The sequence below is a fragment of the Taurulus bubalis genome (assembly GCF_910589615.1).
Source record: "Taurulus bubalis genome assembly, chromosome: 14".
In the NCBI taxonomy this organism is placed as follows: domain Eukaryota; kingdom Metazoa; phylum Chordata; class Actinopteri; order Perciformes; family Cottidae; genus Taurulus; species Taurulus bubalis.
This window is the reverse complement of record NC_136602.1, coordinates 15,509,535-15,574,485: the sequence shown is the minus strand read 5'-3', so window position 1 is coordinate 15,574,485 and position 64,951 is coordinate 15,509,535. Positions and strand designations below refer to the sequence as shown.

Below are 64,951 nucleotides of genomic sequence, written 5' to 3'. Positions count from 1 at the left end.
AGTTTCCAGAATTGGAGAAGAGCATACTCCCTCTTTAAAGTGCGGTAGAGTGGCTCAGTGTTTTCCTGGTCTTCCTCTGTTTAGACTCTAAATTGCTCCTTGTGTGTAAAATTGGTCAAGAGTGAAAGTATCTGTCTGTTTCCTAATGCATGCTTGAATAGGAGTAAGTGGGTATAGTTATGAAATATGCCAAAGTATGTAATAGACACATATTTTCTTACCGATCAGGGCCTTCTGCAGAATGTGCGTTTCATCTTCGACACCACAGTGGAAGACATCCTGCTGAGCAGAGACTGCGAGGTCCCTAAACAAGGTAGGGAGCGTTTTTTTTTTGGTTATCTTGAAGGTGTTGAAACCAGCATTCTCCCAAAGGCTCCTGCCATATGCAAACAGTAGGAACCATTTATATGTGTGTGATTTTCATAAGCCAAACAATGAGTAAAAATAATTATATTTGCTAACTGTTCAGTGCCTTGCAGATGTGATTGGGATTCTATTTCACATGCAATCCTCCAAAGCATTTATCTGTGCTTTGTGATATCAACCACAGCCACTTTCCAGACCAAACATTTTAGCATTCTCAGTATAATTTTTGGGGGGGTAAGGAAACTTGCTGAATTGATATGTGGCAGGATGTCCCCCCATAACTTTACATTCACGGAAACAGCAGTGTCGATGCAGGGGCTTACGGTCGAGCAGTGTGTTTGATCAAAAGGAGATACAGATGCTTACATTTATTTCCATTGGCAGTGGGCTCTGGATAATGCCTTGGGAAAGAAAAGAGAAAAGAGAAAGTGAATGCTATACTGCAGAGTCGGGATCTTCCACTTCCAGCTGCACACACAACCACACACAAAATGAAGTCATGAATTGGCTGATTCGGTTGCTTTTCTCAGCTGAAGTTTCGCTCGCATGAGGAATGGTATCTCGTGATCCTCTGCAGGGCTCACACAAAGCGTGGGTGCAATTTAAAAGATACAGATATCTGAGTAAATATGTCCATCATCATCATCATCATCATCATCATCATCATCCTTAAACAACAAAGCTAAAGGGAAACGGTGTCTTTGGTTCACTGTGACAACACAAATCTTTTTGTGGTATGTGTTTTTTGTGCGTGACAGAGGTATTTCTGAGCATTTCCGTTTCCACGAGCAAATGTTAAAGTGCTAAATTTCGGATGAATTTATTTGTTTAACAGATGTAACCATGGCCTGGATATTTTCTGCATGCTGGATGGCACCAGTCAAGGTTCTTCCCTGGTAACAATTCTAATGCTAAAAGGCACCCACACAACCCACACTTATAAAAACTGTCATGTTGGACATTCATGAGCAGTATTAAAACTACCCAAGCTTTTTGCTCTTTTTAAATGATCTTTGAGAAAATAAGGGAATGCCTATCAGGGAAGAGGAGAACGTTTAAATGCTTTTACAGACGAGCTTGTGTGTGTTCACACGCACACAGAGTGTGAAGCCCTCCTGAGATTTGAATGAATCCAGCAGACTGAAAGGGAAAGAAAACACTCGCTACAGTTGGACATCATCGGGCAATTTGGAGAGCTACTTGATTTAGATTCCCTTTAGTCTGCTATTAATCTTCACATTTACATTACATGATCCAAACCAGTTGCAGATATGTGCTTTGCTTTGGCTGAGTGACAGGCATTCCATTGAGCTTTGATATGCATCTTGTGCGTTTATTTTTTGTTATCACACATTCATAAGCTCATCATCATATCGCAGAAGGTTAGTTGTCTTAGATGCAAACTAGGGAAATAAACTGAGGGAGTGTAAAGGATAGATACTCACGATATACGGTATAATTCAAACTCCACTCTACTAAATGTAGAGTCCTTTCCTGCTCTGTGATTTGTATTTTTACCCTGTTGTACAAAGATCGCAGCTGGCAGACTCTTACTTACTCTGGGCTCAGACAGGAGTTCTTGCTTCAGATTTTCGGATTGCGCAAAGAAGACTTAACATTTAGCCCTTCATTCAACTATGTGGTTTAAGATAGCATTCCTTTTCACATTACGCACTAGAGGGAAAAGGTTTCTAGTGTTAGTCATGAATAATAAATACTGTGACTCAGGGGATTTTTCCACACTTTGGACTCTAGTGTGCTGACATCTAGACGAGGGTCTCCTTAGTGGCTGTGCTACAGATCCGATGTAAGGACGAGACCATGAGCTTCACAGGCCGCTTGTAAATCCATGTGTGGTCACTCTGGTCTGTTAAGTTCATATTGGAAGTATCCACATATCTAAAAGGTTGTGGAGATTTATGCAAACGGTGCGGTTTCAAATCGCTCGAGGAACACCCTGTTTTCTGCCATACCTTCCTTTCCCATTCTCCCACAGCCAAACCAGCTGTTATCTCTGGTGGAAAGAGTTAACGTCACCATTTCATACTTTTGTCAAATCAAACAAACAAATACAATGACTGAACATCTGTTTTTGGTACACAATAAACATTGTAATCACTTTATTGATGTGAACTTTTTGCCGGCTCCAGGAAATCACTGTTTCCTGATCAGACTCCTTGTGTTTTACATTACATTTCATTTAGCTGATGCTTTTATCCAAAGCGACTTACAATAGGTGGATTCAATCATGAGTACAAACTCAGAATAACAAGAATCCAGAAAGTAAAATGTCTTCAAGAAAGCAAAACTACAAAGTGCTATAAGTAAGTGCCATTTAAGTGCTACTAAAGTGCTACTTTCTTTATTCAAGGTATAATCGGAAAAGATGTGTTTTTAGTTTGCGATGGAAGATGTAGAGACTTTCTGCTGTCCTGATGTCAATGGGGAGCTCATGCCACCATTAAGGAGCCAGGACAGCAAACAGTCGTGACTTTGTTGAGTGTTTAGCTCGCAGTGACGGAGCTACAAGCCAATTGGCAGTAGACGAGTGGAGTGAAGGAGCTGGGGTGTACGGTTTTACCATGTCCTGGATGTGGATTGGTTTTAATCATTATATGTCTCAAATGTGTTCTCCATCACAGTGTCGCTTGTTCATTTGCTTACTTGCTCATTTACCCTGATGTGTCTTTTTTTGCCCCTCCAGATGATGCCAATATTGTGAGCGAGAGCACAGAAATCTTGGATGTGAGTCCCTCAATCACTACAAACATTATCGGTCAGCAAACGCTCGACGCAGGCTCAGATATGTGTGAGCGCTCCTGCGAGGAACTCAGCACCATGTTCCAGGAGCTCAAAGGCCTGCGTGTTGTCGTTAGCAACCTTATTGATGGCTTACAAAAAGTGGTAAGTAGTAGAAGTGACATAGTGCAAAGTATTGTGTTTGTTTGAGACAAGCTACTGCCTGTTTTGTACTCTTCAGGCCAATTTTCAGTGATGAATGTGGAATTGTCCGCTTTTGTGTGAGGTAAGAAATTCAATCCTCGGCATGTGAGATGTTTGAATTGGGTTACTAGGTTACCTACATTGGTCTGAAATCAAACAGTAAGTTGCTTCAGCATTGTTTATAGAGTCGCCTGGGATGAACCCATTTGACTCTATGCTATCTGTGGCAGCGTGAGTCAGACAGATTTTATGACATGTTACATGTGGATATAGGAAGTGTTCCCCTGGCAGCAATGGGGTCCAGTCTAATGTCTGGCTGTGTTTAAACAGCCCATGTGTTTCCTCTGGGAGCCTCCCAGCAATAAGAGTCTGGGCATGAACCTTGGGAAAAAAAAACCCCGTCTGGGATGAGAAGGGTCCCTGAGGCTCTTCCAGACCGAGTGGTGTCTTAGGTTCTCGTGCTGCACATGGCTGCCTCCCTTTTCCAACGGGAGGATGTACACACACTCATACACACAAACCTTTGGCAGTATTCTGACAGCTCCCAAGTGTCCAGGAGTCCAGCCAGAGATCCCCTGGTCTCCAATTGGGTTGGAGTTTACAATGTGCATAACTCAGCATCTTTTTTCAATGGGTTATTTTCTTGGAAGCATTATGCATAAACAGAGATGTAGTTAACCATTTGAAGTCATGAGAATCACATTTTGAAATTAACATTTTACCGTTAATTCAATGCAGTAGCTATTTTGTGTAGATGTACTTTTAGGTCCACTCTTTTCTCTCATAAGATCTCATAATGACATGAAGGTTTCCACCTCAGAGCTTCACTGAACTGCAGAGGGACAGATAGGTTCATGGAAACCTCATGGAAATATGTGGCCCTTCATTATAATAATACGTGTAATGGTGGTTGTGTTTCTCAGAGAGGGATTTTTGTGATTTACATAAGTACTTCTTATTACGTATTACTTCTTTAAAAGTAATAATTAAGTGAGAAACCGTACTTCTACTGGAGCAGCGTGTACTATTCTTCTTTCCACCTGGTGGAAATAATCTCACGTGTGCACTCCAACTAGAATCAGCTTGTCAGCAGGTGTATAGCTTCACACACTTCATGGAATGCCGTGTACCTTCATCATGAGTGTGACCTAATCATTTCTGACTGATCGTCTTTCTGACTGCAAATCTGTCTGTTTTTGTATGTTAAGACAGAGGAGAACACAGTCATGAAGGAGGCCCTTGGGAGGATGAAGAACACTAAAGAGAAAAACATGTGCTGGCAGGATGGCCGTCTGTTTGACGATAAGGAAGACTGGGTTGTTGACAGCTGCACCAAATGTACTTGCCAGGTAGTGCCAAATCAAATGGAGATATAGACATATTTACTGTGGATATCAATGACCCTGATACATGTTTAATATTCATTGATGGCAGGAGTCCAAGATTGTTTGTCACCAAATTACATGCCCTCCAGTGGCCTGTGCCATCCCGTCATTTATCGACGGCGAATGCTGCCCCATGTGTATGCGTAAGTAGTTGGAACCTCCAATTATCTGATGCACCCAGCCAATAAACACAATTAGAAACACATGCAGTTTCATGCACGTATGCTATTTTAAATGAATGGTTCAATATACCATAAAATCAATATTCCACTCGTGTTTGATCTGATACCATAGGACTCAGTTTGTCTTTGTGAGCGACCCACATATTTATTGGTCAAAATATATGACATTCAGAGTGGCTATTGTGGCTTTTTCAGATGAGGTCATGTGATTAGCAGGCTTACGTAAAGGATAAAAACAGTGCAGTGATTCTTTGCTAGTTTATTATTATTATTTTAAATAAGGAATAAGGAATACAATGTTGACTTTGTGCTTTTACTTCTTTCAGCTGTCGACAGTGAGGACGGCTGGTCCCCCTGGTCAGAATGGACAGAGTGCACTGTCACCTGCGGGACAGGAACTCAACAGAGGGGTCGGTCATGTGATGCAACTAGCAACCCCTGCACCGGACCTTCAATCCAGACCCGCAAGTGCAGCCTGAGCAAATGCGACAGCCGTGGTGAGGATTGTTTTGTTCATTTAAATAAACAGCATTTAGTAGTAACCTCCTGAGTGCAGTGATATTAACTTGATCAACAATGCATGTGTCATTGCCTCAACTACACAATAATATAAAACAAATAGCAGTATGACATAGGGGAGGGAGGTACATTATGGAGCTCTGGAAAAACTGAGTTAAATATGACATCTCCCAAAATGCAAAAGACAGAGTTCATGCCTCCATGAATCTGTTGAAAACAGATCCATCTGGATGAGGCTGAATCCCAGTGAAAAGCAGTATCGCATGGTCTGGTTGCAGGGTGTGCCCAGTCAAATTTAATTCCAAATAGAGAGGGTGGTCCACAGTACAATGACTCACCACCTCATGCCATGCAAAAATATAAAATGTTAATGAATTTGATCATCAGATATACTCCATAAAAGGAAGATGCAGAAACTGATGAATTAGTTGTTTGATACATTGTGGGATAATCATGTGTTATTGCTTGCAGCTAATGTTACACTGCATTTGTGTGAGTGACTGAGTCAGTCCAACCACTGGAGGATAGTTTACCCACAATGACATAAATACTGGTGCAGGCATCTTAGAACATCTTTGAAAGTGAGCCATCGTCGCCAGCATCACATAATGTTTACTTGTAGAAAATGTGGTCGCCATCTTTCTTTGCTTTTGCAAATTATACATGTCTGTAACTATTTGACTGGGTGGAAATCTAGAGGATAATACGTGACATGTGTTTTTGTGATCTCTCTGCCTGATATGTTTGATGTGTGATTCCCAGTTCGTCAGGATGGAGGTTGGAGTTTGTGGTCTCCGTGGTCCTCCTGCTCAGTGACCTGTGGAGAAGGACAGATCACCAGGATACGACACTGCAATGCTCCCGTGCCACAACTGGGGGGTAAAGACTGCGAGGGAAGCGGGAGAGAAACTCAGCGCTGCACTGCCGAACCCTGTCCCAGTGAGTACCCTGGGGGAACACTCAAAAGCAGCATCTCCATTACAGCAGCGCCCGTGTGGAATAACCAGACTTTTTTTGTGCCTCATGGCTTCCCTGAGGCAACATTCCCCATGTGTTTTGGACTGACCTCCTGTCTGTCTTTCAGGAAATGTTGACTCAAATCAGCTCAGTATGTTTTCACTTGTAGTATTAAGTTTCAGGCTTCTGACTCTCTGGCTTCTTTTCAGACTTTAAATGTTAAAAACAAAGCGTTGAAATATGTGTGCAATTAAATACTTTTTGTTCTGAAGATCTATCTCTGTCTGTTTTTAGTTGATGGCGGTTGGGGTCCTTGGTCTCCATGGGCAACCTGTTCAACAACATGCGGAGGGGGAATTAAAAGTCGAGCGCGGGTTTGCAACAGCCCTCATCCTCAGTACGGCGGCAAGAGCTGTATCGGGGAGGCCAACGACAGTGACAGCTGTAATAATAAAGTCTGTCCTATAGGTGAGCGCCAATCACTCTATATTGTGTTTTTTCCATGCAAGCAACAAGCTCTAAGGATGACGATGGCGGCCGGTTGGTTAGTTGCTTAGTCCACAAGTTCGATCTAGACTAAAATATTTAAAAAAACTACTGCATAGATGTGTTCAAACATTCATGCTCCCCATAGGGTGAATCTTACTGACTTTGGTGAACTTTTCCCTTAGTATAAGATAAGATCTACTTTGGTCTCCAAGCTGCTGCATCACACAATTCACATGCACGCATAGATCATACATAAATGCATACATAAACATGCTTAAATACACATGTTGACAATAGTTACGAATAATACAAATTATAAAAAATAGTGACATCAAAAGTAATATTTCTGTCATCTTCCGCGGTTCTTTGCGCTAAAAGCAAATCTTAACATGCAAAAGAAAGGAAAAAAATGTTTTTGTTGAATATTTTATCCTTAAGTTCAGATAAATACCAGTACAAATTAAAGTGGAATCATTTGGAGACACAGAATCCAGATATATCAAGTGATGTTTAAATAAATTTCCCTTGTTTGTAACCATACTTGTCATCTAAATCCCTTGCAGATGGGTGTCTGTCTAACCCGTGCTTTGGGGGCGTGGATTGCAACAGCTCTCCAGATGGATCCTGGGAGTGTGGCCCATGCCCTGTTGGTTTCCGTGGAAACGGTACCCACTGTGAAGACATCAATGAGGTGAAAGTTCCTGTTTTTCTTACGTGCATGAACCAGACATGTATTTAAGACCTCATTCATGTCATTATTTGTCTGCATTTTGCTGATATTTTTCAAATTCCCTCCTCCAGTGTGACATGGTGTCTGATGTTTGCTACAAAGTGAGTGGACTGCAGCGCTGCGTCAACACCGATCCAGGTTTCCACTGCCGACCCTGTCCGAAGCGCTACAAGGGCACCCAGCCTTTCGGTATGGGTGTGGAGGCTGCCAAGAAGAACAAACAGGTGAGTTAAAGTTACCCGCATTGCCAACATCAGACCATTGATTGGATGCAATTCAAACAGGGGCAGTCTTTAAGTGAGAGCAAAAAAGCAGTAAAGAACAGGATACCATGTGGGAATTTAGCGCCCTGCTAAGTTTTTTTTGGATTGATCCAAATTTTTGAATGATGGAAGCCGCAGCTTGGGTGATATATAAGCCGTACTCATGCTGTCAGAGTGTTTACACAGTGTTGGATGGGAGGCCACATATATGAATGTGCCTCACTTTGACCGAGAGTTAGCAAGTAGAGGTAGAGGGAGGAGAGTTGGGCAACTCTTAACAACAGACATATGTTACACATCTCTGTTACATTCATTGTAAGATCAGAGGCAGACTGAAGCTGTATTTTACGGTAGATGTTGAATGGATCAGTGCTTCTGTTTAAGCAAAGAGACGTGGAGCTTTTTTTTTTTTTTACTCTGGCTGTACCCACTAGATCTTTAAAACAGCTCAGTATTTCCACTCCTGTCACAACTGCTATATTGTAGCTGTGTCATAGGTAATACAACATGTCATTTGTGTCACGTTAGTTATTTGATTAGTACACATTTTTCTGCTCCCTTGAGATCACTGGATTCACAGACTCCCTGGAAAACTGAAAAACGTGCCATGTCACTCTGACCGGCCCTTCAATAACATCCCCCGTCGACCATTTTCACTCTGGCCTCTGCAGCTGCTTGTCTTTGATATGATGCCCCAATTTCACTAATTGATTTGGGAAAAAGGGAATTGTCTCATCGCTGGCAAGAAGGGGGCTCCATTTCACAGTTTTGATCAAAGGCCTGTTCTTACTGTCACTCTCTCCTCTATGAGCTCATGGAGTGGCATCCAAACTGCAGTTATGTTCATCCTCTGGTAATGAGTGGCAGCTGTGAATACCTTGTGCTGCAAAAGATGAAACAGTGGATTGTTGTGGGATGTATGATGCATTAGGTGGGAATTCATTAAATCAACTGTGCCCAGAAGTGCCCTGCACTTTGGCTTTGTCCAAATTCTACCCCCATAACCCTTCACTTTGATTTGGGAGAAGCCTTCAATTTGAGGTGGCCTTCCAAAGAGGAAGCTACAAGGAGTAGTGGTTAAAGATAACTACTCCTAACTTTAACATGTTATCAGAAGCAGACAACTTCAAAAGAAGCATATAAAAAACATATGAAGATCATGGAGGGACGTCTTTTTTTTCTTCTTTTTCCTGGCAGATCACATCCAGCACCTTTGATGTTGGATGTTGTCAGTGAAATAATCTCATAATACAGTAACACCTGCCCTGTTTTTTCTTTAGGTCTGTGAGCCAGAGAACCCATGCAAGGACAAGACCCACAACTGTCACAAATATGCCGAATGTATCTACATCAGTCACTTCAGTGACCCTATGTACAAGTGTGAATGCAGGACTGGTTACGCAGGAGATGGCTTAATTTGTGGAGAAGACTCTGACTTGGATGGTTGGCCCAATCAGAACCTTGTGTGTGGTGCCAACGCCACATATCACTGCAAGAAGGTATTTTGTTCAAGTCTTTCACCCTATTTGATGAAGCCTATCAGCAGAGATAATAAACTATGGCTGCTATTGTATTACCATTGAATCTGTTAAAATGTCCCACTACTATTCCAGGATAATTGTGCAAGCCTTCCCAACTCTGGACAAGAAGACTTTGACAGGGACGGCCAAGGAGATGCTTGTGACAAGGATGATGACAACGATGGAATTCTAGATGAGAGGGTACGAGAGTTTTTAACACATGATCAGATTGATGATACTAACAATTGAAAGCATGAATTCCCTAACAACTATGCACCTTCTGTCACAGGACAACTGTCCCCTCCTTTACAATCCGCGCCAGTTTGACTTTGACAAGGATGAAGTTGGCGACCGCTGTGACAACTGTCCCTATGAACACAACCCTGCTCAAATAGACACAGACAACAACGAAGAAGGGGACGCCTGCGCAGTGGACATTGACGGAGATGGTAAAATAGCTAAGCCTGAGCAGATACATTGCTTTAATCAGTCCATCTAGGGCAGTAAACTGTTATATTTAACATTACATTTTCAAGAAAATGTCATTAACTGCCCCTTTCCCTCAGATATTATGAATGAGAACGACAACTGCCCTTATGTGTACAACACTGATCAGAAGGACACAGACATGGATGGAGTTGGTGACCATTGTGACAACTGTCCATTGTTGCACAACCCTGACCAGGTGCCAAATCACAATGCATTTCATGACACATTCCAGTGCCCAGTGCAGATACAGGAAGTGCTAAGCTCTGTCTGTATTTATCCAACAGAACGACGTAGACAACGACCTGGTTGGAGATCAGTGTGACAATAACCAGGACATTGATGAAGACGGCCATCAGAACAACCTGGACAACTGTCCCTACGTGGCCAACTCCAACCAGGCTGACCATGACAAGGATGGCAAAGGAGACGCATGTGACTATGATGATGATGATGATGGTATCCCCGATGACAAGGACAACTGCAGGCTGACACCCAATGCAGACCAGATTGACTCTGACGGTGAGAATGAAACATTCAAAAGGTTGAAAGGTTGCAGGGTCTGGTGCGTGCCATGTACTACTTTTGATCCATGTGTAAAATCAGCTGTTTATGTTTTGCATATTTGTCCAGTGGTATATAGTGTATTGCAGTAATGCATACATGGCAGTACAAAGGGTACTGAAATGTACTCAACTACAAATGACTTGTGTTTGTAGCACAGTCAAAGGTAGCTGAAAATTCTCAGACCAAAGTTACAAAGTTGCACTAGTATCGTTGGGCTGCGTGCTATCATAAGACTGGTGAACTAAGTAGATGGTATTTGATGCAGCTATAACTTTTTTATTGCCAATTTCGAATGCAATGTTTATAGATAACCAACACATGTTTTACTATGTCATGAATGTGTAATATGTAGTTTTGGTCTTTGGTCAAAATATAAAAACAACGTTTTAGATATAGTATGACATATTGAGAGTGAAAGTTCATGAACTAAATAATCCCACCACAAGGTCCACTCAGTAGCCGTTGGAGCTTTTGACTGCATCATGAGGTTCCTTGGCAGATTGGGTTACAGTGTTTGAGTTGTAGATGCTTATATTTTCCATTTTTCTGAACACTGAAAGGACTTCTTGTTTGTGTGGCCTTAAAATCTGAGATTACGGGTTCATTCTTCACTTTGGAAACAGCAGTCGACAAAACATACTCAACATTCATAATTTACCTTTGAATTACCATTAGTTCAGTACCACCATTAATCTCACATGACCAGTTTATGACACCTGCCGACTCACACCAAGTCATGTGAGAGACCTCTTGAGGCTGTAACTGAAGTCAACAGTCTTGGGATTGATCATCTATATTTCATTTCATTACAATAGTTTATAGCCTCTCTGTTATGGAGTCCACGCAATCATTACTCAGTGATGTTCACATTTAGCTTCAGTATACCGTCTCCCACATGTTTGCACAGTCAGCAATTAGCTCTACTGCAGCAGGTGTGAAATATGGTGGCTGTGGAAAAAGTAAATGTCTGGGTTGGCACGAATGATGTCATTCTGCATGACTTCAGTTAGCCGCCCAGGAGGGCACACGCCCGGCCGTGAAGTTTTTATTACCTTTAGGCTTTGCTCGTGATTAATCCTACTAGTACTCAATTTAAGTAGGGTTACCTGGAGTTTGTACAGCTGTCTGTAACTGGAAACAGACCATGAAGGAGAGAGGTCCTCGACATTGAGGCGTTCACAGCTCGTCAGATAGTGTTTATTTGATAGGATCGTTTTAGCCCCTTGTGCAATAACAAATATGATGACAATAAAGAAGCTAGCTACTCCCACGCAGTGGCCATCATTAGCCACAGGCGTTCGTTCCACTGTGAGCTCCTCCTGGCCTGCAGTCTGGCTTTAATAGACTTCAGGCTTCAGATGGTTACAAGTATCAGTGGAAGTTGTCATAGCATGACAAGATGGCGGTTTTGCCTTAGTAGACTTGGCAAATATATTAAAGCCAATTTCCTGGGAGGAACTTCTATTTTCCCCATTCATTTTTTTATATTATCTTGGAAGAGGTCCTCAGTAGTCACTTCAGTGGGATTTTTTATTGTGGTTCTCACCACAATAAAATGTAGCTAAATGATCTGATTTAAATAAGATCAAACCAATGTATTTTATTTCTTTTTTTCACAGCCGATGGAAGAGGGGACGCCTGCAAAGATGACTTTGACAATGACAATATCCCAGATATACTTGATGTGTGTCCGGAGAACAATGCCATCAGTGTCACAGACTTCAGGAAGTTCCAGATGGTCCACTTGGATCCAAAGGGAACCACTCAGATTGATCCCAACTGGGTGGTCCGTCACCAGGGCAAAGAGCTGGTGCAGACTGCCAATTCTGACCCAGGCATTGCAGTAGGTGAGTAACAAAAGTTTTTAGTTTACTCTCGAACAACTGTTTCAAATTAATTTGAAAGAGTTGAAACTCCATTTGATTGCACAGAGCCCTGAGATTTAGCATCACCTTTTTTTTCACACTATCACAGGTTTTGATGAGTTCAACGCTGTGGACTTCAGTGGAACGATGTACGTGAACACGGACAGAGATGATGACTATGCAGGCTTTGTGTTCGGCTACCAGTCGAGTGGGCGCTTTTATGTTGTGATGTGGAAGCAGATCACACAGACTTACTGGGAGGACAAGCCCTCCAAGGCCTTTGGCATCTCTGGCGTTTCCCTCAAAGTCGTCAACTCGACTACTGGCACTGGAGAAAACCTCAGGAATGCCTTGTGGCACACGGGCAACACTCCTGGACAGGTGGGCTGCAATTGAAATGCTATTTGATCTGTTTTAAAGACTGAAGCAGTATTAAGTGTTGCTAACTATTTCACATAGGTGCGGACTCTGTGGCATGACCCCAAAAACATTGGTTGGAAGGATTACACAGCTTACAGGTGGCATCTCATCCACAGACCGAAGACTGGTTTTATAAGGTAATAAATGAAGCTTTCTATAACAGGACCACCTGTTATTGTTGTTCTTCTGTCTCAATGACAGGACACTTTGATTGCAGTACTCCAAAGAGCTGCATTATTTTGGCAATTTTATAAAATCACTAATATTTCTCTCCTGCAGTTTTTCTGTAATTCGTGTAGAGACTGAAACTGCCTTAGTAAGCATCTTACTCTCAACACACTAAGAAGTTTATGTCTGTCCTGTAATTTTCAGGGTTGTGGTCTATGAAGGTAAACAAATCATGGCCGACTCAGGACCAGTTTATGACAAGACGTTTGCCGGAGGAAGGTTAGGCTTGTTTGTCTTCTCGCAAGAGCTGGTGTTCTTCTCCGACCTCAAGTATGAATGCAGAGGTTAGTACAAACACTTTGATTGTTGTTAAGTTTGAACATTAAATATGTCTGTGTCGTTATATAAATAATGACGTGTGTTTAAATGTGTGCATGCATGATTTGAAATTTAGAATTGACCACAACATAGCACAGCTAAGACACGTACACTCGTCTGCATTACGGGATACCTTACACCTTAAGTGTCACGTGAAAATAGTTCATCAATGAAGCAAAGATTTTGTTTAGAATATGTAGAAGTCAATGTAGAATATGTTTCACATGCAACTGTAGGATACTGCTTTTTAATATCCTCTGTTTGTCCTCTGTTCACAACTCAATTAATTCCGTCGAGTTTAAGCTGGTGTATGAGTAAATTATAGATCACATGACATGATTCAAGGATACACAAACATTTCCAGTTACGTAAGTCTTATATTATTAAGTGCTTAAAATAAATGCTGTGCAACTGCGATGAAGCAAATTTGGCATTATACATAAATGTAAGCAATTGTACACATAGACATTTAGGATTGGGCTTGGCACGTATGTGTATGTCATGTGGGTATGCATATGATCCACATATGTCGATGTGTATAAAGTACAAAGAGCAAGCAAGAGCGGAAAAAAACCTTCTCCATCTTTGAATTATGTGAGTAAAGTCTGTAAACCTTCAACATCTTTTTTAAACCTCAGATAAGCCGGAGTTTCCAACTGTGTTCATAAGGTAACGATAAGAGTTATGTGTTCCATGTTGTTTGAAGCAAAAAAAGATTGTCACGCTATGTTTCTGCTTGTCAGCTTGCCCGTGTGCAATGCCCCAGATGCATTGTTAAAGACCTTGTGTTGGTCCAAGGACTTCTGATCTTCTGTTGAGTGCTAAACACTGGAAAATGAGCCTGCAGCCTTCTCACAATCACAGCCGCAGACAATGAAGACACGCTTTTTTCTGACGCACACATTGCACATGTTGTCACCGCACTTTGACCGTGTGAATCTCGTTGAGTGTCCTTGTTTTGATTATAAATGTGGCGGTAATGGAAGATGTTTTCTCAATTTTTCCACAGATAACTGAATCAAGTCTGATAGAAAAAAACCTCAGAGGGCGAAAGACAAGAATCTCAAAACATCACGTCATCACTAAATCATTTCAAAGTAAATGAGGATTTCCATACTTCTCCACGCTTTGCCTTGATCCATCCGATGGAGAGGAAACCATGGCCGATTTCAGTTTTCCTGTTGACTTATACATTTCTTGAGCTGGTAATGAAAAAAAAAATATGTGAGTTTTTTTGTTTTGTTTTTTGAAGCAGATACCTAATTATACCTAGTGTACCTACATTTTAAAGGATTAATTGTACAACCACTTACATGCTGTATGCTTTCCTACTGGTCATTCTTTATCTTTAATAATTTAGGATTATGATGTATTCATGGCTAATCATACAGTGTCTAACAAACATAAACTGTAACCAAAACATAAACATTTAGCTGTCAAGTTCATTGCTATTTCTCCTCATTATTTTCATCCTGAATGTGTTTTTTTTTACGAGTTAAATAAGCCATTTTAGTAAATGCCAAAGATGTTTATACTAAGTCTGTATTATAATTCCTTTTTGTAAATTATTTATGCTCTGCTTGTTTTGTTTGTTTGCATTTTTTGCTAGAGTTTGTAAATAATTATTTATTTGTTTACACTGACAAAGCGCATAATTGTATATCACAAACATCAAGATAAACACATTATAGTAATGCAAGATTTTTGTATGTTGACATCCATATCCTTAACTTGTTAGTTCTTTAAATATTACACAAACTGTAGCGTAAAGCTTTGGAGAGGATAAACATCAGCTGCTTTTAATCACACACATAAATACAGCACGTGTTTATGTATGTGATAATAGCTGCCAGAGGAAGTTAGTTCTGGTAGTATGTGTATGTTACAAAAAGCCACTGTTTATTTTCTTTGCTGTCCAGACAGGGCCTCACTGTCCTCAAAGTGATCTAACACTTTAGTACACATGGAGCATTTTTTTAGTGCGATGCTTTACGAGGAGCTTATGAATGGTCCGTCACAAAACATGGCTGCAAATTGGGCTACTGTCACTTTAGCACTGCAGCTGATTCCTAATAGATCTAATGTTGTGTACCAAGCACCAAGTACATTTCACATCAACAGCAGAGATTCTGAGGTTTAGAAGGCAGTCATTGTTTGTGATGGAGTTTTGAAGATCAAATACTGTACAAATATTTTATACAAATTACTTTTTCATTCATATGTTAGTCACAGGTATCACTTATGAATGTTGTGAAACGTAACAGTGTTGGTTAAAATGGAATCAGAGGACGGTCTCAAAAAACAAAGTGTGACTGTGACTGTAGAGTGTGGATCGAGGACGCATTACTGTCAACATGTTCTTCCGTGTTTGGTTTCCATCTTGTTCTTTTTCTTGAGGGTTTGCAATGCACAAAATGTAAATGTTTTTATACTTGTGTTGTTGGATTTACATTTTCTACAAACATTCGTGTAAGTTTGTTCTGTTTCATAAATAAATCTCTTCTATACCATGTTGTTGATGTTATACACGTGGGCTGAAAGTTATCCCATAATAATTACTGTCATGTTGAAATAATGCTGTTTAACCAACACGAACAGTATAAAATACGAGCTCAATACATTTTTAAGAATGAGTAATTAATTTGTATTTGTTATGTCAACAATTTCGATAAAAAGACCAAATCCAAGATTTGTGATGCAGGCTCAGAATACTTTCTTTGGCTCTCATATTAACTACGGATATCTTCTCGTTAATTTTTCTCTATTTTTTTAATTAAAAAAAGTTGAATAATCTTGTTAAGCAGCTGGTCTATGTAGTGTTTAACACATATTACTCATCAGAAGAAAATTATGCATTTTGAGTGGTGGATTGATCCACGTGTGGTGCTCTAGTAAGTATTTAAGGAAGCAGGACGGTATTTTGTGTGGTCTAAAAATGAACCACAGCGCCACATTCATAATGACAATGAGGTAACATGTCACCCATTACAACTGTGTCGGATTGATGTGTTTGTAATAGTTTTTAGACAACGATGAAAGTCTACAGCACAGAAGAATAAGTTTAGGCTTTGGTGGATATGCATACAATATTGTCAATTTTGGTCTTTTTTTATCAAATTTGTTGACTTGAAAAAAAAGAATATCACCAGATTTACCATGTAAGTCTGATTCCAAAAACATAAAATCTCAGCTCTCATTTGTTTCATTTGTCTTGCAAACATGACATATCTCAGCACAAATATTTGTGAAAACATAACCTGTTAATTTATACTGCTGGCACAAACTGTGTAGTTAAGCAAACATACATGTGCAGTGAAAATGCTCCATTATTGTAAGAAGCGTTCTATTTTATGAAAGGGAAATGCTAATACTTCAACCAAAAGGTGTGCTCAAATCAAAGTAAATATGTGTGACATAAAAAGTTAAATTAACGATATTGTTTAACCATTTATGTCACTTTCCAGATTTGTCCACATCTGTAACGGGTGGTGGAAGGATCCAAACGCAATACGACAGAATGGAGTGGAGAGCAGAGATTTATTTGGGCAGAACACACTCAGGAAACAGACAAGAAAGAAGGGACGGAGGGAGGAACCTCAGGGTCGGGGACAGAATACTATGGTCGTACCGGGGGAAGAAGTGCTGGAGGGTCTGGCATAACACGGACAACGATCTGGCAGTGAGTGCGAGTGAAGCTGGGGCTTATATACCAGAGGGAGGGGTTTACTGTATATACCAGAGGGAGTAGGTGCAGCAGAGTGGACAGGTGAGAGTGATAGAGCTGACGAGGTGGGTGTGACAAACAGGTGAAGAGCATAAGCTGATGGGGTGAGTTTGACTACCAGGTGCACTGAATGAGCTGATTAGGTGAGCGCAGCAGAGGGCAGGTGAGAGTGATAGAGCTGACGAGGCGATACAGAAGGGAGTGAGTGCAGGAGGGTGGGCAGGTGAAAGTGATAGAGCTGAACTGTGACAATATCTTGTCCTTTAAAATGTGTATCTTGCATACCAAGTTTGTCTGATCCGTGTCTGGGATGGACTTTATCTCGAACATTAACATGCATCAAAAGATGAGGGAATATGAACAGTCAATATCCCGAGTCAGCCCATCACTACACGTCCAGTTCCTCACATACCTCGCATTACCTCAGCATAGGTCTTTGTGATAATTGACCATTTATTTTTGCAGAATCTTATGGTTAAGAGAGAAAAATTGTGTGTGGTTGTGCACCAGACCATCTGTCTCACAGTGCAGAAACCAGGGAGTGAAGGGGTTACAATAAATGCTGGTAAGGCCAGGAAAGAAATGTGCTATTAGGGAAAATGGGGAAGTCAAAACCTTGCTCTCGTAGCTCAGTGGTAGATTTGGGTTGAGGATCTTGGAATAGTCCACGTGGCACACACTAAAGATTGGCTATGTGGGTCTGGCACTGGTGGCTGGTTTCAAGCCCAGAGCACGTTCCAGGGTGGTTAATACAACTTTGCCAGAGTATGTCAATGTGTGACACAGTAAACCAACATTTTCTGCTGAGGCTTGTATTTAGCAACCAGGAGACATTCTTAAAAGGATGAATAACATCAAGCAAACTGGCTGCAATTAACTGAAATAGCAAGAAGAATAGTTTACTTTCAGGAGTGATATCTAACAAAAAGTGTAACAAAGTGAGTGGTTTGGAATGACACAATGAACAAGTCAAATATCTGATAGTTTGGTCTTGATGTATGTATTTATTTTGGAGGAAGGGATATGGCGCTCGGCACCAGATTGTCATTTCTAACAGCACAGAGAGACACACAGAAAGCTGAGGGCAGATATGGAAGCCTCTTATTCAAATAGGAGAACTGCTCTGGGAGTGATGTTCTCCTTCAGCGCCAGAGGTGTGAAATACCAGCTTGTTTAAATAGACACAATATCCTCGCTGACCTTTACCAACCTGCTGCTGGCTGTAGCATCTTAATCAAGATATAAAGATATGAAATATAAAATTGTGTTTCAAGTCAATGGAGATTATATGACTGCATACATGACATTCCTGATGTATTATTAAAAAGGACTTTAAAGGGAAGTTGGCAGATTTACAAATGCCAGATTCTTTGTGTGATGCATTTTTTCAGCCTTTAGACCGGTCCCCATTGAGCCACAGGACACTTTATACAACTGTTTTCACAATCGGTGGAGTGACCCTTTCACATCAGAAAATCAAACCATATACTTTAACTTCAGCCACCCAGTCTGGTGCATCGACAGAAACATGTTTTTCATCAAAGAGCAATAGGAGCTATGACTCCTTGGAAGCATGTTTTTTTTTCTTCTGCTTCCTGGAATCTAAGTAAAAATCAGCAGTCAGCGTTCCCACTGGCTCCTTTAGGGAGTGGACTTATGCCTTAGTCGCTGCTGAACAAAGCGACTAAGGGCAAGTGTGCTAGCAAAGAAGTGGGTCTGTCATTTGAAATAAAGTAAGTCATTTATTTCAGGGCACTAGTTCCTCTAGTCATTAGAAACATATCCATGGTCCTTCTTTCTGCCAGCCTTGGGGGCGCAAACTCATTGCTCCCAGAAAACAGAGGTGCCAGAAGTGTTCGGCTGCAAGCTAAAGTCCTGCAGCACAGGGGCTCCAAGCTGTCTGCATGAAGCCAGCGCTTTGATATCGTGCGTTTGAGATGCTTCACTTCAGATGCTTTAAATGACTGGCATTAGACGACTGGTACAAGAGTCAAGAACTAAGAAGTAGAGGGTATTTTCAAGTTGAAAAGAAGGAAAGGAGAAAGTTTTCCCATGCAGCAGTAATTATATGTATGGAGATTTACTCAAATCAGGATTGAAAAAGTGCACTCATCCTTGGGAAAACCAAATAGAACTGCAGTCTTTACAGAAAGTGGACAAGTATGATCCTCAAAAATGTCCATGGTGTCAGATCAAGGCTTGTTTCCACTTAGGTCTTGATGGCACCGGTGTGAAACTGGGAACAGATGCATTTGGTCTCATTAAATCAGGTTGTGAAGTCTTGGCCTGACAGTAACCTTGCACAAAACAAAGCCAGACATTGCAGATAGCTGCAGGATCTCTAAAGTTTGATTTATTGTACTTACAACAATAAACTCAGATCAAATAAGTCCTCATATCTTTTGGAAAGCAGAGGCAATCAAGATATCCCTTACTTGCCTTTTGCTTTGAGATAAATCACATGTATTTTGTTTTTAATGATATTATCCAAGAATGCAACTCTCAACTTCTTAAAATAACTTGAAATGTGCTTAAATCTCAAGAAAATATGAATGGTGAGCCAATATGATGTGTCCTTGAGCAAGACACAGTCCCGCCACACACACACCCACACGAGTCACATAAAGGTCAAACTGAACCATTCTGAATGAGAAAAAATAATCTTCTGCAAATACAAATATTACTCAGTTTACTGCAACACTACATCTATATGAGAGTTGAAATGTAAGAGTGTGTGACAGCTAGAAACCAACCAGGCGTGTGCTCTGCCATGCTCGGTGGTGGGTGCTGCAGTGTGTGCTGTCCACGGGAGGCATGTGGAGGAGTGGCAAAGCTTTTGGCACACATAAACATTTTTACACAGTCCAGACATCGCGTTACGCTCCACCTGCACCTGCAATAACAACGAAGCCAAATCTGCATGTTGCTGTATTATAACAAGGCTGCGCCTGCTTGCTTGCTGACGAAAACTGTAAACCAACAAAAGTGACTGATAACATTGAATTATCAGTGAATTGAACCGGCTACACTATAGTTTGCTATGTGGTATTCATAATCAGTATATATATTTATACATTATACACATATTATATACATAATTATGTTTATATACTTGATAAATGGTTTATAACACTATAATATAATTGTAAGCACGTATAAAGATGTTTAAATCAACACATTTCTAATTTGACTTGAATATTAAGCATTGTAACTGTAACGCTATATTAACGTACATTTGAAACGCCCTTATATCTGCAACGGGTAATAATCAGTGCATGGGCTATATTATGTACTCTTTGTTAGTGACGATTCAGCAGCGGCCGTGCAGGCCGGCCCGACAACGACACGGCCGACGGCAGCGTCTGCTCTTTATGAGCGTGACTACAATGCTAAAAACTCCACTCCCTTTTTTCACCAGTGGAAACAAGTGATCACACATATCCTGTTACAGCTGTGATGGGGTTTTCAGCCATGTAGCGCTCTGCTGTAATGGAACATCCACTCATGAAAATACACATGGCAAGCTCTTTGAAGATATCAGACATTGTCTTTTTTTTGTTTTCATTTTTGCATCACAGAACTGCTAGAAAAGTAGTTTATTTTAATAATATTGGAAGATATGCAAATTAAAGTGTTGCTTCCACGTTTCATAATTTACCTAACTGCTAAATCTTTAAACTGGTGAAAAGTGTTGGTATAGGCTTCTTTGATATTGACATACATAGAAAGACAAACATGTATATTCACCATTAATGATTTGTAATCTTATTAAGCATTGTTTTTTTACGCTATGACTACTGAATTTCAACGATTATACCCAATTAGGCAACATTGCCATAAAAATCTATAAATAAAAAGAGAGTGAGTTTAGCCTTTTAGTGAAAAGAAAACAGACAGCAATGAAATTGATGTTAACATTATTCATGTGACCATTATTTCAACAACACGTCAGCGTATTGCGTGTTGATTGATTCACATTGACTTATCTTAAAAGTGAGAACATTTTCAACATAAATAATGAATCTTAAAACAGATGTGGTGAATTCTTTGCCTGCAGGTGCTGCTGTACCAGCATGCACCGCCTCCTAAACTCATGATACAGCTGGATGTATATAGTCAGGCTGGTCATACAGTCAAGTTTTTTTTTTTATGTCGGCTGTTGGCATTGTATAAAACAATGTCAGTATGTGTGTGTGATGGAAGTCTTTGGCGGCAATCCCCTCACCACTATACAGGCACAGTCTTCACAAGCTGTTTGGAAAAAACATGACGATCTTTTTATGCTTGTTGGAGCAGTAAAAATGGCCCTGATGACTTCACACTCACTGATCTGGTGGTCCAACATACTTTAACAGAGGAAGTAGTTACAGAATTTCATTTTTGGGTGACCCTTCATCTCATTGCTAGTCAGTGTTTCATTTATTTTTGACTTTTTATGATTACGCCACTTTTGACCTTTGTGGTTTTTGCTATGTTGGACTGTTTAATTCCACTTTCGTCTAACGTAACTGCAATTGTATGTCTTTGCAATCAATGTGTGAAATCCTTCATCTTTTTAAGGTTGCACATTTTTTCATTTTAGTTTACTCTGATTAATAGATAAACACAGATATAAAACACAAGTAATCAGAGTGGAACTGTTTACAAACAAACATCAAATCAACTTAAAAGGTAATTCATTATATGTCAGTGTAATGTTCACATCCCCTAAGTGGCCAGAAAACATATTGCAGTTTTTGCAAGTTTAACTAAAAGTAACCACAATGTAAACAAATATAATCTAAACCATTTGCATTTTAATTTCAAGTATTACTGGATTCAAATTACAGATCACATTATTAGCTAAATGTGTTTGAATGAATATGTGTCTTTGGCCACTGGGGGCAGCGCACCAAGCTGTAAACACAAGATGGACCGTAAAGAGTAACGTGGCTGAAAAGCTGTGTTTTGATGCCCTCTCTCCGGTTGAATGTGTGAAGCCTGTTTGACCAGAGCCAGCGTCACTGAGGGAAGTGTTTGGGTGTGGTCACTTGGTGCCTTGTTGCACCTGCAGCGGTTCCCAGCAATGATGTCACAGGGTCCTGGAGTACATCTGTACATTAATGCAGCAAGTTGAGAAGTTACAGACGTTCAGGTGGTGTTAAGTTACTATTTATAAAGTTATTAAAGGCAGCAAACTGTTTCCACATTTAGGAGATACAAAGCAACAGCATTCCTTTGAATATGTGTTTCTGGCCACCTGATGATATGTCATGTACAATACTCACTCTGCTTTAACTCTGTTTTGGTCTTTAAAATATAATAATCTGTTCTTTAGCTTCTAAATGCTCAACCGTGTCCACCAGCTAGTCGCCAACTTTGTCTGTCTGTAAAAGGCTCGAACAGACTGACTATAAAACTAAGACCATGAGCTGAGAGACGCTGACAGATGACCTAAGGGGAACTGCAGAGTTGTTAATCATTGTCTGTGGGTTCAACACTGGGATTGACCACTCGCCATTATACATTGTCATTACATCTGTTGTTGACCAAAAAACTGCATTTAATTCATTAAAAAAACTAAATGTTCTCTGAAATGTAGTGGAATACAAGCATAAAGAAAATGCCTGGATCTAACTGGAGCACAATAGTTCAAAGCAATGTGAATTTCCAGACTGGAAAATACAGATACATGTCTTAAACCATTCAACAATCCCATAGCTTCAGGTACCATCAACCTTACCAGCATCCACCGTTCTGCACATGTGACCTCATGTTGAATCACTTGCTGATCCCGGAGCCTTTAAATCCCAATTCTGACATCTGTCAAAGGAGGTGTTGAACGAGAGGACCTGTCAAAGGAGCAAAAGTTGAACGAGAGGACACGCAATTGCATAAGCATGCAGTATTTTAATCTTCTTCACCTTGGTGATGGCATTACATCAAATAGCTTCACTCAGGCCAGTCCTTTTTGGCACTTGAGTCAGGCCTCATGCGTGGCCTCCAGAGCGCAGCAGAGCAGGTGTCTCCAGGAAACCTCCCAGGGTTTCACTGACAGTCGGATGTGTCGGTAGGGGCCCACAGATGCTTTGCCTGATGGACGAGGCTGCGGAGAAACAGACACTGCATACATCAGGATCTCATTACTGGCTTACTGCACATATACACTGTGTCATATCAAGTTTAGGCCCCAGGCTATGTTGTCACTTTTTCTAATTTGTACTTTTTTTCACATACGTCAAAGAGCCTAATGCATGCATTCAGAACATCTGAGCACATTATGTCCTTTCATGACATTTCAACATGCAGTCATCCAAAATTACTTAATCAGATGTAGCGTCTTATTTACTGAAGCCTGCACACAACCTGAATGAGAGCAGCATTTCCCAGGTTAGAATTATTCCTGATTTATTCAGACCGTTTGCACAAATGTTGTCAGTCCCAGTTTTCCAGTGAGAATACCAACAAATGTTGCAGACTGGTCAAATAATGCTGTCTGGTCAAATAATTTGCCTCAGACTTAATTGTGCAGCTGCATTTTGTGTTCCAAACACGGCTTTACTCTCCTTATCACTTTTTCAACGCTGTTTTTGCAATCATCTTTTACTGAGCAACGATTTGTACTGTGAATAACTTCACTGCATTGTGAGGAGTTTTCTCACAGTGAGAATCAAAGCGCTCAATGTTGAGAAAAATCCACTGAGCTATTATGTAAAGAGGTGGAATGAGTGTTAATTTGTTTTGGGTTAAAGGAGTGAAAGACGGTCAGGCTTTCACTGTCTATTGATGCTGAATGGTGCATAAATCACACTTGTGCAGTGATTCCCCTTAATCCATGGTGCATTCTTTATGCAGCATGCTCATCCAAATGGCCGCTGTGTTGCTGAGCCAAAAGCATACTTCTTCCTGGCTGAAAGCTGTTGGGTTTGGCCCGCTACATCAACCTGATTCAGTCTTGACTGAAAAATGTCAGCCGCAGCCACCGATTTCTGAAAGAGTAACTGATTAATTTCAAAACAAAGGAAAAAGCATTAGCTATTAACGTCTTGTTTCACACGTATAAGGGAGAGAGATTTTTGAGATTGAAGCAAATGGGTTGATGCTGAGTTGAGCAGCTTTCCCACGTGTCAAAGGAGCTTACGAGGTCCAGCTTCATTACAGCTGGTCTTTAGTTTGATCGCGCAAGGAATCTTTTTAGCATTATTTTTATAGCCTCTCTTCTTGATTTAACAGAGGACGATAAATAAGAGTAGGGGAATGTCATGCGACAAATCTGTGAAGAGCCGCACAAACTCACAACATTGCTCTGATGTGTACAAAGGAAGGGCAACTTAAATAGTAACACATAACTCATTTAATGAAAGCTGACATTTCTTGGAAAGGGGCTACTTCTTGTGGTGAGGTTCCCCCAACACATATCTCTAAATCCAGTAACCTCATATCGACTGCACTTTTCCACCGAAGAGTCAGAGAAATGTGAATGAGACCTTCCTGGCTACCCGCAATGGGAAGGAGGCACACAGTTAGTCTTTCCAGTTCAGCAACCAATTTAAAGACGTATGTTTTTGCTGTGATTTACATTTTCCATTAAACAGTCATTCTCATGTACTTGCTTTGGATTTGTCCTGCAGTGTTTCAGCTTTTTAGAGCTACATCTTTAAGACAGTCAGTTATTTTCATTTTTTTTAAGATTGAAGCATCTATTACTCTTTTTACATTTAATTACAAAGATTTACAAACACACTGTATGTAATCCTACTCTCAGAGATTGCTTATGTTTACTTTGACCTTTACTGTGCAGAACGAGAGCTCGACATTCAGGTTGTTTTGACGTTCCTCCATACTAGACTTGGATCTGAGTTGAACACACCAGGCACAGGCACTGTTTTGTGACATCACAAATTGGAAACCAATCAGGCCCAATATGCGACTTTAGGTAATTGTATTTGTATATTTACAGATTAGTGTTTTTTGATGAGGGTAAAGGTAGAAATATGCTTTTTAATTGTTCATATGTTGTTTATTCACCTTTTTTTGTTGACAATTTGTATTCAAAACAGATTTCATTTTATACATCTGTATCTATCAAACATGTCTGGATGGGATCTTTTGGTGCCATACTTTCATTGTTCAGTCATGGAATCAGCACTTGGTGCAGCACAAATTGTCCTCTGTTTTTAAAGACATTGAGAATTTTACTACAATAAAGTAGTGCATATAATGCATTGACACTTTTTAATGCATTATTAACCATGTGTTGTATTCTCTGTCCTACCTCATGTATTGATGAGATGTGAAGACTAAAACACTAGGATGTACAAAGACTGTAACCTGGTTTGGATAAACTTAGTGTCCATTGTTTTGTTTGTGAAGTATCACAACAATTATTCTCACAGGAGAATATATTGCACACAATGACCAAGACATAAATCCTTAAATTGTCTCTACTTTATATCAAATCAAGGAACAAAGACAAGCAGTAACTGCTTGGTGTGCTATCAACATTAAACTTGGCCAAATAAAATGTTCACCTTTGGCTCATTAAACGTATTTGTCAAATGCTTGCATGCAAGTGAGTTGGACATACACCAATGTTGACTTTGGCTACTTTGTAAAGGTGCTGTGGGATTTAAAATAGTTAACACATGTATTCAAACTGTGTGATTCTTTCTCAGTTCAGCTGCAGTGCTTCACCACTTCTGAAGCTACAAAGCGACCTGCACATACTGGACATTATTCCCTTGAGCCACTTCACTCTTTGTCTTTAGTATTCAAACATAAAAGTCTTCCTGCGATACTTTACTGTATGTTTGGACCTCTGCAGACAGGCATGTTCTCTCCTCAAGGTTATTTGGTCGTAAAGGACATGAGCGTTGGAGCATTATGGGACCTGTAAAACAAGAGCTAACCCCCAATAGTGGATTGGTCACAGGACCCCATTAACCTCCTTTCAGCCTTCTCTGGGCTGCAAAGAAAAATAATCAAATACTGTTTGGTTTGAGATGGAGGTTCCATACAGATAACATATCAAAACCTGAGTTTAGCAGACAAAACAGAAAATGCATGTGTGGACAGTAAAAGGTCACACAGATCTGTTATTTACAGCATGTGCCACAGGGAAATGTATTCTGTTTTCCTCATCTAAAGGAGAGTGTTCAATGAATCTTCCCTCTAGAGTTAGAGAGAGGAAATTGTTTGAGATATTCTTTATGGTCAAATTGAAGTGAGCAATAAAAGTGAATGTCTTGGGTTGAAAGGTCATGCGAGTAGCCGTTTCCATCGATCTTACTTTCAGCTGAGGAATGACACTTTTGTGAGAGGAGAACATCTATAAAACATAGTGTTTCCATTATACAAATGTGTAAATAGTAACTGTGAAAAATAATAATAATTGATGCCCAAGTGCTTGACTCACTTGATTGTGGCGTTTGTTCAATTCAATTTGGGGTAAACTAAATCACTTTTTCTAATGCACGTACGATGCATTACCAGCAGGATGCGCTGTCCACTAAGACGCAGTTCACCAGTTGTCTGTAAAGTCCCCGACTACACGATAAGTAAAGCTGCCCTGAAAAAGTAGCCAAAACAGATTATAACATGCACAGGAGCGATGCTAGTCAAGATATTGTTGTCAAGAAACAGACAAAAGTGGATACAGGTCACGTGTCATTAGGTTACTTGAATTCAGTCAAAATGAAACAAGGAAGTTACTTTGTTGCCCAGACAAAAGGGAGCCTTATTTTTACTGGTGTCATAATATTATGTCAAATTCCTCGTTTGTGTACCAAAGATGTGAACACATACACACATACATATGCCAAGAAAGCTGATTCTTATTCTGAAAACACCATTGCACATGTGCCCCACTTCCAGTTTGACAGCCTCGTGCGTTTCCTGTGACCAAATAAAGGCAAAGCAGAGAGGAGAGAACACAACAGAGGGCTCACTCCGCCTCAGTTGGCGCCACCGAGAAACGACAACGTAATTGCACCAACATCGGGGAAATGTTGCGAGATTTGGGGGTTTTAAAGGATTACTTGCCAAATAATGCACAAACTAAATGTATTGCTGCTATCCTCGGATTAAGTGAATGTAGAGTAAGAAGTAGAGTCTCCATCCTCGGGTGCAGGCGTGGTTTCAGATGGGTGTGGTTCCTTAAGCGGGGAACTTTTCTTTCTACTGCAGGACGGCTGGCGAATATGTTGAATGAATCTTGACTGAAATCTGAAAAAGAAGAAGAAAAGATTAACTCAATGGCATGGACATACATTGAAGATTGGATATTTATTATTTGCCATAAAAGTTTGAAGCTAGTCTGATCAAGGTAAATGTCACTTGTTTCTGAAGAATTTAAGGTGTGTGTCTGTTTGTTATTCTTTACGTGAGTAATGACTTGACCTTCATCCTCTCTGTGTGTGTGTGTGTGTGTGTGTGTGTGTGAGAGTGTGAGTGTGAGAGAGAGAGAGAGAGAGAGAGAGAGAGAGAGAGAGAGAGAGAATGAGAGAAAGAGAGAAAGAGAGAGAGAGAGAGAGAGAGAGAGAGAGAGAGAGAGAGAGAGAGAGAGAAAGGAGGAACCTACTTATGAGCTGCTAAATTACAGCACAATTGGCCTGACCTTTCAGAGGACATTGATCCAAAAACACAGAGTATAACTTAATAAAGCCACGACTTTTAGGAATATCAGCAGTTATTGGGCTAAGAATAGTTGATGATACAGTTCTCCATATCCCTGAAAAGGTCACTGTCAGGAGCAAATATTTGCTCTGTGATAGGCCGTTTATGCACAATTCAGCTCAAAGGCTCCATTCAGCCGATGAAACGAGAAAGTTCTGTCAAAGGAAACCTTTATGCCAGTGTGGGCTGGGTGCCGTGACAGCCTGGGGCAGCACGAGCTGATATCTCCATCTGACAGAGCTGAATGATGGAATTTGTCTGCTGTGTCACATGAGGAAGTGGATGTATTTGAATTATTTAAGTCGGCCAACTTTTACAGAACAATGGGCCTCCTGAAGCTGCTGAAATCTCAGTTTGTGTGTCACCTGATCATCTGCTACGTGTTCCTGGTCAGCGGCCTCATTATCAACTTGCTGCAGATTTGTACTTCACCTCTGTGGCTGGTCAGTAAGCAACTGGCCCGCAGGGTCAACATCAGACTGGGTTACTGCATCAGCAGCCGTAAGTACTTCAATTATGAATCACCCTGTAAGACCACTTCACAAATATAATGTATCTTTATTCACATGATATGGACTTTACCACATCATTGTGTCCCGATGATCCTCAGAGATGGTAGCTGTCCTGGATTGGTGGTCTGGGACAGAATGCACACTTTACACAGACCCAAAGAGTTTTCCACTGTATGGGAAGGAGAATGCAATTGTGGTCCTCAATCACACGTATGATATTGACTTCCTGTGTGGCTGGAGCTTCTGTGACAAATTCGGAGTTCTTGGGGTAAGTATCCCCTAAGTTTCCACCGTGTTTTTTATTTTTTATTTCAATGCTACTCGGAGAATAGTTTTCATTTTTTGAAGTGGGGTGGTATGACGCACTTATCCATAGTCATCAGTGTATTATGGTGGTATGGCGGTTGTTTCGTGTATGCTATATTTACAGCCCTTTTCGATGAGGAACTAAAGCTGTTAAATATGTGTATGTTCTCTTCAAAGCCGCCTCACTCCTTTAACTTTGTGTTATTGTGTGACTGTGGTTTTAAAGCATTAGTTTGGACTCACAAAAGTCACACATTAACGAAAACAAACTATCCAATTTAGGCAGCAGTAGACCAACAACTCCTGTGTTCTGCCCGGTGAGAAAACTCTCTTGTGGCTTTGAAAAGAGCACAGACAATGGCTTCAGTTCCCCGTCAGAAAGGGATGTCTGACGGCAAGGTAAAGTGCTGAAAATATTCTATATGGCGCACACTTCAACTGATATTCAATTTGTAGGTGGTTAACATATGTGTTGCTGCTGCCCCAGTCCAGAGCAGTACATTGCTTAGCTTCTGTACTCTTGCCTGCTTCTTCCCATCACATCTGTAGGTAATGCCAGTAGGCACTGACTATGGATAAGCAAGTCATACAACCCCAGTTAAAAAAAATCTGAACTTTCCCTTTAACAGTCTTTAACTTTTCTCTTTTCTCCAGAGCTCAAAAGTGTTAGCCAAAAAGGAGTTACAGTATGTACCTATTATTGGCTGGATGTGGTACTTCCTGGAGATAGTTTTCTGCGAGAGGAAGTGGGAGCAGGACCGGAGGACAGTGGCTCAGAGCCTTCAGAACTTGCGGGATTACCCCGAAAACTTCTGGGTATGTTTCAGTCTGTTATCTTGATATTACAGAGATATTTTGAGTAGTTGCATTAAAACAAAATCTCACTTTCCTCTGTAGTTCTTGCTTTTCTGTGAAGGAACACGCTTCACACCAAAGAAACACCAGACCAGCATGCATGTGGCTGAAAGCAAAGGTTTACCCAAACTGAAGTATCATCTTCTGCCCAGGACCAAAGGATTCTCGTTAGCTGTCCAAAACCTCAGAGGAACCGGTGAGTGTAGATCATTAATGAAGTGTTTAAATATGGCTAAAATATGGCTAAATATCATATACTATGTGTGGATGTTTTGGAGTCTAAATCAAATTAATTGTACAGTTAACTGGTGCTGTTTTGTCTCCTGTAGCTGCAGCTGTTTATGACTCCACGCTGAACTTCAGAAACAATGAAGTGCCAACATTGCTTGGAATTCTTAATGGGAAAAAATATCACGCAGATTTATATGTGAGGTACAAAGAAAGGCTTTTCATCAGTAAAGAAGAAATTAAATTTAGCAATCATTGTCATGCACGGATTATCATGACCACTGGACCCTGGATACACATTCACTATGGGAACACTGCACAATAGCAGAAGGCAACCCAAAACCAAACGTAATCGGGACAATACTGAATACCTCAAAGCTTCATCCATAGCATTTGCATTCAAAGTTACTATTTATAACTTACAAAAACATTGCGTGCTGCAGCCTCAATCTTCCTCACATACACGGTGAGCGACGCAAGGAATTTAGTTCTCAATCCAAAAGTCCAAATTTATTGAAAAAAGACATATGTAATAATTTCACAACATATTTCATCTCACCGAATATTCTGCTTCAGAACATATTTGTTGGTGTTTAGATTTTCAAAAACAACAACCATGCAGAAGGATGCAACGGGGCAATATCTAGCAGCAGTCAAATCTAGCAGCAATAACCGCTTCATAAAATACATTCATATAACAGTAACACAAATCCTATGTTACATAGTGATGTGCCTGCCCTCTTCCTTGCAGGAGAATCCCTCTAGAGTTGATCCCAGAAGATGAGGTAGAGTCTGCTGCTTGGGTCCATAAACTCTACCAAGAAAAGGTAAGAGTGTGTTGCAGGTGGAAGTTTAACCACAGACCTTTAGCCTCTGAAACATTATACACAATACTTACGTTTTGGCTCCTGCCACTTTGTGGAGACATTAAAAGCAACATGTAATTCAATCAAATCAATTATCACTACTAATAGCTTTGTAAAGAATAAATAGTCTTCACTTTAGATGAGGTCACAGAACATACTTAACTAATACTTAACTAACGAGTAGTAACTACTGAATTAATCATGACGTTTATTAATGCTTTGTAAGGCATAAATAATCTTCACTTTAGATGAGGTCACAGAACATACTTAACTAATGAGTAGTAACTACCTGAATTAATCATGAATTGCATTTTTTTTTAATCATTTACTAACACTTAGAAATGATCTTGTTAATCATCTATAAGTCCTTAATACTTCATTTACAAATGGGGAATCCATCATTTATAAAGTATGAAAACCCAAACTTATTAATCAAGAATGAAACATTTATAACTGTGTTTATGAATTGCATACTAATGAGTGTTCATGTTGGAATAATGCTTTATAAATGTTGAATTCAGTGTTTATTCATGCTTTACTAATGCTAAAGAGTGTGTAGTTATTATAAAGTGCTACCTTAATGTGTCAACAGGATAGCTTTCAGGAGCACTACACACAAACGGGTCGTTTCCCCGGCCCCGTAGTGAGCCCTCCACGACGACCCTGGGCCTTGATCAACTGGCTGTTCTGGGCCTGCCTGCTCCTCGGCCCACTCGGCCTGCTACTCACTCAACTGATCAGCTCTGGATCGATGCTGACCGTCTTAGTCGCCGTGGCGCTCTGCTCTGCAGGTTGGTGAAGTCATGCTGAAATGAGCATGAAGGTTTTTCTTCTCAATATAACCAGCTCCCTTTTTGTCCATAAATTCCCTAAAGCAGCAGATTTGACAACTCTAATGTAAGTCTCCTTTCTTGGAAAACATGATTCATCAGGACCATAGCCCTAACAGCATTTAGGCGTGTGCTTACTCAGCAAATAAGTCTGAGATGTTAAATGGAGATATGTATTCATGAGGGGCATGTTGCAGTTTCCACAATAAATACATGTCCATGTTTGTAGTTGAGGGTAAAATTACTAATTTAGTTGTTATGGAAAGAGACCAGCCCAATCGTATACATTTATTTTTAATTAATTCTGTTAAAGGATTGCTGTGTGAGATTTAGTGGCATTTCAGACAACATTATTAACTCACATCACTCCTCCCTTTCCAAGTGTACAAGAACTATGGTGGCCCTCAGGTAGAGATATATACCTTTAGGATTGTATTACTACAAGGAACCACTCTTATCAATACTCTTTTTCATGACTAAATGATATATTAGATTTTTTTAAACAAATACAATCAGAACTTGATGAGATTTACAATTTAGATATAACTAAATATTCTTTCTACAGCAGCGACTGTGATGTATGCAACAGCAAAGTCACTATACAAAGCATTAATATTTCACTGGAACCAACAGACATCAGATAGTATTGGTCATTCCTACTGTCCTCCTGGCTGAAAACTACGCAAAACAGACTGCTGGTATGTTTCAGCATTGTAAAAAAATAAAATAATGCTTCTGACCGATTGTGATGCTGTGCATGTGTAAACATGGCGGCGGTGAATGAGTAAGTAGTGGCTTTTTACTCTCAAATGTTTATTGCACAGTGACGAACGTAGTTGCAGACAACTCGCGTAGTCTTCACTTCACCACAGCGACCTCTCTGCTCGTGTGTGCTTGTGTCTAAGTGTGTGTATGTAGTTGGAGGAGCTCAGAGAAAGCAGTGGAAATGCAGCAGCGTGATAATGAATGAACAAAACATTAAAAGTACTAATGAATAGTACCATTAACGTCGGAGCTTACCACTAGCTCTCGCTGTAGAAACATGGCGGACTCCTTGGAAGAATGGCTTTTTCTAAACTAATTAAATACTTAGTTTCAGGTGATTATATATGAATTAAAGCATAGTTTTCCTTATTATATTCCATTTTTGCCAATGAATCCTCCTAAATGTTACTGTTCCTTTTTTTTCTCGCTCAACATCGGTGACCACTTCTCATATGTTCTGAATGTACTCTTTCTAAATCTTTCCTTCACAGGTTCACTGGGAGTTCGCTGGATGATTGGCCAGACTGAGATTGACAAAGGCTCAAACTATGGGAATAAGGAGGCTCCTGACAACAATAACTAAAGACTCCTGGCCTACTAAGAGCTGCTACTTTGCACACTTACTTATCTGCAAGCCGTTGGCAGCAGAATGTGTCAACACCAGCCTGACAGGACTCGTCCAACAAGTGCAAACCTGCTTTTCAAAGCACAATGCAGGCAGTGTAGTTTTGTCTTTACACTATGGGTGTATTACATTATCCTCAATTTAGAGTTTAACTATTTGAATAAAGTCAGGACAAATATGTTTACTGGTCACTCAAACAGGAATTTTAATTCAACCATGTTTAAAATGGACTACCTCAGAGTTTGTAAAGCAAAGCATAAATGGTATTTTCATGTTGGAAGAAAATGCACATTTCACTTTAAAAAACAAACAAACATTGCTTTGTCAAAAGAAATAAATCCTTGTATCCTTGTATATGACTTCTGTTGTAAAAAAAAAAGGGTTAAATAGTGACCTCTGCTGACAGTGTTTCAGACGCACTACACATACACAGAGGGTGTTTCCCTACAGGGACCCTGGGCCTCGATCAAGTGGTTGTTCTGCGGCTCCTTACACTGCAGTATGGTTTCCTGCAGTTGAAGTCATCCTAAAATGGATATCAAAGTCCTTCCCTCAATTTCAATTCTTGAAAAAGGTTGTCAATCTTTATAAAACAATGTTTTTTTCAATTTAGAACTAGGTTTTGGATATTCATCAGACATACTAATCTCTTGGTCTCTTTACAATTTGTTTGATTATATATATATATATATATATATATATATGAGTTCATCAAATCAATTTGTTCTGAGCAGCGCAACATTTGTAAAATGGATTACTAGAATTTTTTTCTCACTTTTACTAAGACTTAACTTGCTGTTGTGTGGACACTCGACTGCATGCTATTGCATGTACTTTTACATTAAATGACAGTGACAAAATTAAAATGAAATCTGTCGGTCCTCAGTGACCAACAAATTACCAGGCAGTACTTTCCTAAGTATGTATTTGATTTAATGGGTGGAAATAATTTGTACTACTTACATTTGGAATAACAACTATTCAATATACAAATAAATCCCTATGTTATGGAAAATGGGTTATGTTTTCTTGAATAAAAAATAAAATGTGATTTTACATGGATTTAGGAATAGAGCAGCGGTGTTGTCTTCTGCAATGGCAATTTTGAATTGGCTTGCTTAAGATAAGCCACGCCTGAGCAGGAATGGATCACCAGCGATTGTCGCGTGCCGGTTAGATTTGTGTCCCAGAACCAGGCTGGACCACTATAATAAACTGCATGAGGGCTTGGAGTTCTCTTTAAACATCCATAAGGGTTCAATTAAAAAAAAAAAAAATACTTTTGAGGATATTACATCCATTGATGTTTTTAATTGACTCTGGCATCCTGAGTCGCTCACTGAATGAACAAAGTGTTCTACTGAACGACTCAGAAATCTTTTGTTCCAGCAGCAGTTCATTTTTTTTAATGAACACCTTTAGTTGTGGTTTTTAGATTTAGCATATTTCTGATGTCAGTCATGTTTCCTATGGCACTTTCTGGTGTAGTTTGTTCTTTGTAATGTGTTTGTCTGTTGTCTGTAAGAGTATTGTTGTCTGTATGACTTTTGGTGACAAATGCATTTCCACAATGGGGATTCATAAAGTTTTCTAATCATCTATTTTGTATTTCTGTAATGGTCCGACTTTATTCCATTGCAGTACTAAAAATGTTTTTGTTCCTAGTTCAACCATGCAAAGCACTTCGTAAGTTATTATTAAAAAAGGGCTTCTAACTGAGCATAGAAAAGTATGTGTTCAGCATTAATAAAGCCAAAAGTTACAACTTTGAAACACTTTTTAACAGTTTACATATTATACAGTGGTACAAAAGGTCCATTCACTTTTGACAGTTGGAAGCCAAGTTAATAAGGCGGTTCCTCTAAACAACAATTTAGACTCCTTACCTGCTGAGAGCTGCTTCTTTGCAGCTACTTGTCTGCAAACTTCTCACAACAGAAAAATAATCACCAGTCTGGACACCGGTGACCATAACGCTATATTCAGAAGTTTAAGATGTCATATCATGAAAGCGGACAGCACCGGGCAGCTTGTGTTCAACTTGCCCGGTTGTAAAACATGAAGCAAGATAATACTATGCCTCAAATAAGAACTTACATTTTACTATACTAATAGTGTAATACTAAAATTAGTATAAGTGTTTTTTTTTTTTTATTGTGGAAGAACACAAACAAATTTCATAAAAAAAACAAAAACAATTGGTTTATTAATATAGTTTGTACATAGCAAACACTGACAGAGCAGCAAAGGACCAGGAGTTGTGTGTGTGTGTGTGTGTGTGTGTGTGTGTGTGTGTGTGTGTGTGTGTGTGTGTGTGTGTGTGTGTGTGTGTGTTCAGCAGCAGGGAGGGAGAGCAGGCCCCGTTTCTCCTCATGTTGGCTACGCTCAAGTCACATGAACAGCTCTTTACCGGCCACCAGTAGACTTGACCATTACTCCCACTTGACGTTGACTCCTCAGCAAAGAAAAATACATTTAAAAAAATCCTTCCTAGTGCCAAATGACAAGAGATAAATTAATTTGAATATTTGGATGGTGTTCATTTCATAAAAAAGGTAAACCAGCCTCTCTTTCCATTCAGTGAGACTTACCGCACCTTTTTCAGCCTCGAAGGGCTACGATTCCTCCCTCCTCTACTCAACAGTCCCTTGGGTAAACAGTTTAAAAGTGCCGTAGATATTGTTCCCCCCACCCGCCCCTCCCCATTTGTTTAAAAAAAAAAAATTAACCCCCAATGCTTTTTGAGGTCTTTTCACCAGTGAGGACAACACATGTGGTAATAGTTACTTTAACTTTACAATATTGTTTATACAAGAATTAAAGCCAATCCTATTCTTACAGTATGTACAGCCCCACCCCAGCCTAAGGGTACATAAAGACAACCCTAAACTCCCCAGGTCCAGTTGTCCTCTGAAATTATATTGTATTAGTTCCTCAGTTTAAGTCCATGTGCCTTCAGCCATAACTTCCTCTTCTCCACGTCCACAGTTCTTTTTTCTTTTGCCAACAGCATGTACAGTAGTGCTTTAATTTGTAAACGTAAAAGTCGCAGAGAAGGTCCGTTCACTCTTCATCCGTACAAACCTGAAACAGACAAAAGATAAAAGCTGTAATGGACCCTGGTGAATGGCCAGCTTCCCCATTTGTAAAAGAAAATGTTTTTAATATGAAGCGTTTTCACTCAAAATGTTCAGTCAAGCCTCAAGTTCACTTGTTACGTTTGTGATTACGAGGGGTTTTAGTCTGGCAGTTGCAACATAAAAGCAAAGCAGGACTCCTTTGGGTGCCATAGTAGCGTCTCACCTTGACAAACGGGTGGTCTAGCAGCACGCTCGCTGTCCAGCGGCGTTTGGGTTCGCTCTCCAGACAGTGACCGAGGAAGTCCTTCCCTTCTGTGCTCAGCTTCTCTGGGATGGGGGGTTTATGGCCCATGCCCACTTTGTACATGATCTGGAAGTTGTGCTCATACTCATGCCAGGGCCTCTGCAGGTTGAGATAAAAGTGAGAACATTATTCATCATTTCCTCTGGTTGTTTTTGGGAAAGTGAATTTCTTGAAGCCGTAAGAAAGGGGGAAATAAATTCCAAACCTAAAGTATGTGGGCAAACATTTGCCTTTGACAAGCTAAACTAGCAGTTCCATCACTTTTTACTAACTATTTTAAGTAAATTACTACTTCACTACTCTGGAAGAGGCAGTTTTGCTAAAAAAGGCTACCAGCTCCTCATCAGACTGAAACAGTTATTAATATGGTTTGCCTCCCTTTGACGGTTTCCAACCTGTGGAAGGTGACTAGCGCGTCTGGTTTATTATGACACTTGTCATTTTTCAATGCAGATCATAATTTACTTGTGACAGTTTGTAGGCTATTTATTACAAGTTTACTTATATCATGGTATACTTGCCGCATAGAAAAATTACAAGCCGGTGTGATTTACATTTATTTCATGCACTATCACTCCTTACCTTTCCAGTCACCATCTCAATGAGAACGCAGCCCAAACTCCAGATGTCCGCGGCTCGTCCATGACCTTCACCCTTTGCTCTGGTGATGACTTCAGGTGCCATGTATGCTGATTTAGACATAAAACAACAAAAGTTATTAAACACCAGAACATATACATCAGAGATATGCTATGCAGGTTTGAGAAATGCATTTGTGTATAATTCCATGTGATCAATGGGAAATATGTTTGATTTAATTACGCATACAAAACAAATGTATTAAAATGAAGAACATTGTATGCACGACTCGAGTTAAGGAAAGGGCTGCACACACCACGACCATGTATGACCACACTTTTGTAATAAATCACAGCATGTGGGTCGACGTCCCTTGGTGAAAGGGAACAAATTAACTATCGAGCCACAGTGACCCCTGGTGGTGACATCCACACACAAACATAATCTCTTACCTGCTGTTCCCAGTGTGCTGTTCACCTCCCCTGGCATGGTGTGAGTGTTGTTCCTCAACTTGACTGAACAGCCAAAGTCACCAAGCTTAATCAGGCCTGACGATGTCAAAAAGATGTTGGCTCCTGATATGATATAAAAAAAAAAAGAAAAAGAGACAGAATCAACAGTGGGTAAATAGATACCGAGTTCACTCACAATTTCCCGCATATCCGATAAGAAAAAGAAAATATGAGATGGAGCATGTGAAACTGACCCTTGATGTCACGGTGGACAATGCCGTGTTCATGGAGGACGTTGATGGCTGTAGTGGTTTGTTTACTATAGAGCCTGATGACATGTTCCTGCAGCCCCAGTCTGGACACCTCCTCCAGAGTGCCCTCGTCACAGTACTCCATGAAGATGTACATCTCCTCCTGCAGGTGAGTGCATGAACATGTTGACCAAACTGCTTTAGGGTGCACCATGTGATTGATGCCTGGGCCAAAACAAAACGTGTGCATCTTACCCGATGGAGCTCCACTCCAAAGTATCGCACCAAGTTCGGGTGTTTAATGCCTTCGAATATCTTCAGCTCATCTGCAGTCTCCTTGATTGTTTTGTGATCGTTTGGCTGGAATCGGATCTGGTTTAAAAAAATAAATTAATGAAGACTTATTGCTACCTGCAGATCTTTTTTTAACTATTGAATTGGTGTTGCTGTACATACCTCCTTCATAGCCATTAGTTCACCAGTGTCAACGTTGATGCAGGTGTATACCTTCCCATATTGGCCCTCACCTGTGACACACACAAACATTGCATCACTGCCTGTATGTGGGTTACATAACACCCTTCATCACAAATGCAGTCGGTAGGTAGCCGTACCTATCTTGTTGCCCCTCTGCCACTTGAAGGTCACCTTTCTGAGCCCAACGTGCATGACATTGTCATAGGACTTGGGTGTGTGACACACTTGGCCGATGATGTTGCGCTGCTTCATCACAGCGTACCGTTTGTCCTCAAACTTGCGAATGGAGCGGCGGACAGCCTCCATGGGGCTTTGCCGTGCTGCAGTGTCTGAGATGGGTGTAAAATGATTTGTTATGTATTAGTTTCACGTTGGAAAGTTGCCCCTTTTCTACATTTTAGTCAATCCAACATGCCTCATCACTCAGAATCTCACCCTTGGACTGGCTAATAAAGGTGCGGAGCTCCCAGCTTCGACGAGCAGCACTGTTCGGGTCTTCCTTGGGATAGGACGGCTCTGGAGAAAGAAATCACAAGAGAACATTCAGCCAATCACAAAGGCTATATGCACAATGTGGAACAAATAATGCGCAGCACTGAATGCACCCACCTTCTTTGTCCTCTGTGGGGCTGGAGTGGCGACTCAGAGATTTGAAATGCAACTCGGCTGCAACTGACGACAGGCGGTCATTTTCATGGTAACTGGATCCCCTGCAAAAACATGGCGATCCAATCAACCTACTGATTCTGATAGTATGCATCAGCCTCTGAGTTTCTCTCCATTTATTGCGAGATCCATCAAATACTAGACAAATCTAATCTGCACAGCCAGTGTTAGGGTTTCAAAGATAATATTAAAAAAGATGATAAAACTAGACGACCTTTTATGAAGAGAAAAAAAGAATTGAGCAGATTCTTAGTATGCGTTTTGAAACCCATTAACAGTTCAGCATGCACAGAGTCATCATACAGCTCAAACACACTTAAAGGTTAGATCACTAGAGTGCATGTTCTGATTTCAAAAGCACACACAAATAAGCCAAAAAACTAATGGCAGTGACTCACCAGCATCAAAGCAAGACTAATGTTAATAGCACTAAAAAGCAGAAAATCATAGCCCACTCTTTCATTGAAGCAGCGTGTTTTTTTTCTTAATTTTCACACCATACACAACAATCACAGTCTCTTCCTTTGACCAGTAGCAAGACTTATATAACACCATTTGTCTGATTTGGTGACATTTAGTGGGGTTGTAAAAGCTACATTAACACTCGTAATGCTCAAAATACTGCTTATTCTCACAAGCAGTAATCTGAGGTTTTTCCTTGAATTTAAATGATTTTATTTTGTAGTTTACATCAATGTCATGCATATTATTTAGATGCATCTTCTAGCAGCTCTTCTTTTATGCGGTATCAAGTCTATAGTGATTAAAATGTTCATATCTGTACAGCCAGGCTGTAAGTGCAGCATCAATGCATACAAAAAAAATCCATTAAACTCCAAGTAAAATTGCATTCTGGCAGAATGTGACATGCCTCATTATTTAGTTGAATATAATGGTCCATGTAATCCAAAAAGCCAGACATTTTGTGCAAACAAACATAAACTTACAAAAGATTGATGCTAGAAATAAAAAGCCAGGAAATGCTCAATTTACAGAGAATGGGAGACTGACTTTGTGGCAAGGTAGTTAATCCAATACATGTCTGAATGTTCAAATGTATAGTGCTTGTTTAGACGCAATCTGAAGGCTAAAAGCAGAAAATTAAATCTGCATTATTTTAATTAATCTATATTTTTTCACTTTTATAGGGCCTGTAAATTAAATATTTCAAAACTCGGACACAAAGCATTTCCTCCTTCAATTTCCAGCAGCTTCATGTTAAAAATCAGTGATGTCCTTTTTTTTTTTTGCAACCGGGGATGTGTTTTGACCGCAGTTTCTAGCAGGTGACTTGGGGGCAAAAGCTACCTGACGTCACTTGGGCTGCTGCTGGGTGCTTTGTGGCTGTGTTCCCCCGCACCCTGAGGGACTGGGCGAGGGCCGTTGGGGAACAGCTGGTTCCGGAGGTCGCAAGGGAGACTTCGAGAGCTGTGTGGTGAAAAAACAAACTGAGGAGCTCTGCCTAGGGAAAGTATGGTGGCTTGAGTGGGAAGTGTGTAGATATGCTTCTGTGTGACTGGTTGAGGGACACACACACACACACACACACACAGACATACACACCGAACAGATAAAAAAAAAAAAAAAAAAAGGACTACTGACAAACTTGGAGCTTTCACATACAACACACAGAGACGCTTGCATCACACATGAGCTCACCAACTACAGTGCAAAAACATCAGTCAACATACAATGCAGAGATGAGGATGCATGAGCCATGCAGGAAAGAGTATTAAAACACAGTATACACAGATTATTGTGGATTAAAACCACCTACCTGAAACCTTCAGCATTAGGGATGAACAGATTGGGGTTTGGTGGGTCACTATGGCAGCGAGGGACCTTTACAGGACGAGGACTATTCCTGGGAGCTGAAAAGAAAAACAACAAATGCTTAGTTTGGTCACCCCACCCACAAAAGGAAACATTATGTATAGTTTGTGAGAAATCTACAATGAACTAAAGATCACAGGAAATAACGTGTTTTTTCAACTGCAGTGGTCCGGTCATGTCCCCACATGAAAGCCACTGCATTGTGTGGCTTTACTCCATCCAAGTCAAAGATAGACATTTAGTTCTAGTCCCAGTGTGTTGCCTCCCATGTCAGAATCAGAAACCGTTTATTTGCCAGGAATGTTTACACAAACGAGGAATCTTTCTAGGCAGAAGGTGCATACATTAGACATGAGACGTTAGACGAGACAAACAACAGATCAACAACAGTGCAATGGGTATTAAATTAAGTATAAGATAAAGTGCTCAGTGGCATGAGTGTTTAAATACAAAGTGTGCAAGGGTGTGACCGGTAAGAAGAAAGAAAAGAAAGATGAAAGAAAAAATAGTCCTGGGGGTGACAGAGTCTTAGTTTGCTCAGCCATTAGACCTTTTCCATCAAGACCATATTTTAGACACATTTGGTGGTCACTTTTTGCAGCATTATATTTCTTTTGTAATGCATTAAAATGGTAGGAACAAGGCTGTGACATTTTTATTATATATAATTTATGTTTTCACCCCCACCTATATTTAATCAGTAAATGTTTGAAAAATATCCTCCTTTTCAGTCACATCCTACTTCACACTTAACCAGGGAAACCACAGTTTTCTACTGTTGGCCACTGAGCAGCAGCATCGAGTTGCTCAAAGGAGTAATGAGTGCTCAGACTAGCAACCTCCGGGTCACATGCATGCTTCATTGATGTTGCTTAACTGTTACTTCACTGCCACTGTGCCTGCTTTATGTAACAGCCTGTGCCCATGATGTTACAGTTATAAACTTGGAAGAATGTAAACACTGACTAACTCCAGAGATGCACGTCACCAACAATCCGTATGACGGAGGAGCCGCTTACCGATGTACAGGCCAGTGACGGGGCTGTGAGGTTTTCCAATCACGTGTCCAATACATTCATTCATCAAGGCTTGTAAATTCTGCAGAAAGACACACAGGTTCATAGTCAATAGGTAACAAATACATCATATTCAAACCATGTTTGTTGTGCAATTTTTTGAAAACAACAGAGAGAAGAAAACAGGCAATTTTACCAGGAAGTCATCCTCTGGCAATGCGGATATAAAGGCAGGTTCGATGGCCTGAAGAAAATCAAAACCCTGAGTCGCCCATCTGTAGGTCAAACATGGCAGTCAATCAGTGCGTCCCCGAACGTGTACTGTGAATCAGCACATGCTTTCAACAACATTCAGGTAATCATCAAAACTTAAAAGTTGATACACAAATATTAAATTAATCAGATTTTTTGTCTAAGAAACATGCCAGTGGATTTTGCTGTATTAACCACACATTTAACAGTTGTGATTAGAGGCTTCAGTATCTATATCCTTGAAGACTGTTCTAAGTAGTATTTTAAAATAACTTAAAGACTTCATTACTTAAGAATATGCTCAACTGATAGAAGGGAAGGCCTTACCTGGGCTTGGTGCCCCTGCCACTCTCACACTTGGTCAGGACATAGGTCATCCATTTGCGGGCAAAGGTTATGTAGCGTTCCCCAATCCTCTGCCTGAACTCCCCTGACATCAGGCGCACCACCTCCTTGTGGTACTGCAAATAACACAAAACAGCAGTATATTAAGTATTACTGCCTCAACTTCCCCTGATCTGATGAAATAATTCAGTCCTTATGTAGCATTTTTGTCCCATTGCAAAATATAACCCATAACTACACTAACGCCAATTGAGAGTAGAAGGATGGATTAAATGTGCAGCATCTAAAGCATGTGCTTCTGTGAAAATATACACAATGTGACAGTTACCTCAAAGGCAAAATTGTAGCCCTGTATCATTGCCTCTCTGTAATACTGATGCAGAGTGGCTGATTCGGACTCCTCCACCTCTGCCTCAAACTCTGTGGTGAACATGTACTCCACTCGGTCGATGGCAGTGCTGATCTTAATGCATAGCTGTAGTGCATCGTCCTGTGGTAGGAGAAGAGAGTGATTTATTATCATGTTATAATAAAAAGGTTATCTGGAAAAACCTAAATGTCAAAGGGATCAGTGAACGCATTCAAAGCTTAAAACTGATAGCCGCTTTGTGGGAAATGACATGCGGCAACGTGGCTTTGAATGTGACAGATATGAAAGCTTAGTAACTTCCCTTTTGAGAACTACTTTTAGAAATCTGGCCTCATTGTGGCCTGGTGTGATTTTGTTAATAAAGTAGGACACCAACATGCACCTGTCTTTACAGCGACACACAAGTGTTGATAACAGGTGAGAAATCAGAGGGTGTGCTTATGCAAGTACCTTAAGCTCCTCCAGAGCACTGGCGATGAGAGGCTGACTCGATGTTTGCTCCCGGCTAAGAGTGAGCACATCCTCCATGCACTGCTGGAAGGCCTTTCGTTGGGCCACCAGATGAGCCGACTGCATCACTATCAAGAGTATGTTCTCCACCTGAAAGCACATCGGACCAGTGGGAGGCTTGTCAACACTTGAGGACACGCATACACCCACACAGATTGCATTCAAAATGTCACAAACCTTCATGGTTCTTAAAGTGTCAACAGTTTCCATCTGGGGAACCAGTTTGAGCAGCTCTCCGTCCCACTGAGCCCAGTCAGAGTCAGTAGTGGAGTCCCCAGCCCTGTGTTTACTCATGAGCAGGTAGGCATCGTCCTCTGCAATTTCATCGGGTTCTTTGGAGCAGTCTTTACCAACAGCGGCATTGAGGAGCTGCAGGATGAGAGGCCGCTGCTCCATCAAGCTACAGGGGACAAAGACGTGCAGCTCCTCCAAGCCTGGAATCTGAACCTGAATTTAGAAGGAGGTGGTTAAATGTAGAACATAAAAGAAAGATCGGATACGTGTTAACCTAAAAGAGAAGCAAACGCACCTTGACATAGTTTCCCTTCTTCAGTGCCTCCAGGAGACAAGTCACCCCGTTAGTGAAACTGAATACTGCAGCAACCTCCAAGTCCTGCACAGAGGTAAACAAACAAAGTGTGTGTCAGAACACACAGACCCAGTTCTTTAGTGAGCAAAAAACAAATAAGGCCACAGATTCACTGCAATGTCAGTACTTTTGTGGCTTTCTATTTTAAGGGACTGACAATTCTTCACTGCTGTCTCTCACCTTGCGAAGCATTTTGGCAAAGCCCAGAGCCTTAGACGCTCGCTCCCTGGCCTCGTGAAACAGCTCTTTAAGTGACCGACTAGTCTCGATAACTGACCGCCTTGAAGGAGCAAAGGGTTCAAAGATTAAAAGCTGCACTGGGCCAAAATAAAAAATATGAACACACTGACTGAAACAGAAATCCTCCCCATTACCTGATCTCCTCTGAGGCGGTGCTGTCGTCTGCACATTCCCAGAATTCATTACCACTCTTTTGCAAGCCGGCATCAAGGAACTCTCCAGTGGATTTAAGCAGCATCCCAGCAATATCACTGCAAAGAGCAGAAGAGTCCTCAGTTTCACATACAACATTTGTAACACTCTCAAAAGGATAGTCAAGGTAAACAGGTTTTTCTTTCTGTAATCATTCCTCCTTAACTTAAAAACAAATTGTGAACTTATCATTTCATTTCAACAACAATTACATTTATATTAGTTTGGTTTGTAGGTAAGTGACTGACCAGAAAAGCTTCCCCGACTGGGCCTCCCCTCCTCGGATGTAAGGCGTGATGACCTTGGTGAAGTTCCACTCCTCCTCTAACAGGTTCTTTAAGCTGTGAGATGCCTGAGGCAGCTGCTGCAACATCTGGATCCAACTGTGCATGTAGTCAAAGTAGACCTACAGAGACAGATATCAGATAACCACAACTTTGCAATAATGCACAAGACTTTCTTTTCAAAGGTTATAACATTTAATCTATGTAATTTAAGTAGTGAAGGGAGAACGGTTTGTAGTTTTACCACAAGCATCTTGTGAAGGTCCTCTTCAAACTCATCAATATTGGCATTTGTCTGCAAGCCCTGAGCATCAGTCACCACGCCACGCAGCATGAACTGATAATACTGCTTCATCAGAAGACCACCTTTAAGAACCTCCTTGCACTCACGCACCAACTGTAGAGCACGAATAACACATGAAAAAAACAGTAGGATTAGCACTTATATACGACGTACCTGTGAAGTATTACTGTCGTCAAGGATAGTACTGGCCAGTGAAATGGTAACAATAGTTATCTCAATATTTCTTTCTTTAAAACCAAATTAACGATAATCATGTATTTGATAATATACACAGATAAATTACACAGTTTTCTTTAAGACCTGGGCAAGTGGCAACCAAATATCCCATCAAATTTAAAGGAGAGAAAGATATTTCCACCAGCCAATTATGTTACCCTAAGGAAAGTACACACATGTCGGCAACTCAATCTATTTTATTTGAAAGAGAGAGAGAGAGAGAGAGAGAGAGAGAGAGAGAGAGAGAGAGAGAGAGAGAGAGAGAGAGAGAGAGAGAGAGAGAGAGAGATATTAGTTAGACGTGTGCAGTCATTCAGCATGGCTGGAAGAATGACTTTTAAAAAAAACTAACACAAAAGTGAGTGTTTCAGCAGCTGCTTGCCTGTTTGATACTGAGCAGTGAGGGCTCTCCAGCAGGCCTCTGTTCAAGTCGCAGTTTAAGGCATTCATGAATGATGTTGAGAAGGACCCTGCACAGCACGAGGAACGCTGATCGGAAGGACGGGAGGTCCATGTCCAGCAAATCCTCCCAGGAAACCTCGTCTGCTCCGAGCTCTGGATGAGCCGGAAAACTGCAGGACACATGGCGGGAAAGCTCTGGCAGGTAATCACTGTACAGCATGGGGTCTGGGAAGTCTTCAAACTGAGGGCGGAAGCAATTCAGCATGTATTACAGAGCACCGTGGTGATTACATTAACAGTCAACAGTTGGCTTCATAATAAATTAAAAGTTGTTTGTTATTTAATTTCACTGTTAAATAAATGGTATTGAAACTGCATTGTCATTGCTAGCCAATTATGTATGACAACAAACGCAACAATACTCTCCTCTTAACTCTTTTTCTTTTACTAGCTTGCGTGTACACATCATCCGTTTATGGCCTGCGCTTCTTGTGAGCTCCAAATGCCGTTGCCTCAAGTGCTAATTAAATTACTAACATTTGCACTACAAACATTACAACTAGCTGCTTGACTGCTTTTGCTCTCCACTTGAGCAACTCTACACATGACTGCTTTGAAACCATACACCATATTACCATTATACCTATGATTATTTAATGCCAAATATGTTTTTATATACATTTGCACAAATGTAGGAGCGCATTTCACAAGTACGTGTAATAATAAAACCTCTGAATTGTACAACTATACTTTGTGTGTGTGTGTCACAAGTTCCCTTTTTCTTTCAAACATCTACTGCATCTACTTTGACTATTCGTATTAGACTGCATCACTGTTTTAATACACCTGAAAATATAATCTGCTTGCTGAAAAAGAACGCAGTTGATGATCTTGGATCTCGTTTTATTGTTGACATGAAAATAATATGGTGGGAATCAGCACAAAGGGCTTCCTCAAATAAAAGCCAGTCACAGGGAACAATTGAGATATTTTGGCTTCACTTTTCTGCAAGCACACGTTACAGCAGCAGCCTGTGAAAAACTGCAGCTCAGAGAAGAGTAACATAGGCTACTGTACTTTCTATGGGCAAAACAAAAATGCAATGAATTCAGGTGAAGAAGAAACTTATTTTAAGTCTCATTTTAATGCAACGGTGAGTTATTGAGCAGGAATGTAGCTCGACTCAACATGAAAGTGAAAGCAGTGCTCTGTTAAGTTGGGGAGAAAGTTTGTCTTCCATGAGCTGCACTGTGAATGAAGACTCATTTTGATGCAAAGATTTGTACATGAGCAGGATTGTAGCACAATATGGAAGTGAAAGCAGTGCTGTTTTATTTAGATGTGAAAGTGCAAAAATGTATAAAATAATGATAAATAATTGTGAGTATCATTTTGCCCATAACTATGCAGCCTAAGATGAAATGGATGAACAAGCAACCAGTGACTTGACCATTGAGGGATCTGTGAAGAACATGACAACATTGCACTACTTAGATTTTGTATACCAGGAATTGAAGGTGGACACATTAGCAACACTTACAATTCAAATTCTGTCAATAAAACACAAGATACAAATAATGTTGTTGTGTACTGTTTTTATAATTAAGCTTTAATTCTTATGTCACATTTTCATTATTAAGCTGCATGTGCAGTTATACATTAAAATATAAGGATGACAAAAATGCCAACCATATTTTAAGTTTGGCAACCAAAAGCTGCTGGGGAGGGGGTTGAACATTTTCTGAAATGTCAGGGGGGGGCATCAGTTCAACCAGCCTTATTTTTAACCATATTTTCTTAATAGTTTAATATTATTATGCATCCGTTTAAAATATATTCATATTAATTCAGTTTTAGGAGGATTGGTATCTTATATAACCATTACTGTCATCAAGCTTATTGTTCATCTGTAGGTGAAACTTGAAGCCTCCCTCAAACAAGAAACTCATCAGTTTGTTTATTTTGAGTGTGCATGTGTGAAGTGTACACAGATATACAGATTATATAATATATGTATATTTGATGCGCTATTGATTATAAACATTTACTGAATTAGCTGTAATACTTATTTATCTAATTACTGTATTTACTAAGGACAAATAAAGGATGGTAACCATCAAGTGGGCAGATGAAAAACAAAGGCCATACCTCGAGTTCAGGAGTGTGGCGGAGCAGCGCTGCTCTGGACCTCTGAAGAGAGCGGTCCATGAGTTTGTGCAGTCTGAGGATCAGTTTACGCAGTCCCATCTGCTTCAGAGCTTTATCCACAAACGGTCTGTAAATGGCTGTAGGGCGGAAAACTCCTCCCGCAATCGCCTCTGCACTTCCTGCAGTTGCAGTTGGGAGAAACTCCTCTTCGGACAACAATCGGGCAAATTTAGGAGTAAAGGAGGGAGACAACTCTCCCTCTGCTACACGTCCTATTACCCCCTGCTCCTCTTCTTCCTCTTCCTCCTCCTCCTCTTCTTCCTCAGCATCCCTGTCCTCTCCATCGCTTTCCGCGGTAAAAGTGGCTGTCGAGTCGTCCTCCTCATCTTCCTCATTCTCCTCATCTTCATTACCACGGGAGCAGCGAGGCGAAGGGATCTCAAAGACAGGCCACCCGACGCGGGATAGATCATGGAGGCCCAGAACAGTGGCCATAACGCGTAGCTTCTGGTTGAGGTCCTGGGTGATATTGAGCCACAGGCAGAGTGCCTGCACCCTGCCCTGGAAGTCTCGCGCTGCATACTTTTGATATTCCTTCTGCAGGGCCTGCAAAGAGGGGTACAAAGCTTCCACAGACTCCAGCAACTCAATAACACGCTTGACCTGCTCAAATGCAAGCCGCTGCCGTTGAAGGTGCTCCCTGCAGTCAGCGCCAGAGCCCAGAGGCTCTGCTGCATTCATGGCTGTTGAGGGATAGGCGCTAAAGCCCCAGGGATCTACTCCACAGTGGTTGGCCACTGCTACAGCAGGCTCCCTCTCCTCTCCACAGACTAGATCTGGAACAGTCTGATAGTCCTCCAGGATTGTTTGAGACCCTGAATACTGGGCCCCTCTCAGGCTGGCATAGTTGACCTTAAAGTGCAGCACCTCCTTGATGATGTCAGGGATGGCCTGGCGGGCAGTGAAAAGAAAAAGGTCTTGGTCGCCGGTGGAGCGCCGGGCATGCCAAGCCTGCAGCTCCAACCAAATTACCTCGTTGTTGTGACCCATGAAGGCCATGTTCTCCAGGCCTCTCTGCTCCTTCTCCTTCCTCTTGGAGGACATAGATGTGAGCTTGAGCAGCAGACGCAGAGTTTCAAAGAACTTGAGGCGGTCGGCGGGACAGTCTGTCCTCGAGGTCTGGCGGTGGGTCCGGGCAATATGGGGCATAGACACAGGAAGTTTGCAACTGCTGCAGCCTAAGCTCAAGTAATGCTTCCTGGGATCCATGTTGAGGGAACCAAAAGGGCTCGACTTTGAGAGTGGATCCAGCATGAAGGAACCTTCAAAAGTCTTCTTGTGGTCTCTCTCCGTGGAGCGTAGTGTGGCCCTCTGCTTCTTGCCCTGCTTGTAGCTGTGATCGTCAGGGGTCTCAGCTGGCTTGGGACTCTCTTTCGGGACAGGTGGGGTAACGTCCACTGAAATAAAAAACAGAAATGACATCACAGTCATGTACAATTAATTGAAAAATACATGTAAAACAAGATCAAATATTTGTTCCCAGTCAAATAGATTAATTAACTTACCCTTGTTGGGAGACCGACCAGCACTCCTTGCCTGGCTGTTTCGTTGATGTTTGCCAGACATGCGTTTCATCTGGCGGGAGGTATAAGGAGGTGTTGTGCCGTACATAGCTTCTTCCGGAGAGTCCCAGGAGTCATCCAATTCAGTGTTCTGTTGGGATGCATCTTCCACTGGCTTCGCCGGCCTGTCAGCATTTAATGGCATAGTGTCAAAAACAGACAGGACAAACTATAGACATGAGCTAGCTTTGCATCTTTACAATAAGCACTGTAACCTGGTGATGTTAACAGAAAGCCAATGGTTTGCATTATAAAACAATTTCAGTCATATCACAATGAAACCAAAGAAATGTGTGTGCAAGGTCAAACAGCGCTGTGTTGTTTGTACCCATAACAGAGTGTGCAGCAACTCTCCTCTAATGCCACGGCAAACAGGTTGCTAAACTGCAACTAGACTGAACGTCTGCTGCTACCTTCCGCAGACTGACGAGTTGTCTGTTGGAGCCTGGCTGGCTGCCTCCCAAATGTGTAGCGGCACTGCTCTGCGCACAAACACAGCCACCCAGACGCAGCATAATAAGCTGTGGCTTCTCTACTGGCCCCCTCTCTTGGTCTAGGTAAACATAATGGCTCAACCAGAGAGGGAGAAATAGTAGCCCTCATTAACTCTGTCTGCTTAGTCATCAACCATGCTGCACAAGTCAAGATGACTCACTCACCTTAAGTAGGTAGAATGTGTTAAGACCGTATGCAAACACAGCGCTAATGCAAAACAGCATGTCACTTTCATGGGTTTATCGTAAATCTTGAAGTAAACCATGATGTTCACATCTTCATTGTTGCACAACAAAATTCTCACTGTGAATTTCAGGTCATGAAAGGCTATAGTAAAATATGTTGCGCATAATTCTGCAGAGAGGAAACACTAGAATCACTTGAAACCTTCCTTCTAGGAAAAAAAAAAAGAGTGCAAGCAGCCTGCCTTTAGAGATTACAATGTCAGAGCTTTTGTTCCCTAATGCCTTTCTGAGGGGTTTTTAACAGGATTAGAGAGGAAGGTTGGAAGGTCTTACCCCGCCAACCAAAACAAAAAGAATAATAAGAGGAGAGGCATGAAAACGAGCATTCTATACGTTTTTCGCCATGTGACACTCCATCGATCATCTGACTGAAAGGCATTCCCAAACACGCGCTTGTTTGCATCTGTGTAGACAGAGTTGAAAGGGGCACACTCGCTGGGGGAGGTTGGGCGTTAAGGGAGGTGGGTTTATCTGGAAATCACTTGCTTCAGCTTTTCAAGCAGCCACAGAGAGAGAATCCTGACTTCTATTGCCCATCTGCCCCACCGCAGCCAGGGTCTGTCTCTATGCACGCACACACACACACACACACACACACACACACACACACACACACACACACACACACACACACACACACACACACACACACACACACACACACACACAGAGAGTCCCCTGGGAGAAGCTGTGAGACTAAATGTGAGGCACACAGACACCTGCTGCAAATCCAGCAACCTCAAATGCACACAAAAGAAAAAAAATCTGATTCGTGAAGACTTCATGAACATACATACTGCAACAACAATGACATAGCACAAACATCTTAACCATGACGGTCATGAAATTACAGACTCTTGCAGAGTTTACAGACTCTCTTGCAGAGTCAGTATGCAGGCACAAGAAAGCACAGTTAGCAGTCGTGTGTTGCAAAAAGGCATCTAGCACAACAGACAGACAAACTGCTGTCGAGACAGGTATCAGGAAACTGCACGGAGAAAGAAGATAGCACCATCAACATCCTTTGAGTCAATCTAAAGTATGATCAGATTGTGTACACAAATGTCAACTCCTCATCTGGTGTCTGAAGACAGAAATAGAACATGCATGTGAAAGGGAATGAGACCAAGTTTGAAAAAGATTCTTCTCTGCACAGAACAGCATGACGAAATCCCTCAGGAATGACAGCGGAACCAATGACGCCAGCATTGCTGGTTGTTTGTTTGGTTGCCATGAGACACTTCAAGCTCAGATTGTGTTGCTGCAGTAAAGACTGTGCAAAGCCTGCTTTTGAATTATTTGCTTCTTTTTTTTTTCCTCTCTTAAAAACCTACTCGCAGGCCCCACAGAGAAAGTTACATGCCTGCATGCCCTGCAGTTATCCATAGCAGCGGCACTACGGTCTTCAAGCTGTCCCTTCCTGGCTGCCACTAGTGAATTATCACTGCAGATGGTGTCTGGCTGGACTCAATGGCTCATCTGATGGCTCATTGGGGGTCCAATAAAGGCCAGAGGAATGCTAGAGCCCCGAGGCAGAAACACTGAGTGCATAATAAACAGCACAGAATCAAGAGTCTTTTCTGTATAGAGACTGATGCAGTTATATGAAGGGCTGCCAGAGTCAGGGGGGCCTGACCTTTGACACAACCATCCACACTATTGTACCAGGAAGGGGGCACTCTATTGTATAGTTGTGACACGTGGCCCGTGAGGCCCACAGCTGAATAGCACACAGCTGGTTAGTGAGCACACTTGCACACAATGGCCAAACTAAAAGGGGATTTTTTTTTCAGAAAGAGGAAAAGGAGGAGATGGAGGCCGGGGTTTTGTAAGAGCACACACTCTACCAATTAGGTCATGCTGGCATAACTGATGCTCGGTAGGCTGAAACCAGATTTTTATAACCCCCCACTGTAAAAAGGAAGTGACTGCTGGGTACTAATTTCAGCCAAGGGATAACTTTGAGGCAATAAGCGTAAAAAAACGTGTGCACCAACATCTTCATGGAAGTGTAGCTCATATACACCCCTGAGCTCTGCCTGTGTATCCCTGATAAACATTGATATTCAGACAATGAACACAACGTACTTGCCCCCACCCATTCTGGAACAAATCCTCAGTCTGAGAAAAGACATCGACCTTACAGGAGCAGCAACCAAAACAAGTCACATGATGTATTGTAGTGTAACCTAAAAGAAGACACTGGTTGCAGAATGTGGGCGGCTGCATGAAGTAAATGGTGTATGGCATGATTTCACATAATGATACCTGCGTCATAAATGCTGTGCAGACGGCAGTCTGCTCCACCTCTGAAATTTAAGCTGAAACTGTAGAGTCATAAGTAGCACCTTTGTTAGGTGCAACTTGCATTTCAGTTTCTTGCAGGTTTGCACATCATAAATGCCCAATCAAATAGATGAGCATGATGTTATTCTGCATAACTTCACCATCTTTTCTTTCCTTCTCCATGATGATGATGTTACTCGAAAAGCATACAAGTAACACCAATTGCCTTAGTTTTAGTAGTTACAAAGATCCTATTGTTGAAAAGGAAATGACAGATGAGAGTGGCAGAATGTGAGAGCAGCACTAATTTCTCTAAAGCAGGTGTGGGCAGAGACAGGATGCAGTTAGGACATGCTAGAGGGCGGTCCATCTGTATTCTACAGTCTGTGCTCCTGGCAAACGAAGGCATTAATGAGTTTTACCCATTAGCGTCTCCAGGGCTCCAGGCAGCTATCCACTGCCTTCTGTTCACCACATCCTTACAATCTTTGGAACGCTTGTAAGCCACAATGTCTTCAGACCGAGTATGAGAACATGACATTATTGACAAAGGACCTCTGTACTTGATGGGCCTCAATTGCCAAGCAAGAGCATTACTCATCTTTCTTAAAATAGTTGTCAGTTTGAACCAACCTCACACGTTCAGTGTTTCACTTATTGAGGTAGATATAAAGATCTTTCTGTTACAAAGACTAAAGGCCTCATTTACTTCACTCAATACTGTAGAAATGACCACTCCAACAAATAATCAGACAGAACAATGTTTAGGCTCATTGGCACTTCATGCCAACTAGTAAAACACAAGAGTTGTGCCCTCCAGAGCCAAACACGTTGTTAACACAGTAAACATGGTAAAAAACAACAACATGAAAACAAATGTATCTTTTAATATTGATAACTTGTGACACAGAAGTCACAGCAATAGCATAACTCTGTATTCTTTGTGCAACAATGCCGGACAATAATGACTTTAACCGGACTAGTATTGCGCAATCTTGCAAGCTGTTTGTGCGTCCACTTCGGACTGAGTGGCCACAAGGGTGCAGGGAAGTAACAACTGGCTGGCACTCAATAGTTACTCAAAACTATAAAAGAGCTGATCCAACGTAATAAATGCTGACAGGCGACATTGCATGTTAAGGAGAAGGGAGGAGAGAGGAAGACAAAACAGCAGATTCCTGAGTGTCTGTCGCCAGCGCCCAGGGGCAAACAATGCCGCATTTCGATTAGGAGACGCGCACAAAAAAACACGTTGACTGTCTGTTTGTATGCATTCCCCAGCGAGATTGCAGACACGTATCGCACAGTAACCTTGTCATCTGAACAATGAGAACAAACAACAAACATGCACGATGAAACATTTGCTGCTGCACGTATTTTCACAACAAAGTTACAGACCTCCTCGAGAAACAATCACCTCATTAAAGAGTATTTAATGTACTTGTTCTAAAGGCAGTAAGTGTTTACTGAACACAATCTACCTCCCCGTGTCACCATTAATGCAAAGAGAGCGCGAGACAACCACACCAGCGCAAAGATCCTGTGAGACGATTAAGGTTAACAATAACAGTGGAGCAACATGCTAGCTGAAGCCAGCGAAGTTTGCGCGTCGGTGTTTTTATGAAATGCATGATGTGGCACGCGCAAATAATCGAAAACACACTTTCAAGTCGACCTTACGAGCCGACGTTGCAAAACGTATCCAGCTTCAGCGCGGCCCGTCTCTGTTAGTGAACTTGCGGGTGAACAATAAAGTGACAAGCGACAGCTAAAGTAGCGAGACGTTAGCTAGCTGGTTTGACATGTTGCACTGTTCGCGGTTGGTAAATGTTACCTTATCATTTGGTGAGCATGTTTCCCTTTCTCTCTAGCGACTGCGAATCAGACAAGAAGGTAATATCTGCAACAGAGTACGCCTGAAAATGTGACTCCAAAAAGTTTGCAACTCCAGTGTTGCAGCGACTGCACGCGTATCACTATTTGGCAGGAAGTGGCTTTCTAAGCGATGCGCAAGCGCTCCCTTCGAGCCCGCTGCAGTGTCACGTTCAGCTCCCTATTTGGCAAGTGCGAGGTCCTGATGGTGTAGTGTCTGTTCAACAAATTCGCATACCTGCTGGGCTTGTTACGATCCGGAGGTTCCATAGCAAAGCAGTGGCTTCTTGTTCCTTGCCGTGCATGGACTAAACCATGTCTAAACAATATCAGACCGACTTTGCACCGTTAAATCTTTGCAAAAGAGGCAGGTTTGTGTCTCTTTAGAGCACTTTCCATCCGCCGGCACAGTTGACTCTCGCTTGTGCGTATGCCGTCGCCATTTTTCCAACGTTCATTGAGGAGGAGTGCTACGGTCTTGCATTACTACGGCAACTCGGATAGGTCACATACGGTCATTAACCGTGCATGGCCCCAGTGCTTAGAGTAGTCACAGGGAATTAGTTAACATATCATCACCTCTTGACCGATATGATGAATTATTATTCTGTAAATCTCATAGTTCATGGAAAATCCAATATGCTACTAATGACTGCTGTGAATAATTTTAGTTAATTATTCATTACACTTAGCTTGTAGTTGTCAGTGAGAGAATAAAGGGAACTATTTTCAGATGGCCTTTCATCGTCAATACTGCCAGCAGCTGGGCCCCTATGAATCCCCTTGTTTCTAACTGTATGCAGTACTTATGGGAATTGTTTGTACATAAATCTTGTGTGGTGACACTGAAATGTTACTATTCAATATGTGCAAATTGTAACCATATATTGCTTAAAATAAAAAGTATATAGAAAACTTGTTCTATTGCAACTCATTTGATACCAAAGTAATCTATCCTAATTTTGGTATTCATAACTAAAGTATGATTTTTAGTTATGATGTTGCATCTAACCCAAAATGTACCTGTTTGAATCAAATGGGGTCTTTACATTTTGCACAAAGAGTGTCCCTTTCTACTTATTTCTTGATTTGTATACATCATCACTAAGGAATAATTAAATGAGTTAATATGAGTTGCAATGTAATATATGAGTAATCGTAAACAACTTCAATCTTTAGTTGGTGTTATGGCTTTCCATATTGCACTTTGAAGAAAACCCTTTCAGTGATAATCAAAACATAATCTAGACATATATATATTATTTTCGCTATTAATAAATAGCATTACAACCACTCAAAAATGTAAAATAGCCCACAATTGGCCCAAACTGTAATCACGTCATGCAATTACTAAACTCCACTAGGTACTCCACTGTGACTGTGATTGGACGCGCAGCGTTTTAACCAACGTTTTTAAAAGAAAAGTCAACTCTCGGTGACCAGATAAAAACTTGAAACTTGCAGCGCTCAGCGATGCTCCCTTTAAAAATAATGTAAACATTTAAATGAACTTAAATACGCTGCCCTGAGGGGAAACAACAATCTGGTGGACTCGGCACCTCAGTGAAATGCCAATACGGACAGAATATGCTGCTATAAGTGGAGGTCAATTTTCTTATTTATTCTAAAAGCTTATTCCAAGGAAAGGCCAGCCCTTTATGACGCCAAACCTGTCTCTCCTCCAAACCCCACATGCCTCTGCACTCAACCTGCTGATGTGCTGCGTATCGGGGCGTGTCACGTGCACTCTTGCGTCTCACTATTTTGGTGCCAACAATAGGCGAGGAGACAGTAGCTTTATGACGTTTGCGATGGCTGTGCATTGAAACTGAAAGACCTCAGTGGGCAGGGAGGAGAGAAGAGGAAATTCTGACGTCACACAGCCTTTGTCGCCGCCACATCACTTGCTGCCTTCAAGTGCCATTTTAAACTCGGAAACATGAAAACTACATCCAGGAGTCTTTAACTTTGTGTTTATTTTTTTCTGAAATAAATATACATAAAATGTAAATGGTAGAAGTTGCGTATTGTTATCATTAAACAAATCAGACTCAAATGTTTTTTGTAGCATTAGAGAGAAACGAGCGTAAACAATGGTTGTACCCGTTCCACGTGCTTTGTCTATTTCTCTTTAAAGACTAAAACACACCTTTGAATAAGGTACAATAAAATACAACTATATCTTTTCATTTCCTTAAAAACAATACAAATCGGATAATCAAAACGTAATCTAGACCAAATGTCATGTATGTATGTAATACATAAGTAATATGACAAACGTATACGAATACATTTGTAAACATGTCAATTATCGTTTCTCCACATGTCGTCCCACATGACCACAACTGAGATAGCCTATCACATGTGGATTTCAGCATCTCGAGCCAAAATAGGCTTGTTCTCAACCAATAGTAATAATATTTCCGACTGCACCTGAACGCCTCAAGTGCCACAGCAGGTTTCGCGGAGGGGGAAGAGGTCTCATTGAGCTTTGTCTGTAACAACACCCCTCTCTCTTCAGGCCACATTTCGCTAATATTACGCGCGAGGCGATTACACTAAAACATTAGTTTAGAAGGCTTCTCATTTATATCGACCCGGAGCGAAACACCGAGGTGATACCTCTTGAAAATGCTTCCGTCTCTAGCCAGCAATTCGTGTGTGCGGTTGATACAGAGTCACAAATCGACGTGGTATTTTGTATCTCTAGTCTTGGGGTACGTCCTTTATCTCGTATTCGGCGCTGTCGTCTTCTCCTCGGTCGAGCTGCCTTATGAAGACCTCCTGCGCCAGGAGCTGATGGCCATTAAAAAACAGTTCCTCCAGGAAAATGAATGTCTATCGGAGGAGCGTCTGGAGCGCTTTCTAAAGAAAGCACTGGATGCCAGTAATTATGGGGTTTCCATCCTCAATAACGCCTCGACCAACTGGAACTGGGACTTCACTTCTGCGCTGTTTTTCGCGAGCACCGTGCTGTCCACCACAGGTAAGCGTTGCTGGACAGTTATAGGGGATGCTGCAGCCGATCAGGTGCGCAGAAGGAGATCATGTATGCTTTTACACCAACATTAGTCTGAAGTTTGGGCAAAACATAATTTGTCTGATCTGTAAGATACCTGAGCCACGACTAGGAACAGAAACCTTTGGCCTACTGCATGTATATAGACCGGTTGAGGAGGTTGAAACATGGATCGTGCAGAAAGTGATAGGATAATAGATAGAAGCGTGTAGCTTAATTAGTGTTTGTATTTGTTGCTCTGGTTATTTCGATGCAGAAGCTACAGATATGTGTCTTTATGTAAGTTGTCACAATACACATTGCCTTGCAGTCAGTAGGTTAGCATTTCAACTCCTGCAACAACAACAAAATACAGTATATTACTGTAAACCAGACAGAAGCAGGCCTGTATCCAGTGTGAGGGACACACACTTGAGTTAGTTTCTATGTCAATTAACCCACACACACTCCAGATGATCATAATATTATTCAGGTAAAGCCTTTAACAAATAGTTTTTTTATGTTTTCTCCTTCAGGCATTTGCTTGCACAGTTTATGGATGACACTGTCCAAAGAGGCCCCCCTCCTGTTATCCAGTATTGCTCAATAGAACATCTTGCAGATGATGTGTGAGGATACTTGAATAACTGTAGTCTGACCACATGGCAGCATGTTATCTCGGAAGTTCCAACGTACACAATTGTGCTGATACCATGTATAGCAGTTTCTGCATGGCTGCATAAAATCTTTCCGATTCAAGTCTCAACAGAATGTCGTTGAGGTTTTTACAGAAACTTGACTGACATTGTAGATGATCATGTGGAGCTCTGACTCTTTCAGATTGTTTTGTCTTTCTTCGTCTCAAACCATTTATCAATTGCAATGGCATTTTAAAATGAGTTTGATCCTCATTTTGTCCCACCAACTATGATATATCAAATATAGCTCTATAATAATAATAATAATTCCTCTGTTGATTGTTGTTGGATATATGTCTGTATACATAATACTGTAGAAGATACCATTACCAAAGGGGACGGGAACCAGTGTGAAAACAGAAGTAGTTGCATTGTATTTAATGAATACCAAGCAGAAGCTGAAAGCTGATTGTTTATTATTTTTTACCAACACATCACAATCAAGAGTACTGCAATTTCTTCATCTACACACTCTTGTTAGTGACCCATGGTATTTTGAATACTCTTTTAGGTACTCTTTATGAGAGCATGTTAGGTTTTTACTGAAGTCCCTTTTCTACATTAATATGACATCACATCAAGACTGACCCTTATATCTAATTAGTTATACTGACACTGCCTGTTATTTTATTTCTCAGTATAACAGGTCGTTACTTTAAAAGAACAAGGATGCTCAGGAACATGCCCTGTATAAAAGTAGTTTAAAAATAAACAAGAAACAGGCTGAATGTCCTCAACCTGTTGGGCAAACATTTCCATTTATACATTTTCTGTCCTGTTTGTTTTCCTCCAGGATATGGTCACACAGCACCATTGTCCAATGGCGGGAAGGCCTTCTGCATCATCTACTCAGTGATTGGCATCCCCTTCACCCTCCTCTTCCTCACTGCTGTGGTGCAAAGGATCATGGTGTTCAGCACGCGGAGGCCGATCATGTACATCCACAGGCGCTGGGGCCTGTCCAAGCCACTGGTGGCCATCGTTCATGCCAGTGTGCTCGCCACATTGGCCATCTCTTGCTTCTTTCTCATCCCCGCCGCCATCTTCTCAGCGCTGGAGGAGAACTGGAACTTCCTGGAGTCCTTCTACTTCTGCTTCATTTCCCTCAGCACCATCGGCCTGGGTGACTACGTACCCGGAGAGGCCTCTAATCAGAGGTTCAGGGAGCTCTACAAAGTGGGCATCACTGGTGAGGGCCGACGATTCTTCTTATTTTCATGGCAAAGTGGTGACGGCAGTAATGTCTCAAATTGATTCCGTCTACTGTCCACTTTCATTCTCATTGAGGGGTTTGTAATGGTACGATATGAATCATTTGAAACAAAGAAGAAGCAACACATATATATATTAGGGATGAGATGACTGGCAAAAGCGGTGGCATTGTGTTAGTGTCTGTTTCAGGATCACATTTCTCATGAGGTCGAATGCTTCCTGTTGCAAAGAGGATGTTACTGCTTGCTTTGTTTGCAGGGAGGAAACCAGGAAACAAACTCCAAAATGTTTTTGGGAATTTGTGCAACACTATGTAACATGTAGTGTCTAAATTTAAATTTCAAGCTCAAGTTAAATAGTCCCAATATCGCAGAAGAAATGATTAACTGATATGAGAATATAACATGTTTTATGATGGTGAACTTTGCTCTAACTGGGTGTGACACAGTGAGCTAGGTCAATTTTTTTACCGGTACAAAAACATATTGTTAAAGCATAAGTAATAAATGTCATGGCAATGTGGTGAACATGTAAAAAATTACAAACATACAGACAAGATTCAGATATACTTTGTTGATCCTAAGACCGTTTAAAAAATAAATAAACCGATAGATACGATTGAGCTTAATCCTCACGCACAGGTTCCTGTTTCCGAACCATCTCGTGTTATAATGGCTTTCGCTCAGTTTGACTTAAAACAACATATTAGAAATCAGTCATTGCACTTTACAGCTTTGGGTAATAGAACAGTGCATATATATTTTGGCATAAGGAATAGCTTATCCTACTCACACAGAGTGTAGTGGATATTACTACAGGAAGCATATATTCTGCAACATAACTTTTCACTGCAAACTTCTAAACAATGCATAGCTCGTTGATATCTATCTATCTATCTATCTATCTATCTATCTATCTATCTATCTATCTATCTATCTAATCAGTCAGGCAACACAGTCTAATGCAGTGCAGAAAAATAATTGAGCCATGGCCTAATGGAGATCAGCAAAGCATTGATTTACTTTTCTGGTTGATTGTGCAGCTTCCTGCCAGCCGCACGGTCAGTATAGTGACTAGAATTGGAAAGGAGAAAAAAAAGTATAATTGGATTAGAACCGATGTGGGTGGACATAAATGTTGAACGCTACTCAAGTGAACTTTAACTTGTGTGTGTGTGGTATGCACGAGCCAGAGATATCAGTCGGAACAGTGTGTCAGTCTTTACTCCTATAGACTATCACGGTGTGTATTCGTTATAGCTCTAATAACAACAGACGTATTCAACGTATTCATTTTTCTCTGTGAAAAAAATACTTGTCAGTAACGTGACATTTGCAACAGTTTGCCACAAATATTGAGCAAGTCGTTTGCTGAATTGATATTTTTTGTTTGTCTTGGTTTTGCCTTTGGTGATTTGCTCTTTTTGTCTTGCATTTGAACTACAGCACTATTTTGTCTACACACAGTGTCTTGTGCCTTCTTAATTAAAACCAAGCAAAAGGAATCCTAAATTTTTAACATACCACTTATAATGCTGTAGTACTCCTATTTATATCTGTGTAGTTTTATTTTCCAGTTTATAAAGTCCATACACCGGTCCAGACATACAGTGGGTTGTTAGGGAGTTTCAGGGGGATTTTTCATGTTAGCTTCTACCACAGATGGTTTGCAAGTGAAAGCCAAACAGGGAACAATTGTACAGCAGGTGCTGATGAACAAACATGTATGTGAAGAAGTGAATTTAGAGCATTGTCTGAAACAGTTTCTCTTCCCATTTCAACAAAGCACACATTCTGTTCTTATCATGGTTATCCAGCTCTGCCCTCTTGTGTCAGTGCATATAACAACAGTTTTTGTGAAAAATTCATATACTTGTGTTTTTCCAATCGAATGACTTTCAGAAATCGTAAAAAAATATATCTTTTAGTCTTTACGTATAAATATACTAGCAGCCAACATAGTACAAAAACACATCAGATAAAATCCTATCGGTAAAACAAAAAAAAGATTAGAAAGTAGAAACTGTAATAAGTGATTAATTGTGTGTTATAGAAAATATGTGGTTATTGTTTGTTTTTCATATGATGAAATGTAATTATACTATCTATTGTAGCTATAACTCATACTTCTTGTCACCCCTTTCTTTGCCTGTGTGCTTGTCTCGTCAGTCTACCTGGTCCTGGGTCTGATTGTCATGCTGGTGGTGCTGGAGACTTTCTGCGAGCTGCAGCAACTGAAGCAGCTGAGGAAGATGTTCTACCTGAAGAAGGAGAAGCCGCAGGACCGCCTCGCCATCTTGGAGCACGACCACCTGTCCTTCACTACTGTGTCGAACAGAGCCACGGCTTACTCTGAGGGCAAAATCCAGTCGTTTGTTAGTGTCCCAACTCAGCTATCCTCTCCCAATGACGATGTCATGATCCAGTAAACATCGAAAGAGCAAACATCTTCTGGAGGACGACAATATGAAAGTAGCGGGTAATGCACACTAGAATATATGTAGATAGAATGAGTAGATCATGAGTCTCAGCTGTAGGCATTCTGCACACTTTAGAAGTATAATTGAGACTATACAGCTCAAGTAAATTATCTCCTCCATCACACCAAAATACTGACAATATGCAGCAGAGATTACATGTATGCATATTTATAAGGGAGCGCTTGAAAAGTTTAACAGTGACTATAAAGACATAGTCAGTGATAAAAGAATAGCCTTCTGCTGTATTTATGACTCACAGAAGACGCACTCCTTTATGAGCTGCGCTATTTATTGCATATTTAGGAACATTTTAGAAAGTAATTGGTCTCTTAAATCTTGCTAAAATATAGGACACATCTCTGTAGTCTGTCACAAAACAGAACATAAACATGTGTGTATCTTTATAAATAGAGATGCTTGATAGCTATATGTGGAATGGACGAGTTCCGGTGAATGTTTTAAGATGTACAATTTAGTGCCATCTAGAATAAACACTCCTATGAAAGGTGAGCCAAAGTGTAGCCAAAACATGAGGACAGCTCAAGCAGTCATTTGATTTCAGATATTTTTTACGCCTCTGCGCCGGCAACAGCCAGTTTCGTTTTGTCCGTCTATCCGTCGGTCCTCCTGTCCTTCCTTACGTCCACCCTATTCTTGTGAATGTCACGTCTCAGGAACGCCTTGAGGGAATTTTTTCAATTTTGGCACAATGATCCACTTGGACTCAAGGATGAATTGATTAGATGTTGTATGTCGAAGGTCACTGTAACCTTACAAAACATGTTTTTATGCCATAACTCAAGAATATATGTTGAAAAAGACAATTTAACACAAATGTCTAATAGGATAAAATGTGAGGACATTTTGGACGGACATGGATGTAAACTGCAATTTAACCGGTTGTTAGAGGCATACTGCAAAGCAGTTATTCTAGTTTTACATGGAACTTTGAGAGGAACACATGTATTAAGTGCTATTACATGTTTTATGGCAGTGCAAACTGATCAAATTCCTTTAATGGGTAAATTCTGACATGCTTTTACAGTATTACTTCCAATTGGCTCCTATACATCTTTTATGAAAACTTTTTTAAAGATTCAAAGGCCAGTTTTTCTGTTGCATATTGTATTTCACATGGTTGACAGAAAGAGAGCGTGCAGTCAATCCTAAACAAAGCATCTGAAAGAAGAGAGTTTATTTGATGAACTGCAAGTGGTCTGAGCGCAGAAGATATTCTTTAAGTGTGATATTTTTAATATAAAGTTTGCAAACAATAGGCTTTGTTTTAAAACTGCCAAGAAGAAACACAATTTAACAGTTTATGTTTTGTAGCATTTCTGGCTCATCTTTATAGGGGTGTCAACTATTCTTTTTGGACTTCATGGTTTCACACATTTCATTGTGAATGATAGTATTTGTCTGCAAGTATGTATATTTTCTCAAAATGTTGCAGTCCTATTTCAAAGTTGTCCACGTGAGATGATGAGCACTGTAATTTATTGATTTGTCTGTATGGCTTAACGTGTGCTTGACTGCTTGAAAAGGAAAATAGAGGTTAGCCTAGCTTGAAAAGGGAAGCACAGATTGCTAGCTAGCTTGTTGCATTTTACCGTCGATAAAGAGAGCTCAGTTTGCACATGAGGTGGAGCCAGGCAGTAATACAGAACAAAATTACTGTTTGGGATTTCTCAGAAAGAAAAGGGACATAGTTCCAACGGTTTTATCTGTAAAAAGAAAAAACTGAATATATAAGAAAAAATGACAGAAATAATCAAAAACAAATGGTACTTTTGATGTGGATGATCTATAATTGCTCTAAGCTAGAAAAGAGCACGCTGTGAGACAGAAAATATGTTACTGTATAATTTGAATGTAGAAATGTATATTTTTGGACACAAGGACGGTTTTTAATTGAGAAAGTAATTCAAGTAATTATGTACTTGAATTTGAATCTATGAAATCAAGCAGCTACCAGATCTGTTTTTAAATCAGTGGATAAACACTATTACACTTTTGTATGAAATTGACATTGCACTCCTCTGTGTATTTAAGAAACAACATTTGTATCTGGAGGAAGACTTATGTGACAAAGTACTTCATTTCATTCCATTAGCCGTCCATTAATGTTCTGTTTGACGTAAATAGACACCCACACGTACAGTGTAACTGCATACTGCTGCAATGCAGACTTATTATTATTATTATAAATATACTTTTTTGTACATTAGACTTTTAAGTCTGTCTCAGTCTCTGTGTGGAGCTGAAGTTCTGACCTCATCTTTCTCTGCTACATCGCCACATCATGACACAGTCACAGCCTTTCATGAAGTCTTGAATGTAATGTTTTTTATGCCGTTTGTTTCAGGGAGATTCGAGGCCTGACCAGAGTGCAGCATCACTCCTTGCTGCTCTGCTGGCTCTGGTAGTTTATTTGAATCGGTGAGCTGTGGCACGGTGTCATGACCGCTTGCAAAATTATCTTTGAGTGTGTCATCATCTGAGTTACTCACTGATCTTTAATTTAGTATTTTATAGATCAGTGGGATTTTTTTTCTTCTTTTTTTTTCTTCACCATTCTGGGCCTTTGCGTAAACTGTGATGCATTGAAACTGTTCATATTGTCTGCTGAGAAAAAAAACAGGACTTGAATTTTTGCGAATGTGGGGTTTCTCGTTTACTGTTTCACTGTTTTGTAGATACATTAAGTAGATTGATGTCAAGGCTTTTACCCTTCAGCATTACTGTTTTTGGCAGTGTTTGTCATGCATATAGTTTGTCTTGAGGGTGAGGGCTGTCAGGTAAAGCAGTTCTGTTCAGGGAGCAAACATTGTGTCAACGACTCCAAATGGGAGCACACTGACATTATTTATTCATGCTGTCAAAAGTAACACAGATCAGCAGCATCACAGATTTCTGTACATATCTCATCGGTTGTTGTAGATTCACGTGCACCGGGGAGTTTTGTAGGATTGCCATGAAGCACAGAGGTTTTCTGTAAAAGAAATTTGAGCATAAGAAGTGAATCCATGAACTGTAAAATATCAGTGTCTTAAATAAAATGTTGGTTAAATCAGATGTTTTTGTTTTAATTATCTTTTTACTCTGGTGTATTATTCACAGCTACAACTGTAGCTACAACTGTACATATGCTCAATGCAGTGGTAGGTCATGAGCATTGTGCTCAGCTGTCTCCCTGCAGCAACACGTGTGACTTTATAACATATAATTACCATAAAAGTGCACAACTAAGGTGACAGTTGTGGACAATCAACAAGCTTTTCTAGACAAAACCACATGGGTAAATTGGAAAGAAGAGCAGAACAATTGCCTATGATTATCTCTTGGGACTTGGGTTAGTTGTAAACACTATTTTAGTCAAAATGGAGATGTGGAATCCATCATTCTCTCCATCATAAAAGAGCAGTAAGCTGGAGGTGAACAAGAGGTTCGCTGATATCCCAGCTAGTGATTAACAGGAAATGCTTTCTTAATTGAGCATATGGAGCAATTGTTTGCTCATCAGACTCATTATATGTGGCACCTCATAAAGGAGGGAACATGGTTAGCTGTTGAAAGACACTGATTAATGGCTTTGGTATTACTGTACAAAATATAGCACTCAAAAATACATGTATAAAATGGAACAAATTTAACAAGTAGGCGTATTCAATCTGAATCATCTGATTTCTTTCCACCTCAGCATTCATCACAGTACTACAGAATATATTGTGTTGTATTGCCGTGGGCAAAATATGTCTCTATGAGGAGAATGCATTTTATTCTGACGGAGCTGAAAGTAAATAATAACACTTTTGTTTTATTCACTGTTATTTAACAGTTGTGATTCTTGAGCTGACATTCACCTAATTAAATTGAACTATCTGAATGAAGATGAGGAGAAGGCAAAGTGTTCCTGGCAAAGTTTTTATTGG

The 64,951-nt window shown here is 40.7% G+C and overlaps 4 protein-coding genes across 4 annotated transcripts in view; 3 read left to right on the top strand and 1 right to left on the bottom strand.

Annotated features, from left to right (window-relative positions):
- The window catches only part of thbs2a (thrombospondin 2a), a 17,192-nt gene extending 1,444 nt beyond the window's left edge, over positions 1–15,748 (top strand). Inside the window, exons 4-23 of the mRNA XM_079229401.1 lie at positions 229–313; positions 3,071–3,270; positions 4,518–4,658; positions 4,744–4,837; positions 5,203–5,373; positions 6,158–6,334; positions 6,647–6,820; positions 7,405–7,532; positions 7,643–7,795; positions 9,115–9,333; positions 9,448–9,555; positions 9,644–9,803; positions 9,921–10,039; positions 10,128–10,362; positions 12,027–12,254; positions 12,382–12,653; positions 12,732–12,829; positions 13,065–13,204; positions 13,877–13,907; positions 14,248–15,748. Of these exons, the coding sequence (XP_079085527.1) occupies positions 229–313; positions 3,071–3,270; positions 4,518–4,658; positions 4,744–4,837; positions 5,203–5,373; positions 6,158–6,334; positions 6,647–6,820; positions 7,405–7,532; positions 7,643–7,795; positions 9,115–9,333; positions 9,448–9,555; positions 9,644–9,803; positions 9,921–10,039; positions 10,128–10,362; positions 12,027–12,254; positions 12,382–12,653; positions 12,732–12,829; positions 13,065–13,204; positions 13,877–13,907; positions 14,248–14,251 (2,937 nt within the window). The 3' untranslated portion in view covers positions 14,252–15,748. The remainder of the gene's footprint in view (positions 1–228; positions 314–3,070; positions 3,271–4,517; positions 4,659–4,743; positions 4,838–5,202; positions 5,374–6,157; positions 6,335–6,646; positions 6,821–7,404; positions 7,533–7,642; positions 7,796–9,114; positions 9,334–9,447; positions 9,556–9,643; positions 9,804–9,920; positions 10,040–10,127; positions 10,363–12,026; positions 12,255–12,381; positions 12,654–12,731; positions 12,830–13,064; positions 13,205–13,876; positions 13,908–14,247) is intronic.
- Positions 15,749–27,135: 11,387 nt separating this feature from the next.
- agpat4 (1-acylglycerol-3-phosphate O-acyltransferase 4 (lysophosphatidic acid acyltransferase, delta)) lies at positions 27,136–32,954 on the top strand. Its single transcript, XM_079229972.1, has 9 exons — positions 27,136–27,265; positions 27,935–28,116; positions 28,226–28,395; positions 29,088–29,249; positions 29,331–29,484; positions 29,618–29,720; positions 30,268–30,343; positions 30,975–31,173; positions 32,469–32,954. Exons 2-9 carry the CDS (start codon positions 27,939–27,941, stop codon positions 32,558–32,560), a joined length of 1,134 nt encoding a protein of 377 aa, XP_079086098.1. The 5' UTR covers positions 27,136–27,265; positions 27,935–27,938; the 3' UTR covers positions 32,561–32,954.
- Positions 32,955–35,368: 2,414 nt separating this feature from the next.
- On the bottom strand, positions 35,369–53,902 carry map3k4 (mitogen-activated protein kinase kinase kinase 4; the record flags this gene model as incomplete). The annotated part of the gene is made up of 27 exons (XM_079230279.1): positions 35,369–35,686; positions 35,906–36,085; positions 36,569–36,675; positions 37,018–37,140; positions 37,272–37,431; positions 37,524–37,640; positions 37,725–37,795; positions 37,883–38,074; positions 38,181–38,261; positions 38,355–38,455; positions 39,720–39,839; positions 40,189–40,282; positions 41,264–41,342; positions 41,457–41,535; positions 41,840–41,973; positions 42,186–42,347; positions 42,678–42,827; positions 42,915–43,184; positions 43,267–43,350; positions 43,507–43,606; positions 43,701–43,817; positions 44,007–44,164; positions 44,287–44,439; positions 44,945–45,205; positions 47,113–48,569; positions 48,678–48,859; positions 53,871–53,902. The coding sequence occupies 27 exons, from the start codon at positions 53,900–53,902 to the stop codon at positions 35,666–35,668; spliced, it is 4,785 nt and encodes a 1,594-aa protein (XP_079086405.1). The 3' UTR covers positions 35,369–35,665.
- A 2,361-nt stretch (positions 53,903–56,263) lies between these two features.
- kcnk1b (potassium channel, subfamily K, member 1b) lies at positions 56,264–60,968 on the top strand (the record flags this gene model as incomplete). Its single annotated transcript, XM_079230074.1, has 3 exons — positions 56,264–56,618; positions 58,122–58,517; positions 60,709–60,968. The coding sequence occupies 3 exons, from the start codon at positions 56,264–56,266 to the stop codon at positions 60,966–60,968; spliced, it is 1,011 nt and encodes a 336-aa protein (XP_079086200.1).
- Between the last annotated feature and the right edge of the window lie 3,983 nt (positions 60,969–64,951).

Excerpts from the sequence above, each read along its gene's own strand:
- agpat4 (XM_079229972.1), top strand. The coding sequence starts at position 27,939 with ATGGGCCTCCTGAAGCTGCTGAAATCTCAGTTTGTGTGTCACCTGATC. Across the intron at positions 29,250-29,330 it reads ATTACCCCGAAAACTTCTGG|TTCTTGCTTTTCTGTGAAGG; the intron begins GTATGTTTCAGT and ends TTTCCTCTGTAG. Across the intron at positions 31,174-32,468 it reads CGTGGCGCTCTGCTCTGCAG|GTTCACTGGGAGTTCGCTGG; the intron begins GTTGGTGAAGTC and ends TTTCCTTCACAG.